The sequence below is a fragment of the Cryptomeria japonica genome, chromosome 10 (genome assembly GCF_030272615.1).
Source record: "Cryptomeria japonica chromosome 10, Sugi_1.0, whole genome shotgun sequence".
NCBI classification, from domain to species: domain Eukaryota; kingdom Viridiplantae; phylum Streptophyta; class Pinopsida; order Cupressales; family Cupressaceae; genus Cryptomeria; species Cryptomeria japonica.
Window position 1 is genome coordinate 770,983,077 of NC_081414.1, and position 55,156 is coordinate 771,038,232.

General features: G+C 34.0%; 1 protein-coding gene and 1 pseudogene across 1 annotated transcript; one reads left to right on the forward strand and one right to left on the reverse strand.

Annotated features, from left to right (window-relative positions):
- Nucleotides 1-19,151: 19,151 nt before the first annotated feature.
- On the forward strand, nucleotides 19,152-21,598 carry LOC131027038 (L-ascorbate oxidase-like; annotated as a pseudogene).
- A 2,191-nt stretch (nucleotides 21,599-23,789) lies between these two features.
- On the reverse strand, nucleotides 23,790-27,616 carry LOC131027025 (L-ascorbate oxidase-like). Its single transcript, XM_057957020.2, has 5 exons — nucleotides 27,302-27,616; nucleotides 27,093-27,185; nucleotides 26,810-27,016; nucleotides 25,037-25,207; nucleotides 23,790-24,877 (listed from the first exon to the last, which is right to left on the reverse strand). The coding sequence occupies exons 1-5, from the start codon at nucleotides 27,575-27,577 to the stop codon at nucleotides 23,915-23,917; spliced, it is 1,710 nt and encodes a 569-aa protein (XP_057813003.1). The 5' UTR covers nucleotides 27,578-27,616; the 3' UTR covers nucleotides 23,790-23,914.
- Between the last annotated feature and the right edge of the window lie 27,540 nt (nucleotides 27,617-55,156).

A 55,156-nucleotide genomic window follows, 5' to 3' on the forward strand; every position in this document is an offset into this window, starting at 1 on the left:
AATCAGGAGAGATCAACAATCCTAATCGAAGAAACAAAAGAATTCAATGTGGGGACCCCTGAAACTCCTCACCAAATACATTTGGCATCTCTACTAACTCGAGATGAACAGCCAAAATTTATGGAATTCTTCTAGAAGCGTCAAAACAACTTCGCATGGTCTTATGCAAACATGTCTAGCTTAGATTCTAATTTGGTCATGCATCACCTAACTGTGGCAGAAGGAGCTAAACCGGCAAAACAAAAGATGAGAAAGATGCACCCACATATTGTTGTTCTAGTCAAAGCAGAACTCAAAAAGCTCTTGGATATTGGTTTCATTAGACCAATCGATTATGCAGATTGGATCTCCAATATTGTACCTCTCGGTAAACCTAATGGGGGCATTTGTATCTATATAGACTTCAGATATTTGAACAAGGCTTTCCCTAAAGATGACTTCCCCTTACCAAACATTGGCATGATTGTCGATCTAACAACAAGTCATGCAATGCTTTCTCTTATGGATGGCTTTTCAGGATACAACCAGATCAAGATTACTCCAGAGCATCAACATAAAACTGCTTTCACATACCCATGGGGAACCTACTATTGGAATGTGATGCCATTTGGTTTGAAGAATGCAGGAGAAACCTACCAAAGAGCTATGACTATCATCTTTCATGACATGATGCACACCATAATGGAAGATTATGTCAATGATTTACTAGCTAAATCATTAACAAGAGAGGGTCATCTGGAAATACTAGGTAAAATCTTTGAAAGATTAGAGAAATATCATGTATGTCTTAATCCAAAGAAGTGTGTCTTTGGAGTAACCTCAAGGAATCTCCTAGGATACATTGTCTAAAGCAAGGGCATTGAAGTAGATCCGGCAAAAGTCAAAGCAATCATGGACATGCCACCTCTAAAGAACATCAGTCATTTAAGGACACTACAAGGGTGGCTACAATCAATTCAAAGATTCATTGCACAATTGGCCAATAAGTGTCATCCCTTCATGCATCTATTACACAAAAATATCCACTTTCAATGGGATACAAAGTGCCAACAAGAATTTCAAATGCTTAAAAACTACCTCATGAATACACCATTGCTAATCCCACTAGATCCAAGTAGACCTCTATTGCTATATATTTCAGCTACAAATATGACATTAAAAGTACTGCTAGCACAACACAATGTAGAAGAAAAAGAATGTGTTGTATACTATATCTCTCGCACATTGGTAGGCTATGAACTCAATTACACACCTATTGAGAGAGCTTTCCTAGTAGTCATCTTGGCAGCCACCAAATTGAGGCACTACATATTGACACACAAGGTATAACTCATTTCTAAAATCGATCCACTCAAGTACCTACTTAGCAAGGTAGCATTGGCAGGTTGCCTTGCCAAATGGGTTATGATCTTGAGTGAATTTGATATAGAGTATGTGGACTGTAAGGCTATCAAGGGGAAAGCTATTGCAAATCAATTAGTTGATGCACCCCTCGTAGGTGACCATCCTCTTGTTTCAAACTTTCCAGATGAAGAGCTCTTCATGATCACAACAACACAACCATGGAAGCTCTATTTTAATGGCTCATATACTAGACATGGCTCGGGGGCATTTATTCTCTTTATCACACCTCAAGGTGAAAACATACCAAAGTCATACAAGCTCACTTTCCCATGCACTAATAATATAGCAGAATATGAGGCTTTGATCACAGGACTCAAATTGGCTATACAATGGCATCTCAAAGAGCTATAGGTATATGGAGATTCCTGGTGCAGCTAGTCATCTGACAAGTTATCGATAAATATCAAACTAAGGATGATAATCTCATTCCATATAAAAGGATGGTGGATAGTAACAAAGAATCATTTACAACTGTCACCTTTGAGCAAGTATCTAGAGATCATAATCGAGTTGTCGGCACAATGGCTACAATTGCATCTCTCTTGGATCTTCCACAAAATTTAACACACTATGAGTTCTTGGTAGAACAACTTTGGATCCTTGTGTATGATATCCCTGAAACTAAAATGATATGTCACCTTCTCGGTTCTGAATCACCATGGTATGGTGAGTTCTTCACTTACCTCCGTGATCACACACTTCCTCCCAACCAATCCAATAACCAATGAAAAACCTTCATATGCCAAATTTCTCGATACACCATCATTGCTAAAACCCTATACCAGCGAAGTCTTGATGGTACTCTCCTTCAATGTCTGGAACGGGATGAGAAAACAAAGGACTTGGAAGAGGTACATGAAGGAATCTATGGGGCTCACTCAAGCAGTCCTTCACTCGCAAAGAAGATCATGCACGCTGGATACTATTGGCCATCCATGGAAAAAGACTCCTACTATTTTGTCTAAAAATGGAAGAAGTGCCAAGTTCACGGAGACCTGATACATGCACCAACATAGGAATTGCAACCAATCAAAACACCATGGCCCTTTTGTCAATGGGGACTTGACCTTTCGGGTAAAATCTATCCATCTTCATCCAACGGTCATAAATTTATCAGTACCGCCACCAAATACTTCACAAAGTGGATCGAAGCTATTCCACTTACCCAAGTCACTGGCAAACAGATCACCTCATTCATCCTTAATTACATCATCTATCGGTATTGTGTACCCATGTCCATCATCACAGATAATGACCTTCCTTTTAAAAATCACAATGTATGTGAGCTTTGTGAGAAGTTTCACACCCAACACTGCTTTTCTATCACATATTACCCACAAAGGCAATGGTCAAGCTGAAGCATCAAACAAGAACATATTAAGGATCCTCAAGAAGATGGTCAATGATGCTGATCGTGATTGGAACATTCGATTAAATCTAGCATTCAAACCCCTACAGGCACAACTCCAGACTCACTGGTCTATGGAGCAGAATCCATCCTACCTATTGAGGTTGAAATACCATCTGTATAGGTTTCCTTGCACAATCTGATAGATGATGAAGCATACCGAGTCTCCTACCTTCAAGACTTGGAACTACTTGATGAACGGCGACAAGCTGCATACAGCTACCTCAAGGCCTATTGGCGGCGCATGAGCAGAAGCTACAATCATCGGGTTAAACCTCGTACATTTGAGGAAGGTGATCTTGTTCTCAAGGAGAATCCTGGCAACTAGCCAAATAGAGAACATCAAGGCAAATTTGAATCCAATTGGTTGGGTTTATATGTTATCACTACTGTATTTGGGTTTGGGGCATATCAGTTGACCACTTCAGAAGGGGAACTGCTAGCCGATCTGATCAACAACATGGACCTCAAAAGGTTTCATACATAAGTTGTATAGAGCATCAGCCTCCACACTATATCAAAAAATACCAAAAAAAATAAGAAAAATATCCTAAAGAAAATACATAAAGCAAGAAAATAGTAAAGAAAAAATCATTCATCCAAACGGTGAAAACCACTACGGTGGCACCTTGGATAATGGTGAAAACCTGGAAAATAGGTGCCACACGTAAAGGCTATGGCTCCATTGTCTTTCTAACTTGTTGTGATCACTCCATTGTATCCATTCATTCATCATTTATACTATGGCTTGTTATTGATTTGCAATCAAGGTTAGTACTTCATATGTCCTGCATCACGCTTTCATAGTGACGCCCAAAATGGGGGCAATGCTCTTAACCCATTGATGGAAGTGGATTCTACATTACTTGTGATTCATTGAGTTAATCATTCCAAATTGGCTGGAAATAAATAACAAAAAAAAATATTCATAAGAACTCAAATAATACCAAAAACATTCAAAAAGACTCACAAAATCCAAAAACATGTCAAAAACATCAAAAATTAATCACAAACATTGCAAAGCATATTACTATTTGTACATACACATCGCAACAGATACCACGCAAAAAATTTGAGTTACTCAAATGCTGATCACTTATCAAATCAACCAATCAATCAAAACATCTACACACAACTGTCTTCAAAGGATGCATCCTTCCTCACAAAACAAAGACATGGTCACAATTTCTTTGACAAGAAAATTATGTTTAAGCTGATAAGTACTCGGTCAGTTGGTTAGTTATTTATTTATATCAGGTTCCTATGCTACTCCGGGATATCCACAGGTGATTAGAGTAGCCAGGATGACTCCCGATATCTTTTTCTTTGTTTTTTGTTTGCGGATTGATCCAATGAAGTTATGGGGCATGTACTAATGGTGGACCTACATGGAAAGTTCACTAAGCTATGTGATCATATACAAAATACAGTCATGGATCACTATGGCTTACTGACTACAGTGTATACCTCAACCATTTGCGCATGAACCAAAATGGAGGGTAACTTTTCCTTGTCTATAATGCTTGCTTACAGGTGAAATTCTCAAACTTGGTTTCTGCTACCTTGGCCAAGAATGATACTACCATGCTCGGTGATGAAAATTAAGTACTATAAATAATCTATGGATCGTCATCTCATCTCATTTGTATATATTGCATTCCATCCATCCATACATCCATATTGTTGCATATCATTCATACATAGTAATGACAATGGATACTCTTTTTGTTTTTCAATCTTCTTCCATAGAAATGAGTCCTAGGTCCTCCATACCTTCTATCTAACATTGAATCCCCCCCTCACCCTCCCTATCTTGATCATTAGCATCACATACCCTACATCGTGTTCCATCAACTCAATCAAGCCATGTTCATCACCATCCTTCTCTAACAGGAGAGGTTGTGTATCCCATCCTAGGTCATCCTATAAGCAAAGCCAATTACTCTATCTACACAATCACATCATCTCATGCACACCTAGACTATCAACAGATACTTTTGATCAAGTATCTTTGGGTCTCAATAGGTAATAAATTATGGCAATCCTAGACTACAACAGGCATTTACATCAATTGCTAGTCTCAAGGGGGCTTCTATGATACACCACAAACAACCTACAATGCAAATACTATCAATTTATCAACCAATCAAACACAATCAAAATAGACAATTACAACAATTGTCTTAGTCTCAACGAGCACTTTGCTTCAGATACCTTGATTTCACCGGGCAATTCTAGCAATTGTCTAAGTCACAATAGGTCACTTTGATTCACTTACTCGGAATATATCCTGTCCCAGCGAACAACTGACATCAACTATCACGCTTTGACTTGACCGGGGCAATTCAACCGATTGCACCAGATTGTCCAACCAATTGTGATGAATTGTACAATATCAATCAAAAGCACAAACAGTACATTTGAAATGTATCTCCTGCATGACCTAAGGGTACTCACTGGCTTGTTGTTTCACCGTATTCACTCCGTCTTCTCCCATTCTTTCACCATTCTTACTAATTTCTTCTATTCTACCTCCTCTTCACTTCTTGTTCTTTTTCGAGAGATCGCCCGATTTTTCACAATTTTTCAGCCCATCTCTTGAGGGGGCATACCACCCACTAAATTAACATTTATGGGGCATATTTCTCATACTTATTTTTCTTTCTTTGAAATGACGCGATAAACTGCACCATCTCAAAGAGGGGAAAATGTAGTCACATAAATATGTCCACTTAATTAAATAAATATTTACTATTTATTTGATTATTTAACCATCAATGATCAGTTAATTAAATTAATATTTAATTAAGTCATCCTCAACCCCTTCTTCTATTAATTAAATAAATTATTCAATTTACTTAAATTAATTCTTTAACCCACACTCTAAATCAATTAAATGAATAAAACATATTTATTTAATTTAACCCATTTCCTCCTTTAAATAAATAAATATATATTTATTTAAAAAACCCTAAACAACCCCCCGCCACTTGCATTCTCCTACAAATGCAAGTTGCACCTATTTTGTTCAAATAATGTAATTTTATTTTAATTAAAATCCTATTTTCTCTCACCCACCAAACCCACTTGCATCCTAAAATCCTCTTCTAGACTCTTCTAACCACTTTCTAAATTCTTTTAAACTATTTCTAATTAGCCTAATCCATTTCCTAAATATTGTCATAGTCCTAAGCAACTTGAAGTCACTTTTCAAAGCCTCAAAGTCTTTGAAAAGCATTAAATGCTTTATGTCTCCAACAAGTTAACCCCTAAAGTCTTCCAAACCATTAATGGCTCTTACATAACCATTAATGGTTAAACTCTACTCACTCCCATGGTTAGAGACTTTCCTTCTAGCTCAACCTCCATTTAACTCATGGGTCTCTTCAATCATTCATTGCTTTGACCATGGTTATGCCCACTAACTCTTTCACAAGAGTTTATCCATTGGATAAAGGCATTATTCATTGGATAATGGCTTTATTCATTCAACTCAACACTAAACTTACCTCCCAAAGTAACCTTCATCTCATCTCAAGCATTTAATGCTTCTTCCCTCTCCTCTCAAGCCATCTCATGTTGACATTTGTCATCTTGGGATTGGGCTAAAAGCCTTCACATGGATCATAAACCCATCAATCCTGACCCTTGTTGAGACTACTCAATCTCAACCATCCATTTCTCTATTTTTCCTATAAATAGAGCCCATTCCTTCATAATCCAGATTTAGAAATCTTGTATGCATCTAATCTATACTAAAATTGAGAGAGCATTTTAGGAGTAAATCATAATCTACATTGCTATTTTGGTTAAAATCAATATAGCTTAATTAGTCTTTCTTATATTTAGCTTGCATTAGCGTAGTCTTTAATCATTTCTCATAAATCTTGAATCTCCATAAGACTTCCATAGTAGTGCAAAAAGTTGAGGGCTACACTCATGTGGAACTTGGAGAGGAGAGGAACAAGAGAGGAGCAACTATGAGCATGTTTGAGAGCATTTGGGAGTGTTTTGTATCTTTTCTCCATTTTTGTATGCTTTCTTTAATGTGTTTTATATCGCTCTTGATATGCATGCCTAGCATTGTAGTTTCCTTCATATTTTATTTTTCATTATACTACTAACACAGTTTCCTTCATATTTCATTTTTTATTGATACTACTAACACTAACGTTTGACTTGTCTGTCTTGTGTGTTCCTAACATCCTTTTTACAGTGCATCAAGGATTATTCTACACCATTAGACCTTATGTCATCAAGGATAGTGGTATGAACCACATCAATAATTTCATGCAAATCCATGGATATTTGTCCAAATTATTGTAAAATGAGCCTAATAAAGCCATATTGTACACTACATTATTTCTTTCTCTTTACATATGACTGAGTCTTAGGTGGCCAAGCCTAAGGAGGAGGTCAAGACACTTAGTGATGAGTTGTTCACATTTTGAATCAAGTTTGGCTTCTCATTTGAGCATTAAAATAGTGTTCTTTTAATCACCTTCAATAATAATTCGACTGTACCCTCTATCTCTTGCAATAAAAAAATCGTAAAAAACAACTGCCACCTCCACAACACTTGACGTTTGCATCCCAAGGTAGGCCACATAAACTAGGACCATGTTTCCCCTAGGGTCATTTATAATCCCACCCCCACCCACCTGGCCTAGGTTAGCGTTAGAAGAGTCATCAAAATTCAATGTCAACCAACTAATGTTGGGGGGACCACTAATATTTAAATGTTTAAGTTTTTAGGAAAATCAATTTTTAATGATGAGCGATTGCACTTAATTTTAATTGTTTGATTAAATTTTAGTTATTTAATTTAATTTTATTCACACTCACAAGCACACTAAATTAGATGTTTTTAGTTTTTATTTACAAATGTTTTAACATCCATATTTGAGTGTAATTCACCTCTTGGCATAATATATTTGGCACATGAGATTAAAAATAAGGATTAATAGTTGTCACTTTAAGACTTAATTAAAATTATATAGCTATATTTGAATTTTTTTATATTATATAAAATCTAGGTAGTTTGATTTGACATAAGTTTCAAATTCTTGAGACATAAGAGGGGTTGAATTCACGACATCTAATCCCCAATGGTAAGAGATTGAACATAAAGTGAATTGCAGTAAATTTGGAAAGTATTAGAAAAGTAAATTAACCATCTTTTGTAATAGATTAGTTGAATTAAGAAAATTGAGACTGAGTGCAAAAATGACAAAGGAACAATTATATCTTTATATAGAGATGCGGGATGAAGCTATGCACCTGGAATTTGCAGTATAATGTTGAGACGAAGGTTCCCTGCAAATCTGAGAAAAAGTTGCAGGGACCTTGTGTAAGTTGCACATGGTCCTTCAAAAAATCCGCACACCGAAAAGGGTTTTTCCATCTCTGAAAACGAAGCCTAAACCTGCAATTACAGTCATGGACCTACAACCTACACATAGAAAAGAGAGTGAAATGTGGTTGGGATTGGGAGTTTTCCTTTGGGTCAAACCCCATTTTAGAATTAACCAAGTGGTTGCAAAATGCTGCAAGTAAATGAAAGGAAATGTCTGAAGTAAATCCATTGCAAGGAGGGGATCTAATTGAAAGATTGATACGTTTGTAGATGAATTTGCTTGAATGGATATGTGAAATAGGATGTCTTGAATGTTGATAGAAATCTCCTCTTCAATGGTTGAATACTTTTCTTGAATGCAACACCTAGCCTTGAAAGGAGACTTGAAATGCTCAATGCTTGAATGCTTGCACTTGATTTTGTTTGTTGCTTCTTTTCGCTTATGATCAACTTTTCTTATTTTCTCTTTGCTTATGATCGCTTATGATCCACTTTTCTTATCATCGACTTCTCTTATGCAAATAGGAGGGGAAGTGCTCCTTATATACTTGCCAATTAGGGGTATTTAGGTAATTGCCTGTCTTAGGCCGACATAGAGAAAATTTTCCCGCTTCACAAATGACAAGCCCAATGCAAGCAGGGTGACCAAAGGGGTCCTAAAATAAGGCTAGGAAAAGGGTACCACACCCCTATCTTAGAGGGACAAGGGTGCCACACCCATATCCTACCCTGATTTAGGAGATGCAGCAACAAAAGGCAGTGCAAAATGAAGAAAAATGCAAGTTATTGATGGCATGAGCATGTTTCGAGTCTCCGATTAGGCTTAGGGATTCGTCTTCTAATGCAAAGACCCAAATGCAGTAAAAATTTGCAAGGGTTGCAATATTATGATCCTACAGTATGTATGTATGTTTCTATATGTATATATATATATATATATATATATATGTGTGTGTGTGTGTGTGTGTGTGTGTGTGTGTGTGTGTGTGTGTGTGTGTGTGTGTGTGTGTGTGTGTGTGTGTGTGTGTGTGTGTGTGTGTGTGTGTGTGTGTGTGTGTGTGTATGTATCTTTGTGTGTATGTGTACATGTGTGTATGTGTATGTGTATGTATGTGTATGTGTATGTGTATGTGTATGCGTATGTGTATGTATATGCGTATGTGTATGCGTATGTGTATGTGTATGTGTATGTGTATGTGTATGTGTATGTGTATGGGTATGATATGTGTATGTTTATGTGTATGTGTATGTGTATGTGTATGTGTATGTGTATGTGTATGTGTATGTGTACATGTACGTGTATGTGTACGTGTACATGTATGTGTATGTGTATGTGTATGTGTCTTTGTGTGTGTGTGTATGTGTATGTGTATGTGTATGTGTATGTGTATGTGTATGTGTATGTGTATGTGTATGTGTATGTGTATGTGTACGTATATGTGTATGTGTATGTGTATGTGTATTTGTATGTGTATGTGTATGTGTTTATGTGTATGTGTATGTGTATGTGTATGTGTATGTGTATGTGTATGTGTATGTGTATGTGTATGTGTATGTGTATGGATACATGCATACATACACACACACACACACACACACACACACACACACACACACACACACACACACACACACACACATACACACACACACACACACACACACACAAAATAAATAAATAAATATTTAATATCTCAAGTGAAAGTAGGAATTTAACCTTGTAACTTTATATACTATGAATGTGTGATCCACTAGATTCTTGGAATAGATTATTTATAAGCAAAAAGAATAAAATGCATCCAATTTTCTAAAGGAAAACCTTCTAAATGTGTCAACTAAACTGAAATTATATGCAATAAAATCCTAAAGAAATGATTGATTAAGTTGGATATTGAATGCATGCCTTATCCAAACTTGTTCAAGTGATAGAGAGCGGAAGTTTATTAAATTGAATGGCAAGAATTTAAGCACAATTGATTCAAGGGTGCTAGGAAAAATAACACATAGTAATAATAAGTCTATGGTGTGCCTAGAACAAGATACAACTTTAGTGCACAACAATTGAACACTCAATGAAGTTCCCCATTTTGTTGATCCTTATTTTTCTAACATGATTCCTCCATAATTTCAATGGTTAAGGAATGATTTTAAATATATAGTGTTATCAAATTAGATAGGTACAAATGCATCAAGACCTTACAATGGATACTATAGAAGAGGGCATGAGTCCAATTTGAAATTTTAATTGAAACATTGAGATAACCTTCCAACACTTATAGAAAGTAAGGGTATAAACATACACACCTCAATCAATTCAACCTCCACCCTCCTAAGTTAACCATATTTTAGAACCAATGACCATATTTTTATTCGCTGCCCTCATAATATGGACTATGTAAGAGCTCAACCTATCATAAATTAAGAAAATAAGATACTAACCAATTCCCTTAATAATCTAGGTCAATTTCATATAGTAACCCATTAAATATAAAAACTAGACTGGTAAATCTAAATCCCAGATCAAATTTCACCTTTATTACATTAGTATTCCTTAAATCAAGAAGGAATCTTTATCCATAATTCTCATTTAAAGAATGAGTATAATATGATTGTCCCACAATTTCTAGGAATTGCTTCAACGTCACCATCTTAAAATTGTTTAATGATCATGTTGTTTTTGGAAAGAGATCAATATTATAGAATACTAAAAAAGAAAAACATAGTTTCTTCATGTCTTAGAGGGGAATCACATGTTTTTATCTACTTGATTTTCCTACCTTGTCAATAATAGAGATTAGGAATCTATCAACTATAATGAATTGACATGGTAAGATCATTCACAAGAACTAAGTAATTCAATAAAATTAATGCCTATGCGCTTGGGATATCATCAAAATCACCTTTCATAGCTAGAATTTTTAGTTAGATTGAGGGTGAGATGGGAATTTGGCCCTACTTTTGGGAACTTGAAGAGATTCAATTAATTACTATGTCAATATGGCCTTTTATAAGTTCTCAATAGTTGAATAAATGAATACTACACCTAGGAAAATTTATGATGCCTTCATGAATCTACAAAGAGGATCTTATGAATAAATGGCACCAACATTTTTGATGTGTTAGAACTAGCTAATGGTATACTTGGAATTTGATTCCTTGCTAATCTCCTAAACACCTTACATTGTGGGATCATATTATACTTATGAAATCACTACCTTTATTTGATAATTGTATTAAAGTTGAAATGGGTCCACCATATCTTGGTATATAGGTAAATACCAAGATATGTTGCTTAGTTTTTAGCACCGACCACCTACAAAGAACTAATAATAACCCAATAATGTATTATTACACCATATCATAGATAGCTTCTCACATCCTTCTCCTCCATGTTACAAGTGAAATTTGAATGATCCTTAGATATAATATATAACATCTATCCTATATAATGTACATGGTACTAGTTGTAGGTGACTATCGACAACTATAAATCACACTCATATTTTATAAATCAGGCCATCCTATCTCTAAGTATACATAATTATGGTAGATCAAGACATACTTACATACGAGAATAAGTGATCCATAAACTTACTCATATAGTCCTACAGGTCTTGGGTTAAAATCACCAACACATATGTAGCACATTGAACCCACATGAGTCATTGAGTTGGCCTCCCTTCAAAGATGTACACATAATAATTATTTATTAGATAAAAATTAAAATCATAATACTAATATTGAATAACATCCTACTTCTAAGAATATATTTTTTTTTTATAGTACCAATCATAAAGCTTAGTATACCATTATCCACCCAATAGATATAAAAACCTAAAACCACATGCCATATTTAGTGTTGCCTACCACTATTACCCATATTTTATAAAATAAATCATAATAAATTCTATCCTAACTCAAGATAGATCTAGTCACATATTTAGAGGAAGTATATCCTTCTTAATATTAAGAATTATTCATAGAATTAGAACATATTGTCTTCTACATCATCACTAGATATAAGTTTCCTTTTAAAAAAAAATTATATTCATTGTGTGACCAAATTTTGTCATGCCTTTTTCACTTGCAATAATATACCTCATTATAATCATTGATTACAACATATGATCATCCCTATGATATTACATTTGATAGCGTCAATTACACAAACCTAATAATCTTAGTTTAGACAAGTATACATAAATTCTCAAACATTCACATCAAGGCACACCACATAATAGTGACTAATAGTTTATTTGATATAGAATAAAGAGTTTGAAAATACAAAAACAACAAAATATAAAGGTAGATAAGCTCAAGGATGTTGAAATGTCTTGTGTTGTCTCAAATTTATATAGTGGGTACATATTAATTGTACTATGAGTTCATAGTTATCTTATAAAATATTTAGCCTTAAGATGAAGCATATTCAAGAGGGAAGGTTGACCAAGATTAAGAACAAACCCAAAAGAAAGAGCTTTTCCATAAACCCATCCCCTATAAACTTGGTTCATGATGGAATCGTTCACCCAAGAACTACCTACATTCCCATTCTAAACTAGATTGAAGATCTGTGTAGTTCAATTAGTGTTTCAATTATCATTCAGGAACTGAAAATCTAAAATAGTCAAGTACATACAGTAGATATGACCATTTTTTCATATGAATTAACAAGATTTATGCATCAATTTAATTTCTAACCTTGATAGAAAATTTACCCAACATAATGAAGGACTAGCTTAGTCAAGGAAGATAATAAAAAATAATAAAGATACCAAATATTAGTTTAATGTGCCAAGGTTAAATATTATTAAGAAAGAGGTTCCTCAACTAAATCTACATATAATTGTCTTGATTGTCAACCATCTTTACATCAAGTTGAGCATTCAAATATCAACCAACTTACATGACACCATAGAAAATAGAGTTGTATGTGGAAAACATATTTGAATCACATCCATACATAGAAATTATGAATGAGAGCATATTTTTTTATTAAGGCTAAAACATGTTTTGAAGGGAATCCTAAACCCTTTGCAAAAGATAATGAATTGACACAAAATTCATCTAACAAAATAACAATAGCCACACTAACATCCAATATGAACAAACATGAAATAAAAAAATCACACTTAGGAAAAAAATAAGAAATGAGCTAACACAAGGGAACAATACCATACACAACACTAATTTAGTACTTGGTCTTACACCCACCAAAAGTATGTTTAATAGGAATATTTTAGGAATACCTCTACTCGTCCATTGGAAAATGTTCCAAGACATTTCATTATTTAAATACTTGAAATATTGGAAAGGAGAGGAGAAACCTCAACCAAATCGATGACCTGTTCACCCAAACACAAAGAAAGTGTTCATTTCCCAATATCCACATATATGCAAGGAATAACAAAAATACCAATATCCCCACTAGGAGACCTTATAATAAAGAATAATCCCCTCATTAGGAGGAAAAGGGACAACATAAAAACCAAAAAGGACCTAAATTAAAACTAACCATTGGGAACTAGAGAATCTATAGGGGGAATCACAATCCTTCAAGTCAAAAAATCACCAATAGTGAGGTGTTCAAAATAAGCATTCCGCCATCAAGTAGTTGAAGGTGTATACCAAGAGATGGGATTTATATTGTCCTATAGAATGTAAGTTCTACACTGAAAGGTAATACTCTCATAACACAAAAGTTGATTCCAAGGCATATCATCCACCATAAGAAGAATATCTCCTAGAAGAACCTCTGGAATATCCATGTCAACAATTTATGGGAAAAAGAAAATGGTCACAATCCTTAGAAGTTGCCAATAGCTTTAGGATAAAGAATAAACTGAAAGATTAGACAATCTTAAAAAGAAAAACATTATGTGGAGGGATTTAGAAAAAGGGTCAAATAAGGTGAACACATGCTTATGAGAGAGTGAATGCTAGCACCATAACCAGGGCCCACCATCCAACACCTCATTTGTATCCTCAAAAGATTAAAAAATTATGATAAAAAAAACCCTAGCACAAGGAAATAATTTATTTCTTATTTTTGTAAGAGGTATCCATGACTCTAGCACCCATTAGTGTAACTCAAGAAGTGAGGTCCATAAATGATTAAATCTATCAATAAATATAACCAAGGAAAACCTTATTAAATCATGTCCATACAAGAGCATAACAAAGGGTTTTGAACAAGAAATATGCCTCACAACATGTTGACAAATAATAGATTCACCTAGAACCTATGTGATGACCATAGAAACAAAAGAGGATTTTACACTAGTACAAAGCCCAACACAATAATTTAAAAATAAAGCAAGCAATAGCAAAGAAATTGACAAATCTTGCATGGTGTCATCAACAATTTCTACAAAAATATTATGGGGGGTAAGAGGGGAGGTAGCACCAATACAATTTTTATCTCAAAAAGAATTAGTAGGTGAAATATCAGTAGAAGAAACTACCATATGAACACCATGAGTTGGCATGAAACTTGTAGATGTAGGTGGTGAATTAGGAATAGAAGAGGTGGTGGTGCAAGGAATCAAATCAACAAAATTCCCTAGTAGAACACCAAGAGAACAAGTTAAGGAAGTGAAAGAAAATCTCAAAAACCAATCAACAACATCACCACTAAAAATAATTGTAAAAGTTGTGGTTTCACCAAGAGAAGGATCAAAAGGAGCCACTACAAGTATATTTACAATATGAATATGGGCATAGTCAATATAAAGTAAATATAATTTTATCATAGAAAAGAGTTGCAATGATAAAAATCTATTCAATAGACTTATATTATGAAATATTGTATTTGACATACCATTTTCAACCATTTCACTAAGACTTGAAAAAATGTTCCTATGAATTGTATAGGAAACATAAATTCAATTTAAAAAACAGGTTTTGAGGTCTTGATTAGAGATATTAGAGATAATAGAAGACCACTATAAAGATGTTGATAAATTAAAAAAATTCAGTGTAAAGCCTTAAAAATATCCTTATCATTATACAAAAAGAAAGGCCATTCAAAACTATTTTTTTTCGAAGTCAACTGATAATTATAGGCATTTTCTCTATTCATGACGAAATTAAAGTCGACGATACGGGACGTGCATTGAACCATGTCCAATGAACTCTTACAATGCAATAGAACGATTACGTTTTCTGTTTTGTGTGGCATTTTAACGACAAAATAAAGATCAAGCCCAGAGAGTCGTGAGGAATCATCATTCTTCATATTGTCAATCATTCAAACATCAATTGCACCTTGCTTGACCAACTTAAGAGTAACACGTAGACTACCAAATATTCCATTAATATCTAAATGGTGGGCTTCGTTTTTAAATTTTCTATTTAATGACTAGTCATTTTCGGAAAGGTTTGTGCTAAGATTAAGATTAAATTATACATAAATTATTCAAGTATTATTTGTATATTAGAAATATCAATGTTGAAATATTTTTCAGATTTCTTTATAATGGTATAAGAGCAAGTTTTTTTTACTTAAAAAAATTAATGATTCTTGATTTACTTATATTGAGAGAATGAACAAAGAACTCACAAAATGCCAGTTTATTCATATTATTCATAGTGTATACTCCATAAATTATATGAATGTTGACATAAAGTAATATTAAATTGTTCAAAATAGAAAATGCCACTAACAAGGACATTATAAACCCACAAATAATAGAGAAATAGAATTGGTCTTAGTAGAAATGCTACCATCATTTTGGTAGAACCTCAAAATTCCCTAGCCAAAAAGAGATTTGTATTGAAGGAATTGTCATGCATATTTTGCTCAACCACCCAAAGCCCTTGAGCTCTTTGTCAACAATCATACTCCAATCATGCATCTATTGGTGATGTCATTCTCCATGATGAACGATGATGGTTTTGATGACGTCCACCTTCGCTCTTAATTAGTAGAGGTAGTAGCCATATTTTTCTAATGTCTATTGGGGACTCAAAACCCATTTGAGTTATATTTCATTACCACCCAATAGGATGTGTTTTATGGGCAAGAGAAGTTAATAGAAGAGGTTTTTAAGGAGACTTCTATAATGGAATTTTATGTTCTTTACAATTTCTACCTTTAAATTGGGTTCATTCATTTTATGATGAACTAAAAAATTGTAGAGTGTTTCAGCACAAGCAATGCAAAGGATATTGATGTCATTGAATTTGATGTGAGGGAGGGCCTATATTGACCTCTATTAATGAAATATTTGACCACTAAGAGGAAAAAGAAAAATTGTTGAAACTACTTTCATCATAGGAAGATCCTCATCAATTTCTCAAGGATTTGAATAAAAATTATGGAACATTCATGATTCTTTGATGTCACAAATAAACTATTAACTAGAAATGACAATTATAGAAATAATTTTACCTCTAATCATTGTATGAAACCATATGCCACTTTCAGCCATATCTCTAATGGAGAGGCCCACAAGATGCCTTGACCTAGCACTATTTTCAAATGCACTCTTAATTTCAAAAAATGATTGAATAGTCTTTCTAAGTATACTATATACATGCTAAAATATTGCTCAAAACCTTGTAGTTGTTGCATTCCATAGCCAAATCCAGGGAAACTTAGTTCTAAACACTCGTAATCCTATGAAAATATTTTTTTAAAGATATCATCTTCAAAACATGATAAATATATATTTTTCCTTCAAATAGTCAGTAAATTTCAACTCTCTTCAATTATGTCTGCCATGAAATGTGCATAAACATTCTACAACACTACCCTATATAATATGTGTATATAATTCCTACTTAAATAAATATCTATCATTGTAGGTCACATGTCTAGTTATGATTACAAGAGTGTTAAGATTGCTCCAATATATGCCAACATATCAAATGTGTCATGGGTGATATAATTATTTGACGTAGTGAATTACAAGTCAATTATATTTCCACTCCAACTTAAATAGTTGAACCATCCTTAGTGAAAAAAGGCAGAGACAAAGACATGGAAAATTTGAACCAACCAAGAATTTGATACAACTGTTCACTATAAGTAATAGGAAAAGAATACATATGCAACATTTTAATACAAATCAAAATTTTAAAAATAAAGAATTCCACAAATATTTATATGAGATTTGTTGGCTCGTTCAAACAAATCATTAAAATATTAAATCATTTTTCATTAAAGGTCTAGGTTTCTTAAACAAATTTAACCCATTATGGCATATATACCTCCATTAATATTTACATATAATTATCGGTATTAACATTACTCTCCAAGGAAGAACATGTTAGTTACATAGAAGTAAGAAAAAAAAATTCTTTTTCAATAGCATAATGAAGCTTGTAAAAAAAAATGTTTTGTTATACTTAATTATTCCTTGTAAACAATTAAACAATCATCTAACCATATATTCAATTATTTATATTAAACCTATATTTAATTGTTCCTCCTAAACATATATTCAATTATTCCTCCTAAACATATATTAAATTGTTTCTCCTTCATTGATCTAGTGTCATTATTTATTCTAACAATTATAGTACACTTATAGATTCTTCAGGAATACTCCTGAAACATCAAACTCATCCAATGCATCCTCCATATGTCCAATAATATATACCCACACTTCTTGTTTCATGCTTCATATATTCACTCTTCCAAAGTGAGCTCAATAGATTGATAACCAAGACAACCAACCAACAAACCTAGCTCAACCACTAAATATGTTCTTTAGTTTAGTGGTAAGATAAAAAGTCATGTAGCTCAAACCACAAGTAGAAAAACTAATTGACCGATACATTACATTTTTGTACTAAATTTTTCAATATTAAATATATTCCCATCTGTAACCCCACATAAAATGTCAAACCAATGTTAGATATAACTTTATAAGTGGAGCCAAATAAATATTTAATGTAGATAATGCATCTCATAAAGATGCACCACAAATAAATATGTATTTTACATAACTAAATAATTCTTTCTTGTACAATGTGTAGAGTATTCTATTTCTAACAACATTTGCAATCAATGTAAATTATATGCTATTATTCTATACTATTTGGATGGAGTTTTTGTAGTATTTGAATGCATCTTTTGCTTTGTAATCACATTTTTTCAATACAAGAAAAAAACGATTGTGATGCATTCATGCTTAATATAACTTTATGTTCATTTATATAGATTTGCAATGAATAAATATTTATTTTTTGGCTTGTTGTTAGCTTGACTTGATACTCTCAATACTCTTAAATAGTATAAATAGATAAGATGGTTATTTTTTACTATATAAATCAACAAATTTCACTCTTTAGTCAACATATATAATTAATATCAGATAAACTAGCAAGGATTCAACTTTAAATTAGAATTTGAAAAGTTTAGAAGTCATTTTTGTACTCATTGACTTTGATCATTTCTATGATTTTAGAAATAATTTAAGACAATAAATAGATATAATATATAATATATAATAAAATAAGAATTAATCAATGAAGGTGTGTATTAATAGAAAGAAGATAAGATCATATATTTATGAACTTCAATACTATCACATGATGTTTTGGTAATAGTCGTTGCATAAAGAACAAATTAATTAAAGTGAATCCAAAATAAGAAAAAAATATATAGAATATGCACAAAGTGATAGACTATTGACTTTTAAGTTAAATGAACATAAAAGTCAAATAGAATTAACATCACGATCCAATACGTAGAAATATCTCAGGAACTACATTAGTTGCATGTTTACAGAAAGTCATGAACATACAACCCTGTCCAGACAACTAATTAAAGTCATTGTTGCAGTTAGGACGCCAACAATAATATTCATTTTTTAATATACTTTGACCTTCGAACTGAAAATGGTTAGGAAAATCCTCAGCCTTTCACATTGGATTCACACTTCTAAAATTACTATTAAAATGGGATTACATGCAGAGAGAAAGTGTGTAGCTCCATTTATGTGGTTTTAGATTTTGGTCTTAGTACTAATTGCAATGGCTGGCAGAGTTTCTGATGTGTATGAACGAAGTCTTTTCTATGCGTTGTTTTTCTTGTTGTCACTCTTATCTTTTGCTGCTGAAGCGAAGGTGGACTTTTACAAGTGGAAAGTAAAATTGCCAGAGATGGGCTCCTGATTGTGTGCAGGGGAACATCATCTCTATAAATGGAGAATACCCGGGGCCGACCATCAGAGCCAGAGAAGGGGACACCATTGTTGTCCAGTTAGAAAACTTGATGCCCACTGAAAACGTTGTTATTCACTGGCATGGCATTCGCCAGGTAAATTTTCTTTTCATTTCCTATTAAGTCTAAATGTTACTCACATTTCCAGGGCAGAAAATGCGTCTAACGGTGCGGAAATAACTCTCTTGGCGTATTGCGTTGCAGATCGGCACTCCCTGGAACGACGGGATTGCTTCCATGTCGCAGTGCGCAATCTTTTCGGGCGAAACCTACGTATATAAATTTGTTGTGGACAGAGTAAGTTGGAGTCCTGTTTCAATATGGAATGTGTGCGTGACCTAATTATAATATTGATCATGAATATTTGAAATGCAGCCGGGGACATACTTTTATCATGGTCACTGTGGCCTACTGCGGTCAGCGGGGTTATATGGGTCGCTCATAGTGGATGCGGTGGGCAGAGATCCCTTCATCTACGATGGCGAGCTGAGTATCGTTTTAAACGACTGGTGGCACAAGAGCACTTATGAACAGGCGGTGGGCCTCTCTTCCATTCCCTTCGTCTGGGTTGGAGAGCCTCAGGTTTATCATGTACAATCAATTTAGCAGAGTTCGCTTAATGAGTGCTTTTAATTATTATGTTAGGAGTTCAGTACTGATAGAGAGTTGTAAATGGAATGGTCTGTTGGTAAAGTTGAAAAATTCTTAATTAATCTATTAGGGATTATGTCTGACATTTAAAAGGGATGAGGCATGGATCGATGAAATTGAGGGAATGGATATCATAGTCCTTGATTCTTAGTCAAAGAGATTCTCATGTTCCAGTATCTGCAAAAATCAATTTGTAGACAAGCTTAATAAAATATAATTCTTAAATAAATTACAATTATATGTTGAAAATATGTATGTGTTTTCATTTGATTTCTTTGGTTTGCTTTTGAGCTACTCCGTTTGTAAGTTTCAACTATTTATGTATAACATTTTTTTTTTCTTTGTACCAGTCACTCCTGATAGAGGGACGAGGACAATACAATTGCTCGATAACCAATAATTCCTGTAATGCTACAAACAAGCAGTGCTCCGCTCATGTCTTGCCAGTGCAACCTGGGAAAACTTACCGCCTCCGTGTTGCCAGTGTCGCGTCTCTCGCCGCCCTCAATTTTGTGATCCAAGTCAGTCAGCTTAATCAACTTAACTGATACCAGTCGTTGCAGTCCTTGTTTACGTGGATATCCTAAACTCCCACCCAAATGGAATTGCTTTTCCTATGTTAATAACATTTAGTTTTGTACAGGGACATAAGATAAAAGTTGTGGAGGCTGATGGACATTACGTAGAGCCTGTGGAAGTAGACAACCTTGATATATACTCTGGTGAATCGTATTCTGTTCTGATAACGGCGAACCAGGACCCTTCTCAAAACTATTGGGCTGGTGTGAACGTGAGAGGCAGGCAGCCCAAGACGCCAACTGGACTGGCCATCCTCAACTATCTTCCCAATCCATCAACGAAGCTCCCAACCACGCCATCTCCCACGCGCCCGTTGTGGAACGACTATACCTACAGTAAAGCTCTGGCTAAGAAATTTGTGGCTCTCAAAGGACATGAAGAGCTTCCCCCGCTTCAGTCCCATAGGCGGCTGATTCTTCTCAACACGCAGAACAAGATCAACGGATACACAAAGTGGGCGATCAACAACATTTCACTAGTGCTGCCTCCGACTCCCTACCTGGCAGCCATGAAATACAAAATCAAGAGTGCCTACAACACCACCCCACCTCCAGACATCTACACTCCCCATCACTACAACATCACCGTTCCTCCCCGAAATCCCAACGCTATCCAAGGGAGTCCCGTGTACGTCTTCACATTGAACTCTACTGTTGATGTGATTCTTCAAAATGCAAATACTCTCACTGCAAACAATTCAGAGATCCATCCTTGGCATCTGCATGGGCACAATTTTTGGATTCTTAGATACGGAGAGGGCGTGTTCGACCCACTGAAGGACCCGCTGACCTACAACACGGTAAATCCTCCGTTGCGGAACACTGTGGTAGTGTTTCCATATGGATGGACAGCCATTCGGTTTAAAGCAGCTAATCCAGGAGTATGGGCTTTCCACTGCCATTTGGAGGCCCACTTTTTTATGGGGATGGGAGTGGTGTTTGCAGAGGGAGTAGAGAAAGTGGGAAAGTTGCCCAATGGAGCCATGGGATGTGGTCTCGCCAAGAATAAGATTCACATTCACCACTGATCTCTTTGTTTGGGGGAGGCAGCATTTTTTTGTCTAATGATGCTTTTATCAATTATCAAGCCCCTCATCTATGCACCTTAGCACTGTACTAGACAAACCCATCTAACATTGGACTATAGGAACTATAGAAACTAACACTCGGACATATACTTTTAAGAGGTGGAAAGGATTTGTCCATAAAAAATTTAACGACATGTATATATAAATTTGCGTATATTTTAATTTTTTTATTAAACTAAATTTTGTATTATTAATATTAAATAATATTAATATAAATAAAATATGTCATATTGAATTGTTTGTACAATTCATTTAATAAATTTATTGTTATCTGCATCTTAATAATATACATTAAGTGGGATATTTTTAATAATAAATCGATCAAAATTATATGCATGTCAATTAGAATAATTATACAAAATATAAGAAAAAAAGAAATTAAAAATAAAATAAACACTTCAAAATTGATGATATACATCAAAAACTTTCAATTCCTTTTGTGATTTTGAAGCTACAAATCTAGGCTTCTTTTATATAAATAATGACATAAAATTAGAAATAAACCACAAGTTATCTCTTCAAATCTAATGTTTGGATTAAAATTTTAATAAATATTATATAAAAAATTGTGCCTACATGTCACATTCAAATCATAAAGAATAAATCCTTTTAATAACTAATGCAATGTGCTTCCATTTTTCCACATTAAAATTATGTAAGAATCAATCATTAGTCATAATTCTTGTTGGTGTTTTTTTTTTTTTTATTAATGTTCAAACAAGTTTTGAAGGGACCAAAAATGGTAAATACAAAATGTTGCCATAGTAAACACATGGTAAAAAGGAAGCCAACCGACAACAAACAAAAGACAAAACAAACATAATTTGACACACTATGAAAAATATCTTCTTATCACAATTCAAATCTATTTACTTTACAATATATTTTTTTTCTAATTTTTCAATGTGAAAGAAATTATACATTTGTATAACAACTAATACCATAAACATCCACTTTGAACTCTATTTGTTTACTCAATATAGGTTAAACTATTTACATCTAGGGATATTTAAAATGTACTATGTTTCCACACGTAGAGATTCTATTTTCATAATATTTTTGTTCATTTATAAATTTTTTTACTAAAAAAACTCACATAGGAGAATAATGCTAATAACTTTACACATGCAATTGTGTTGAAAATTACATGTAATTGTTAACTTTTGCAATTTAATTTATACAAAAAAAATTCTTTTTTTTGTCAATTTTGTAGTTTGTATCGTTTTAAACTATTTATAAATTCTTTAATATATTTAACAATTTGTAATTGAATGGCTAATGAAGATTATGTGTAATAATGGGTTCTCAAAAATAATTTGTTTATATATTAAAGTTGTTTAGGTCCTAATGATTTTAGTAAATTGAACATTTAAATATTTAGAGATAAAAATGAAAAGAATTAAAGCTAACAACAATGAAAAGAATTAAGTTGTTTATATGGTAAAAATAAAGGTTTTTATATAGTAAAAGTTGTTTAAGCTTTCAATTGTTTTCCTAATGATTTTAATAAATTAAACATTTAAATATTTAGAGATAAAAATGAAAAGAATTAAAGCTGACAACAATGAAAAGACTTTATGCTTTGTGTTTTGAATGTGACATTTACGCACAAGCTTTTATAGAATATTTATTAAAATTTAAATTCAAACATTAGATTCAAAGAGATACTTTGTGATTCTATTTTTATTCTTATATCATCACTTATGTAAAGGAAGTCTATATCCAAAACTTCAAAATCACATGAAAAAATTGAATGCTTACAATGTCTATCTTCAATTTTTTTCAATGTTTATTTAATTTTTAATTCTTTTTTCTTACATTTTGAATAATTATTTTGATTCACCTACATATGATTTTGATTGATTTAATTAAGAATTATATATTTGCAATTTTGAATAATTTATCATCTTTTTTAATTCTTATTATTTATATATTATTGAGCTGATCTTCTTATTGTAATAAAAGATAATTTTCTTTGCGTATAATTAAAAATATCATATATATTTAAAAATAAAATTGATGATATCAAATTTAATTAAATAATTAATAAAAATTATACACAATTAACTTATGCATTTTCTTAAATTTTCTATAAACAAATCCATTACACCTCCTAAAAGTAGATGTGCCGGTGTTAGTTTATATATTCCAATATTAGAAGGGTTTCTCTAGTATAGTGCTAAGGTGAATGGATGATGAGCTTGATAATTTATAAAAGCATCATCTTACAAAAATTGGTTATCTCAAACAAAGAGATCAGTGGTGCATGTCAATCATATTCTTGGTGAGACCACATCCCATGGCTACATTGGGCAACTTTCCAACTTTCTCTACTCCCTCTGCAAACACCACTCCCATCCCCATGAAAAAGTGTGCCTCCAAATGGCAGTGGAAAGCCCATACTCCTGGATTATCTGCTTTAAATCGAATGGCTGTCCATCCATAGGGAAACACTGCCACTGTGTTCCGCAATGGAGGATTTACCGTATTGTAGTTCAAAGGATCCTTTGCTGGGTCGAACACACCATCTCCATATCCAAGAATCCAAAAATCGTGGCCATGTAAATGCCATGGATGGATCTCTGAATTGTTGGCAGTTAGAGTATTTGCGTTCTGCAGAATCACATCAACAACAGAATTCAATGTAAAGACGTACACGCCACTCCCTTCGACAGTGTTGGGATTTGGGGGAGGAATGGTGATGTTGTAGTCACGGGGACTGTAGATGTCTGGAGGTGGGGTTATGTCGTAGGCGCCCTTGATTTTGTATTTCATGGCGGCCAAGTAGGGAGTCAGAGGAGGCAGCAGTGAAATGTTGTTGATTGCCCACTTTATGTACCCGTTGATCTTGTTCTGTGCGTTGAGAAGAATCAGTTGCCTGTGGGACTGAAGTGGGGGAAGCTCTTCGTGTCCTTTGAGTGCCACAAATTTCATAGCCAGAGCTTTACTGTAGGCATAGTCATTCCACAATGGGCTTGTGGGATATGGTGCAATTGGGAGCTTGGTTGATGGGTTGGGAAGATAGTTGAGGATGGCCAGTCCAGTTGGCGTCTTGGGCTGCCTGCCTCTCACATTCACACCTGCCCAATAGTTTTGAGAAGGCTCTCGATTCGCCGTTATCAAAACAGAATACGATTCGCCAGAGTAGACATCCAGGTCGTCTATTTCCACCGGCTCTACGTAATGCCCGTCTGCCTCCACGACGTTCATCTTGTGTCCCTGTATAAAAATAATTGTTATTTAACATGGAAGAAGCAATCCCATTTGGGTGGGTTTGGGTTCTCCACGTAAACAAGGATTGCATTGACTGGTATCATATTCTCACTAGAGGGTATATTGCTATTTGATTATTAAAGTCAGGTGATTGAGTTGACTGACTTGGATCACAAAGTTGATGGCGGAAAGAGATGCCACGCTTGCAATACGGAGGCGATACGTGTTACCAGATCGTACTGGCAAGACATAAGGAGAGCACTGCTTATTTGTAGCATTACAGGAATGGCTAGTTGTGGAGCAATTGTATTGTCCTCGTCCGTCTATCAGCAGTGACTGGTACAAAGCCAAAAGCAAAATGTTAATAGGTTGATCGTAAACTGTAAACTAATAGTACCAACACACTTTTCTTTTTTAAATATTCTGGCTTATAGATTGTATATATTTTGTACATTCAACGAAAATAGGGAAAAAATATAATTATTGTTAAAATAAATAACAGCTGATAAAAAATTGGAAACCAAATCAGAGATTCAGAAACTATAAAGGAGATATAAAATCAGATTTGTAGGGGTTCGCTAGAAAGGCTAGATCCATTCACCAAGGCCGGGTAATATATTATTTAGCGTCTTTAAAATGATTATATGCATTAAATTATAGTAAAATATATTTATTTGGACATAAGAATTTGTCCATGATTGAATTTATTAATTTAAATATCATTTTATATTTCAAACACAAAGAAGTGTTGGATTATATACCAATCTTAATATTATATATTATTATATAAAAATGTTAAAGATATTAGAATTATTTTATTTAATTAAGAGTGTTTATGTTTTACAATTATTTATTTACTAAATACATATATGAATATAAATTAAAATAAAATAAAATAATTTTAAAATAAATAAAAATAACTATATGTTTTAATTAATTTTGAATTCATTGAAAGTAACTCTTAAATAAATCAGCATTTATATATCTTAAATACAGAAATTTCATATGATTATTATGTACATAAGAATCATTTAAGTTAAATTTGATAACTATTTACACATCAAATATTAAATGAAATATATATTAAATAAAATATTATATATATATATATATATATATATATATATATATATATATATATATATATATATATATATATATATATATATATATATATATATATATATATATATATATATATATATATATATATATATATGAATGAGGACATACATTTTAAGTTAATTAATAATTATTTTATTTGATTAAAAAATAAATTTATTAATGTTAAAGTATTCTACAATAGTAACATGAGGTGGATTTTTATGGTGTGAGTGTTAGCAATTTTTTTATCTTTTATTTGGTAGCCATTTTCACATCATAATATTAATATTCAATAGTACATGTAATATTTTTTAAACAAGGACATAAAATTTCTGTTTTCATAATGTAATAAAATAACATAATTTGAAAGTACAACAAAATAACTTTTAAGTAAATAAGTTAGATTGGAGTTGATATCTCTCCTTTTTAGATAAATGTATTTAAGTATCTATATTAATCTATTGCATACACATAACTTTAAGTTATTTAATTGTTTTCTTCTTCTTATTATTATTATTATTATTAATAATGCATTAATTTATAACTTGACCCAAACTAAGCGAGCTCACATATGAAAGACCTCATCACCAACATGAATAGTCCAAACCTTAGAACAAAATAGTCCAAAATAAATACAAAACTCACAAACACAATAAAATTCATTTATTTAAAATTATTATATTTTACTTATAAATTATTCTATTTCAAATATGTAATTTCATTATAATTTTTTATGGATGCAAATAAAAAATGCATTATTAGGCTCCATCAAACATAATAATTATTAAAACCTTCATAAAGAGAACTCTATTAAATGAAATGTACATGATATACCTGAGGTTCGCCAACCCAGACGAAGGGATTGGAAGAGAGGCCCACGGCCTGCTCATAAGTGCTATCGTGCCACCAGTCGTTTAAAATGATACTCAGCTCTCCATCATAGGTGAAGGGTTCTTTGCCCGCCGCATCCACTATCAGTGACCCATAAAACCCTGCCGACCGCTGTAAGCCATAATGACCATGATAGAAGTACGTTCCTGGCTGCATTCACATATTCATAATCATTATTATAGTTAAGTGAAGCACACATTTCATATTGAAACGGATTACAACTTACCCTGTCCACAACGAACTTATACACGTAGGTTTCGCCTGAGTAGATTGCACACTGCGAAATTGAAGCAGTCCCGTCGTTCCAGGGAGTGCCAATCTGCAACGCAACATTCCAAGAGAGTTATTTCCGCACTGCTAGACGCATTTTCTACTCTAAAAACATATGTGACATTTACACTTGGTGCAAAATGAGAAGAAAAACGGATCACTTACCTGGCGAATTCCATGCCAGTGAATAACAACGTTTTCAGTGGGCATCAAGTTCTCTATCTCAACAACAATGGTGTCCCCTTCTGTGGCTCTGATGGTGGGGCCCGGGTATTGTCCATTTATAGAGATGATGTTCACCTCCACGCAATCAGGAGCCCATGTCTGGTAATTTACTTTCCATTTGTGAAAATGCACCTTTGCTTCAGTATCAAAAGATAACAATGTCAACATAAAAAACATCACAGAGAAAAGATATACTACAGAAACTCTGCTAGCCATTACGGGCAGTCTAGACTATTACTAAGACCAAAATCTAAAGCCAAATAGATGGAGCTCCATAATTTCTCTGCGTGTTAGTCCCATTTTATAGTAATTTTAGAAGTGGGAATCGAGTGTGAAAGGGTGAGAGTTATTCTAACCACACCCAGGTCAATAGTCAAAAGTCGATACATGGAGCTGCATAATTTCTCCCTGCGTGTAGTCCCATTTTATAGTAAGTTTAGAAGTGGGAGTCCAGTGTGAAAGGGTGAGAGTTATTCTAACCACACCCAGTTCAATAGTCAAAGTCGATAAAATAAGGAACAAGGAATTCTGCATGCAACAAAACAGATAATGAGCTTTCATGTCAATATTCAAAATCAATCGATTTCTTTCTCTTTCGGGCCTGCTTTTACTGTGCAATTTTTCTCTAGTCTATAGAAATTAGATTCGTCTTTCTCTTTCTGACCTACTTTATGTTGATGACTTTTGTGTAAATATGCACTTGCTGAGATATTTCTATCTACTAGTTGGTTTTAATGTCTGTATCTTTCCACTCTAGTGGAAAAAGGTTTGCAACTCTCTTGATTCCATGATTCATATCAAGTAGACGCAACTCTCTGTAGGCATCTTTTTGGAAGTCTCATTTACTTGGCTTATACCAAAACAAACTTATGATTTGCTCTCAGTTGTCTTTCAAGATTTATGCGGGAGTCAAAGAAATGTTATTTTGCAGCTTAGCGTATTTAGATATATCTAAGGTATAGTTTATTATGGTCTAGAATTTCTTCTTGTAAAATTATACAGACTCAGACTATGTTGGGTTTGTTGATGACCGGAAGTCAACTATAGGATTTGTTTTTTCATCTTAGAACTAGCCTCATTTCATGGATTAGTAAAAAGAAACTAATTGTTTCCCTCTCATTCACTCAGGTTTAATACTGTGTCACACAAGGAGCTGTGTGTGAAGTGATTTGGCCATGTCATATTCTTGTTAACATGGGCATTCTTCAAGAAAAGCCACATTCTTCATTGCAACAATCAAGGTGTGTTTCAAAGCTTGTAAAAGATCTATTTTTCAATAAAAGAACAAAATTTATTGAGGTCGAATGTGATTACATTCAACAATTTTAAAACCATGCATAAATGACAACATTAATTACTAAAATATATTTATAAATAGATAGGAAGACATAGATAGTTACAAAAATGAAATAGAGATATATAGGTGAATCTATGATAGCAAGCAAAGCTTGAAAATATTAAATGATGGAGTTGGGCACCCTAGTCTAGAGTGTGTCCAACTATCGAAAACTACTCATATTTGGGATCAAAAGACTCATAAGTCCTATCCCTTTAAATTCCAACCCAAAGAAATAGAGTGCTAGGTGTCCCTATCCAAGCTTTTCTCCTAAACTTGTTGTCTCATTCTCTGTCTCACTTGAATCATTCTTCCTATATCTTTTAACTATCATAAAATTATATAGATCTAAACCTTCATAAGCACAAAGAGGAGAGTTAAATATGGTTGTGGCTACATCGAAGCTTGCCTTAGTCAAACCCCCTTTTGGTGTTTCTACCTCCATAAATAGTCGAGTTGAATTTGAGATAAAAGTGTACGCTTTGAGCCTTAAGTGTGTCTAAGATATTGTAAGCAATAATGTGCATGAACATAAACAAGAGCCCTACTCAAGTGTATTAGAGTGAACCCTAGATGAGGCAATCTAAATGCCACATACAAACCAACACAAGAATGCATGAACATGTAAATAATAGTAAATAAATGATAAATGAATCTAATCTATAGCTAAAACTTAGAAATACAAGAACGATGTGAAATCATATCAAACCCTTGATGAGAGGTACAAGATAATCATCAGTTAGTAATTCCCTAGTATCCTCCAACATTCCTTGAAGCTTCCATCATCTTTGCAATAATGGTGAATGGACAATTCACGAAGGCTCAATGATGAGTATTTGATGTTATTAATTTATTCTTTAGATTTGTAGATCTATGCGATCAATTTGGTAGAGTTGTGCTATCACAAGGATTGTAATTTCATGTATATCCAAATTGAAAAAACCACTAGCTTTTATATGAGCCACAAGGTTAATTTTTGGATTAAAAGGCAACAAAGAATGACAATAATCATAAATCGAGACAAGATTTGTTAAATGTCAAGGTTGACATGTAAAACATTTAAAATTTAAAAATATGTTGGCAAGACTACTATGCAAATAGGCATGGTTCCACCAAAATAGGCTCACCAGAAGAAGGATGTGAGATTTTAAGCCTATGAATTAGATTTGATTCTAATTTTTTGGTTTTGACTATGATTAAATGTAGAATAAGATAATTGAGTTTTGAAATGGGATATGACACATCTCCTTGAATTGGGGATTGAATTCAATGCTTGAAATGGTCCTACAATTGTCTAGAGGAGTGGAAACTAAAGCAACTGCTAAGCAAAGTGTGAAATTTGACTCGCAATTAAGTAGTACAATTTAGGAATCTACAATATATTTAATGGGGTTTTTAGTGTTGAATATTCCTATTCTACATGATCTTCTTGCTATGATTTCTTAAGTGTATTTCCATTTATACTTATAGTTTCTTGGAGTTGCACTATTATTATTCCAAATGGCATTTTCTCATCCTCCTTGCATTGTAAATTGGATCATTTATTATAGATTCATATCATACAAAATAAAACAATATTCGTCTATTCCCTAATTCTAATATTGTGCTATTGCATGCAATTCATTATTTTTTAACTTAAATGTCAATACCCAATTTCTAGAAGTTTAGTTTGCCCATTTTATCACCTATTTGATTCTTTGGAGATGGTTTAGGTCCACCCCAAATGATTAGTTTAGAAGATCCAATTTCTATGTACTGGATTACCGATTTATGGATGCATCCGCATGATCACCCAACCCGACCTGATTTTGTGATCCCCCTTAGAAGCTATATATATCAAGGATTCTTTATTGGAGTGCTTTACTTGACCACATTTGAACCAAAATGCTCGATCTGGCTCAGCCTAGGAGGGTTATAAACAATATTCTATCCAATAGATCTTGATTTTTGACAACTTTATAATACTTTATTGTATCCAAAATACTTTGAAAAAAATTAAAATTCAAAAAAATAAGCTCTTGAATACCCAATAAAAATATTATCCTAATTTGGCACTACAAATTAAATGCTTTCAACACGAGGGAGAAATAGTTGCATGCAAAAAGTTGGAAGCTTTCTCATGCATAAACAAGAGTTGTAATATGGAAAACTGAGCCTTAGTCTTGAAAAGAGAAATTTGCTGAATTATTGTCATCTTTCAGAAATTTATGTGGCATAGAAAGGATCTCAACAATAACATAAAGCCGACAGCAAAGAAGACAAGTTCAGTTTACTGTAGAGATTTGGTTATAAGAGAGGAGAAAACTCTTCTACAGAGGCTTCGATGAGCAAAAAAGAGCCCCCCTCAGTAGCACAACGTAACGAATCTCAAACAAGCTAACACTTTTCTACAAGTCGAGAAGAGACGAGCAAAAATTCTGCATCAAATGTTCAGACGACTTTGCAAGAATATGGGCGGCCCAAACACTTCTATCGATCCACATAATCGACTTGCAATAGAACGAGAAATCTGCACCTTCAATCACAATTTCTAAGAACCAAGTGACCTGCAAGCGCTGGAAAAGCTGTGCAGAGAAAGAGTCCCGCCAATCAAGAAGGCTAAAGATAACAACCAAAACTCTAATGCCTTACTCAGACTGCGCCTTCCTTAGATTGCTGGAAAAAGTTTGCATAGAAAGATTGGTGTCCTGCTCAGATCGCACCATTCAAGATTCAGATCGCACCATTCAAGATTCTTTAACGCCTATCAATGTAACGCCAACAATGACACCTTGAATGAGCTTTACATGCCTTCCTTGAAGTCATAGATGAAGAACACAACAATGAAGCTAGTATGGCATAGCCGAGAAGATTAACTTCCCAAGACAAAATAAAAGTCTCAAGATTTTTGCCTTCTATGACCTGCAAATTACTCTGCAGAATTGGCCTCTGAGATGCTTCAAAAATCACACATAGTGAACCAAAATCTCTTAAATTTGCAATTTCGTTAATTATAAAACTAAAATAACATTTTCAATTAAACCTGCAATGAAAACCAAACCATTATTTGAACCAGTAACTACTCTGAGATCATGTCAAAATTGGGATGTTCTGGCTAAATGACGATATCAATTAGGCCAACAAGAATAGTGCAATGCAAGCACAATGACTTTGGAACTTTGGACTTCGATTAGTGAAGGAAGCGAGGTCTTCCCAAACATGTTTCTATATCACATGCTTAGTGTAAGGGTGTGTGAATTGCTAGCTTAGGGACTACTATTATGTAGGTTGTCCCATTATGTAGGTCCTAGTCACTTTCAAACTCTAGTCTTTATTAGTTGTTTTATTTTAATATAAACTATCTCTTTGTTTATGTTTGTTTCTAATTGGGCTTTAGAAGTCAATATTATTTTCAGCTGATTATAATTCCCTTTGAAAACTTATAATATTAGATTTGAGTTGTTTCATTTGATATATTCGGTATATTCCCATCAAAATCAACATGTTTTAAATAAAATACAATAGAACGAATAATATATTATAGTTTTTAATCAAATTAACTTTAACATAGGTGTATATATTTTTTTATATATAAACATAAAAATAATCTTGATACTTACATAAATTTAAATCTTTTTTATGGCCACTCTAACCCTAAGAACATTTCAATGGTCATATATCTTTTTTCCATGGGGCACTCAAGGAGGAACTTGTTTGTTTGTGTAGCATGTTCATATACACTATATCCACAAATGATAAACCTTGTTTAAAATTTTTATGGGTATATTTTATATATTGACCTGGATGCATTATACCATTCTCTTCTATGTGTGACCCACCACATAACCTTCTTCCTTATGTGAACATTATACATACACATACATACATATGACAAGAAGAGAGCATGTGTGGCATAATACAAAAAATTATGACACACACAATGGAAACAAAGAAAATTGGTTTTGAGACAAAAGATCACCTTATAGTGTAAGAGGAGAGCATTCACAAAATCTTGGTATCCATGAAGCAAACAAGACAAAACATAAAGATTACTTATCTTTAATAAAAGCTTGGGTGGTTAACTTGAGGAAAGTAAATGTCAACAAATGATCCTACAAGACCATACATTATTAGTTTGTAAATTTTGGGACTCCAATAAATGCACCTATAAGAAATAGTAATGATGATAGAAAAGACCATGAAAACATAAAAGAACAATGATTAGTAAGTCAAGGTTAGATCAAATCTAGAAAACATCACAATAACATAGAAACATTGGACAGACACAATTTTAAAAAAAAGATAGAAATGCCTCTACACAAGGAAAAAATGCTAATCGCTGAGTATATTCCACTTGTTATTATAGCACTTGTTGATTTAATGGCCAATATTTTAATAATATTGCACCAATAGTTGTGACTTTCAAGTTATTAGTGTTGACAATGACAACCCATAATTGAATGCAATGTGTTCCTTAGATCTAAAAAGTAACAAATCATGTGATACCACATCAATGGACCAATAAAACATGACTTAATCCATAACTATTGTTCTCACTTTTTGGGGGGCCTTTTTGGACACCAAATGGAAAAAAGCATGCTAATGTGGCACCATAATTGATGATGTGAAACTAGAGACCATTAACCAAATTTGATTTTCCAAATTCAATATTTTGTTCCTTCCTCTCATATTACTAGTGTTCCTTTTTATTAAAACTATTTATTTTCATTATCTAAAATATTTTTCTTTCCATACCTTTCATGCTTACAAATCTTCTAAACTATATTGATTTTATTTGTTTTTTAATTACATCGATAAGCAAAACTCTATATTGATACCACCATTCTTATACTGATCTTAAAACAAAAAGAAAAATATGCAACTTTCATATGTCAAAGATGGAAGTAAGAAAGGACAAATCAGGAAAACGAAAAAAAATTTAACTACTATTTTATTTACATTCAGTAATTGTAGAAACTCAACAAATCATTGAAAGTAGTCCCTGAGAACATCGATATCTTGCTCTTGAGCTCTAAGATGAGCTCTCTGTCTTTTTCTCTCTTCACTACAACTTCATCATTGCATCCCTTTTGTTACAAGTAACAGAAGGAGCTATTCATCGCTACCAAGGGTATGTGTACTAACCAGTTGATCAGAAGAAAATTTGAATTATATTATTTTTTTTTACTTTAGTTTGTCTATATGTTAGTAATTTGCATTTTTGAAGGTCTTAAGGGCATTTTTAGCCCCTGCAACTATGCTCTTTCAAATTTGTGTCTACAACTCTTGGAGACCTTTCCAACGAGATCAACGGCACCTAATTTCAAGTCCCGAGCAGAATGTCTAGTTGAAGTTAGGATAAAATTTCATATAGTTTTTTTTGAAAATTTCATAGTTTTTAGATTTTATTATGTAATGAATAAATGTGACTATTGGAATTCAATTCTCAAGAGGTTTTTTGTGACTCTTGGAATCTCATGAACTTCTATATGTTGAGTTTTTTAATGAAATAGATTACTTTTTGGCTTGCTTCAATTCTATGATTTTTGGTTCTTGTAGCAGAATTTACAATGTTGTAGGTTCTCACTCAGGTGTTGTCATCTGAATCCATAATTCGGATCAGTGGTATTAGAGCAAGTTTGCTCCTGTATGTTATATCACACATGATCAACATATCAAAGATTGGGCTTGGAAACAAGGAATCCTTCAGACTACCTTCCTTTGAGATGCACACGATCGCAGATGGCTAAGTTGCAGATAGATGATGACTTTAAAACATTAGTTGAAGATGCACTAGCAAAACAATGTGAAGAAATGATGGAGCAGTTCAAGAAAATGCTGGAAAGTTGTGGGTCACAACCAAACCCACCATTCACAGGGCATACACCATTCAAGGTGCTAGTGAATTTTGATATACCCACACTCCAAGGAAAGATCAATGCAGATGTTATTGATGATTGGGTTTCAAAATTAGAAAGATATTTCTCTGTCAATCAGTTCTCAGATGAAGAGAAGATAACTTTCACTCTCCTCAAAGCTGAAAACCATGTGAAAGATTTGTGGGAAGCAAAGTTAGCATCTAGGGTAGCAGAAAATGGCAGCACTTTTATTTTTGATCAAAAACCCACATGGGGAGAATTTATGGAGCACATAAAGGAAGAATATTTTCCTATTGCTACATATGAACAAAAGTATATGTAGTGGCAATTGCTTCGACAGAAGAAGGAGCAAACTGTTCAGGAATATACTAATATGTTTCATGCCTTAACAACAAAGCTTGGCATCAAAGATTCTGAGAAGCATTGAGTTTTGAAATATCAAAGTGGACTCCACAGGTACATCCAAACCAAAATGGAATTCTTGAACATAGAGACTTTACCTAGTGCATATAAATTTGCTACCAAAATTGAGGAGGAATTCAAATAGAAAGGAAGGAGAGATAATTTCACAAACAATAGATAGAAGAGTGAAGGTGGCAAAACTACATGGAAACAAACCTCTAAGGAACCCTCTCCCAATTCACCCACAAAAAAGACATGGAGTATGAAGAAGACACAAGAAAACGGTATGTGGTGTAAATTCCATAAGAGTCCCTCGCATAATACAAAAGATTGTAGAACCATCAAAAGCTTAATGATGGAGACGCATGAAGACAAGGCATAATCTAAGGTTGTAAAACCATGCACAGAAGGAAATCATGAACAGGTCATTGAGGCTGATCCATATGCCACGGTAGCTACTACAAGGATATTGCCCTGGGAGGATGAGGAGAGATTGTTCCATTCACAAATGTGGATCAGAGGAAAAGCCCTACACTTTACTGTTGATAGCAGAAGTCAAAAGAACCTAATATCAACAAAGACTGTGAAGAGACTGAATCTGAAAACAACAACCCACCCACAACCCTATTCAATGGGATGGGTTAGTCAAGGAAGAGATATCCAGGTGCACCAGTAGTGTTGCCTTTCATACTCCATAAAGCCTTTCAAAGATGAGGTAATTTGTGATGTGGCTCCCTTTGATGTTTGTGATGTTCTGTTGGGACAACCATATATGTACCAGTGACATGGTGTTTATGAGTCCAGGCCTTGCAGCGTGACCATCAGATTACATAAGCAGAAATATTGAATACCAGAGGTAAGCCCTGCATACACTACCTCTTTGATTAGTGCCAAGCAATGTAAGAGGTTAGTTGTTGAAATGGGAACATTCATTTTATTGATGATTCATTCTGAAGAAGAAAGGAAATCTATTTATAATTCCCACACCATCACAAACACCACAACACTGTAGAAAAAATCAATGGATCAAATTTTGACGAAATATGACAATCTATTTAAGCTACCAACTGGGGTACCTACACACTACCAAGTGAAACATACTATTGATTTGATACCAGGAACTCCATTACCTAATGAACCAATCTACTATAGGTCAGTATTGGAGAATAATGAGATTAAGTGGCAAATACAAGAATTGATTGAGAAGGGACATATTCGTCCAAGTGCATCACCCTGTGACAACCTCATTGTTCTAGCAAAGAAAAAGGATGGAACCTGGAGACTTTGTATTGACTATAGGGCCTTGAATAAAATTTCAGTCAAAAATAGGTATCCACTTCCCCGGATAGATGACCTCTTGGACCAGCTTAGAGGGGCCCAATTCTTTACTATAATTGATTTGAAATCAGGGTACCATCAAGTACCAATTGAATCAGCAGATGTGTGGAAGACAAAGTTCAAATCTAAAGAGGGATTGTTTGAATGGCTAGTGATGCCTTTTGGTCCTACTAATGCCCCAACGACATTCATGAGAATGATGAATGATATACTTAGACCATTCACTGATTCCTTCGTGGTGGTATGTCTGGATGACATACTCATCTTCAACAAAACTTCGGAGGAACATTTGCAACATGTGAAAAAAATTCTCTCAACCTTACAAGAACATGGGCTTTATGCAAACAAAGAAAAGTGCTCCTTTGGTATGCAGAGTATTAGATACTTAGGATATGTTATTGATAGTGAGGGTGTCCATGTTGATCCAGAGAAGATACATGTGATTAAGGACTAGCCGTCTCCTAGAAATCTCATAGAGTTACGAAGTTTTCTTGGGTTGGAAAACTTTTATCGCAAATTTGTGTTGAGATTTTCCCATCTGTCTTGGCCTCTAAATCAGTCATTGAGGGGGGACACAAGCAAAGTTTAAATGGACAAGTGCTCAACAAGAAGCATTCAAGGGGCTAAAATGTAGGTTATGTTCTGCACCAGTTTTATCTCTTCCTGACCTACAATAGTCATTTGAAATACAAACAGATGCATCAAAATATGCTCTAGGGGTAGTCCTCATGCAGCATGGTCATCCAGTTGCATATCACAGTCAAACCTTTTCCGATACAGTGCATCAATATGATACTTACGACAAGGAACTGTATTGTATTATTCAAGCCTGTAAGCAGTGGAAACATTACATTCTGGGTAAGGAGACTGTCATCCACACAGATCACAAACCCCTTCAATTTTTTCAAACACAAGGGAAGTTGTAGAATGATCAACATCAACGATGGTCAGCATATCTTCAACAATTTCACCTCAATATTCGCCACAAGAAGGGAAGTACTAACAAAGTAGCAGACTATTTGAGCAAGCCTCCAATTGTAGCAATAATTATGGTATTGAACTCATGTGGTCATCAAACTAAAGCCTGGGCTTGCTTGTTTGAGAATGATTCTAAATTTGTAGATGTTTATAATCAATTAGTGAAGGGACAGCAAGTGAACGATTTCTATTTACAGGATGGAATTCTTTGTCACCTTGGCCAAATCTATGTGCCCAATGCAGAATGTAAAAAGTTGATATGGGAAGCTCACTATAGTAAGGTTGCTGGTCACTTTGGTATAGGTAAGACTACTGCTATACTCCAGAAGTATTTTTGTTGGCCAAAATTACGGAATGATGTTATTTCATATATTCAAGCCTGTACTGCATGTGCTATTGCTAAGCCTACCAATCGTAAACTTGGGCTGTACTCACCACTTCCTGTTCCTGAAAAACCTTGGCACTCAGTTTCTATGGACTTTAGGTCTTGTTTTCCTACCACCAAAAGAGGCCATGATTGTGTGTATGTTGTGGTAGATAGGTTCTTGAAAATGGCAGTAATAGTGGCATGTAAAAAAACCATTTCTGTAGAGGACACTGCAAAGCTATTCTTTGAATACATTTGGGTTCATTTTGGTCTGCCGAATACCATTATCTCAGATAGAGATAGCAGGTTTCTTAGTAAGTTCTGGTCTACCCTATGGGAAAAGATGGACAAAAAATTGACAAATTCTACTGCTTTCCACCCTCAAATAGATGGCCAAACGGAGGTAGTGAATCGGATGATCATACACATCCTGCGAATGTACCACTCAAAAAATCCCCGCACATGGGATGAAAGTCTTCTATATGTTCAACATGGCTACAACAGGGCAATTCACAGTTCAACTGGCCACAACCCATTTGAAGTTTGCCTTGGTTATTAGCCACTTGCACCCATGGATGTTGCCATACCATTTATTCAACTTGATTTGGTTCCACATGTTGGTAAGGAGGAAGATAAGGCAGCCCAGTTCATTGATAGAATTCATCATCTACAACAACAACTTCATGAAATTTTGGAACACACCAATAAGAAGTATAATGAGAGACATGATGAGCATCGTACTCCTCATAATTTTCAAGTCGGGGACAAGGTGTGGTTGCATATCCAGAAGAAACGATTGCAGGGTGCCAATAGGAAGCTTTATCATCTGCATTATGGGCCATACACCATCATCAAGCAAGTTGGTGATAATGCTTTTGAGCTTAATTTACCTCCATTTCTGGGTCTTCATCTTGTCTTCAATGTGGAACTCTTGAAGCCATATTTTCCTCCACTATTAGATGTTGCAGATGTGGCAGAAACAATCTCTACTACAGAATTGAATCCAAATGTGGCTAACCCATTCCAATGCGATCAGATTGTGGACATCATGGTGAAAACACTCAAACAGCAGCAAATTTACTTGTACAAAGTGGTTCGAGCAGGGCAGATTCCTCAACAAGGAAAGTGGTTTACCAAAGAGAAGCTTCAAGAACGTATTCCTCATCTCATTCAAAGTGTTGATGCAATGGGGCCCATTTCTTTCCAAGGGCGAAGTAATGATCAGAAGAAAATTTGAATTATATTTTTTTTTTTTTACTTTAGTTTGTCTATATGTTAGTAATTTGCATTTTTGAAGGTCTTAAGGGCATTTTTAGCCCCTGCAACAGGTGAAAAATACTCTTTCAAATTAATGTCTACAAATCTTGGAGACCTTTCCAACAAGATCAATGGTGCCTAATTTTGAGTCCCGAGCAGAAAGTTATGTCAAGTTGAAGTTAGGATTAAATTTCATATATTTTTTTGAAAATTTCGTAGTTTTTAGATTTTATTATGTAATGAATAAATGTGATTGTTGGACTTTGATTCTCAAAAGGTTTTTTGTGACTCTTGGAATCTCATGAACTTCTATATGTTGGGCTTTCGAATGAAATAGATTACTTTTTGGCTTGCTTCAATTCTATGATTTTTGGTTCTTGTAACAAAATTTACAATACCGCAGGTTCTCACTTAGGTGTTGTCATCCGAATCCATAATTCGGATCACCAACTTATTTCAATATCTTGTTGATTGATGGAAGACTACATCGAGAGTTTAGGTGGGCATATGGAGGTCTTTCTTTCATGTTGTATGGTGTGTTAGTGAGGGAAATCTTTACTCATTCTCATTTTGTTGATGCTACTTGCACCTAAAAGTGTAGCCCTTGGCGTTGTATTACTCAGATGAAAAATGACAATGGATCTGAAATTCATGTGTTAGGGCTCATCTTTCTCTGTCCTTTTCTTTCTCTGAAAAATAATCAGATGTTTTCCTTAAGTTATCTTTTCTTCTAGAGACAAGCATTTGTGGGCATTTTGCACTCGGTTACTCTATACATGTAGAATTTAAGCCTAATATATGGCTTGTAGGAATGGAAATGCCATAGCCTTGCCTCTTAGATGGGCATTCTAATACTTCCATGTTGGCAGGATTTATATTTTGACTTGTGCATAACACATATTTGTTTTCTTGTAATTACTAAAATTGCAGGATTAAGCAAGGTGACTAAGGTAATAACCACCTATATTTTGTCAAGCTTCTTTATTTGTTCCACTACTTCTTTTTCCATTTATTAATCCTTTACATGTTCTTAATTCAAAAATATTATCATTTCCTACTACATGCATACGCCGTAGAAATTTTGAGGTTCAATCCAACGCTCAAAAATTCTATCTAGACTGAGACCTTGATCTTCTTGTCATTGGAGATAGAGAATTCTCTTGACCATGACTAAAATACAAGTAAAGATGACTCGACATACCTAGGCCCATGCTAAAGAATGGCTTGAACACATGTTAGACTTAGCAAAGTGAAACAAAAAACCTTTGGTAAGATTCTAGATGCCATCAAGACAAAATCCATGACGGGCCTAGGTCTTGGTGACTCATTCACAAAGCATGCTTTCAAGTGGAATCATCCACACAAAATACATAATCAAAGTAAGTTGTTCAAGCCACTAACATACACTATCAAAATCTTGAATAGGAAAAACAACGTCATGATTCCCAATAGATGTACCTTGTGAAAGACTTTGAGAATAAACTTTTTGGGGAGTTTGTTCAAGGGTGTCACGATCTCAAGATAGAAAATCTCCAACACTAGCATCAAATGATGGATTGAGGCTGACTGAGACCATAATAAACTTAAAATATTCCCACAATAAATGCAATATGATGATAGACCCACCTTAAAAAAATAAATAATAAACAAAAGAAATCAAAATCCTAGTAGAGCACAAATTTATCAACAAAACTCTCGAAACTTTATCTCTTCTAATAAAATCCGAGCTCCATTATTTTGCAGTGTACAAAATAAACAATAAAGCCTCCCTAAAATAATGCATTTTGGAACCCGAGGACATTAATATTGATCAATTTAAGTATTACTTTATTTATTTTAAAATTATTTTATCAATGTCCAAAAGCATTTTGCAATGATAGCAAGGGGTTGAGTGCAATGGCTTAAGTGTATTAAAAAAAATCATATCTTTTATCTTAAATTTGGTAGTCATCATAACATTAAAAATAATAATATTTAAAAATAAATACAATACTTCGAAGATAAGAAAAGCATAATTTTTTTGTCTCCATGTATATAGTGCTGATTTGAATGTAAAATTTTAAAAACTAGGTAAATAAGATAGCTCCAAACTAACATATTTCATATTTTTTAGATATATGTAGTTAAAATATTTATACTTATATATATTCTTATGTACAGAATAATCATATCAAATTTCATGAATTCATTTTAGAACGTCTCTTAAACTAATAGACTTAATATAAAATATATTTAAGATATCTATATTGATTTACTTAAGAGTTACTTTGATTGAATTTGAAATTATTTAAAACATATAGTTATTTTTTTTTATTAAAGAATTATTTTATATTCATATATGTATTCTGCAAATAAATAATTGTAATGTAAAACATAAACACTCTTAATTAAATAAAATAATTCCAATATCTTTAACATTTTTATACAAATATATATAATATGAAGATTGGTATATAATCCAACACTTTTTTGTGTTTGAAATATAAAATGATATTTAAATTAATAAATTCAATCGAAGGGAAATTCTTATGTCCAAATAAATATATTTTATTTTATTATAATTTAATGCATATAATCATTTGAAAGGCAGTAAATAATATATTGCCCTGCCTTAGTAAATAATATATTGCCCTGCCTTGATGAATGGATCTAGCCTTTATAGTGAACCACCATAAATCTGATTTTATATCTCCTTTATAGTTTCTGAATCTCTGATTTGGTTTCGAATTTTTTATCTGCTATTATTTATGTTAGCAATTATTATATTTTTCCCCTAATTTTGTTGAATGTACACAATATATACAATCTATAAGCCAGGATATTTTTAAAAGAAAAATGTGTTGGTACTATTAGTTTACAGTTTACGATCAACCTATTAACATTTTGTTTTTGGCTTTGTACCAGTCACTGCTGATAGACGGACGAGGACAATACAATTGCTCCACAACTAGCCATTCCTGTAATGCTACAAATAAGCAGTGCTCTCCTTATGTCTTGCCAGCACGATCTGGGAACACGTATCTTTAATAATCAACTCAATCACCTGACTTTAATAATCAAATACTAATATACCCTCTTGTGAGAATATGATACCAGTCAATGCAATCCTTATTTACGTGGAGAACCCAAACCCACCCAAATGAGATTGTTTCTTCTATGTTAAATAACAATTATTTTTATACAGGGACACAAGATGAAAGTCGTGGAGGCAGACGGGCATTACGTAGAGCCGGTGGAAATAGACAACCTGGATGTCTACCCTGGCGAATCGTATTCTGTTCTGATAACAGCAAATCAAGACCCTTCTCAAAACTATTGGGCAGGTGTGAACGTGAGAGGCAGGCAGCCCAAGACGCCAACTGGACTGGCCATCTTGAACTATCTTCCCAATTCCTCAACCAAGCTCCCCACCGCGCCATCTCCCACGAGCCCACTGTGGAACGGCTACGCCTACAGCAAAGCTCTTGCTAAGAAATTTGTGGCACTCAAAGGACACGAAGAACTTCCCCAACTTCTGTCCCACAGGCTGCTCTCTTCCAATCCCTTCGTCTAGATTGGGGAGCCTCAGGTATGTTCTCAAGCTGTTGTTTAGCTTATGTCTCAATTTTTTTAGAAAATATTTGTGGAACTGGTGGTCCATGAGTATTTATTTTTTACTTATTTTTTAAGGGAAATCTTAAAATTGATATTAATAATATTAGTAATAATTTGTGCACAATAAAAAATAGAAATAATTTTTTTTTTACAAAAAAAAGAAATAAATTTGTGGAACCACGTGGCTCTTTTTTTAGCAATATGCAGTTGCTGCTTATTTCCAGCCCCCCTTAGGGCAGGTCCCATATGAGGCAAATAAAAAGGAGGGAAAGAAATTTGTGGAGCCACATATGATTTTTCTCAATAAGCAGTTGCTGCTTATTTTCAGCGCCACCTTTTTTTCAAAGCTTATTTTTAATTTCTAAGCAGTAGCTGCTCCACTAAAATAGGGAGAGATTCCAATTTATCCAATTCCCTTAAATAAAAATTTGCATGGGGACACATCAACTGCTTAAATTTAAGCAGATAATGCACTTAAGCAGCCACATGAGGACAGGGGGTTATTTTCCTATAGCTTTGTTTTGATTCCTAAATAATAGCTCAACTGATTATTAAGCAGAACAATACAATTAAACAGCCGCATGAAGATTAGAGTCTGTTACCAAAGATTTTAATTAGTTCGTTAAAAAGAATTTGATAGAGAGAGTATGTCACCTTTACGACTAGCTTAAACAGCACACACTAAGCTTTCACTTAGTGTGTGCTGTCATATGTGAGGCCCTCTTCCAAATCCCGTTTTGTTTCATCCTACTATTTTCCGTTTATAAGCTGCACCTGTCAAAGTAAAACGTACCTCGCTTTACAATGCCAGGTATGTATTTATGGCAGAGAGAGGCGAAATAATAGTATTAAATTTGAAAAAAGCTAAGTTATGAATACGTACTTAAAATTAAATCTTCCTTCATTTTTAATATTTTAAAAATAATTAAACTTATAATGTGATTAAAAAATTTAAATATAATTTAAAAAATAATTATATTTATTAAAAGTTTTCTATTATTTATTTATATATGTATTTTTATAAGTAAAGTTATAATATTATTAAAATTTTAAAATAATTTATATCTTACCAACACTTTAGAGAGCGAAAAATCTTCAGAGTTTAAGCATCTAAGGTGCTGGAATAAGCACTGATATTTGCTTCTGAGAGTGATTCCATTCAGGGTCACCAGTTTTGCAAAAATTGTGAATGATTCCATTGTTTTCTAAGCCTAGCAAGGGATTGAATCTGCAAATCAGTATCATGCCTAAGAGGAGGATATTCTACAATTTCCAGTAGTACTAATTAAGGTCGTACTCAAATTACAACAGGCAGTACATACCCTAGTTGTACAAGTTGCAGGAGGTTTGATCTATGTCTTGTGGGCCCTAATAAATTCTGAAATTGTGGGCAAAGGGGGCGTTGAGGGGTGTAGCTGTAAAACGCACCATTATTTGGCAAATTCGACAACAATTGAAGGTGGCATGAATTATCTAAGCTAGTCGTATAGGTTCAGCAAGTGCATTCTCCATCAGCAAAATACAATCTGCCAACTTATCTCTTAATTTCGGTTGTGGTCTGCAAACTTGGCAATTGTGAATCTGACATCTGCGAACCTCGAGGCCTGTGAGCACTAAGTCTGGTTGTCTGCGAGCTGTTCAAGGCAACTGTGGTGACGTGGACACCTTGGCATCTTTGTGGAGGGGTTAATTCTCCTCCACCCGGTTTGAAACTCCTCTCCACTGCTAATTTTTCCGTTCTTTTCTTTCCTTTTGTTTGCAAATTTAATACTGCACTTCATTTAATTCGCAACTTCCCCCACCTACCTAGTCGCTCGTGCGGCTTAACCTTTGGCTTCCTATGGAGTCAGAATTGAATGGCGGTGCCATTAATGGCCCTATATCCGCAAATCAATCTAAATCTCCACCAAAGAAATCTTTCGCCGAAACCGTCTCCCCGCCTGCAAATGGAGTCAACCCTAACACACGATTTTCTAAGGCTCCTGGCAAAGAAAGATCCAGTGAGGAAGGTAAGTCCACTAGCACTATCTCGGGTTCCTTTTGCATTTAGCTCAATTTGGAAATGTTGAATGAAATTGCCTCGGAAAAGACTAGGTTAATTAATACGACCATTTTCTTTCCATGTGTTGATGTCGAGAAATGCCCACCTAGGAAATTTTTAGACAACTGGTTTCATAACCTCTGGAATTTAAAATTAGGGCTTAAAATATCATTTTGCAAACAAATTCAAAAGGGTCTCTACCTTATTTTCTTTAATTCTCACGAGGCTCAAAGGGAGGCACTAAAGCGTCAATACTGGATAGTTGGAAATACTTCCTTTCGTGCCCTAGCTTGGTCTCCAGAGGCAGTCTGTGATGAGGTTCTCACACTATCCTCCCCTAGGTGGGTCATCCTCAAGGATGTCCCCCCCTTCCTTTGGTGTTTTCTTCCACAGTTAATGGAACCTTTTGGAAAAATGATCCGTATTGATGAAACAACCCACCTTGTCCCTAACCTGGATGTCAGATTGCTTGTATTGATTAAGCCGGGGATTGATATCCCACCATCTTTAACCCTAAACGTCAATGAAGAAACCTTTATCTACCCTATTGAAATGCTTGGAGGATTAAATGCATGCTTTCTCTGCAAAAAAGAAGGGTCTCTTTGGAAAAATTGCCCAATCATTAATCGCAGAAATCATAAACCCAACAGTAACTCAACTGATGCCTCCATGAACCCTAGAACCAAGATTTCTCAACACTCATCCACCCCGCTCCCTATTAACGAAGAAGCCACTATTCCCATCACCAATTCTTCAGAATTAAAACCCATGCACATTGATCACTCGCCCCTTGTCTCTGATCACCTTGGTCTGCCCTCTAACCCATTAATTGGTCCTCCAGAATCACCCTCTGACTGTTTTCAGTTGGTCACTTCTAGAAAGCGTAGGAGGAAAATTATCAACCTGAATGCCCCAAATCAAAGCCATCCTACTATCCCAACTTTCAACCAAGTAACGGGCATCTGCGATTACCCCCTCCCTACAAATAATAGCTCACTCGCTCCTGCTCGAACCCCAGCAAACTCTGTGGTAAAAAAAATGGTTAAGAAACTTGAGAACCCTAGCCGAAGTGCTGATGTTGCTAGCACCAGTGATAACCCTGCAAGTATGATGATCAGATCTGAAATCCCCAAGAATTCGGACTCCTCATCACCTGCAGGGCTTATCCCTGAAGTTAACATCACCAACCCTTCGACAACCTCTATGCTCAAAGAGTTAGAAGACAATCATGTTATTGAAGTAATCTACACCAATAAGGGTCTTGAAGAAATTAGGTCTAGCACAGTGCTCCTTGGCTTTCTAGACTCCCAGATGTCTGGGTCCGACATAGGAGGAATTGCAACTACTAGGAATGAACCATCTAAAGTTAGTGAAGATGAGGACGACCTTATAAAAGGATCCTCCTTGACTAAAAAAAAAGGTAGGCCTATGGGCTCCAAGAATAAAAAGAAGGCTGGAGATCCTTGTGGTCTCCCTAGTTGAACCTCTTAACCCTCCTCTCTAATGAAATACATCTCTTGGAATATTAGAGGCCTTGAGTTGCCTGATAGGAAGTTTGCCATCAAAAGCTCTCTGAGCCACCACAGGGACATAGATTTCTTGATGCTGCAAGAACTTCAATTCGTGGGTTTCTATCTTGACAGCTCACTTGACTTTATCTGGAGAGATGCAATCAAAATTTGCACCAACCACCTAAAAGGAAAGGGAGGAGTTGGCCTTCTTATCTCCCCTAAGTGGGAAAGCAACATTAGGGACAAAGGGATCTCCCCTTGCAATAGAGCAGCCTGGGCTACGCTAGATATTAGGGGCTCTAGCTTTGGCTTTTTCTCTATCTATGCACCTAATGACTACAAGGAAAGAGTGTCCCTTTGGATCTGGTTGACTTCCCTCCCAAGTATCCCCTGGATAGTGTCTAGTGACTTCAATATGACTAAGCATCAAGATGACAAGGCTAGGGGACTTCCTTTTGAATGGAAAAATGCAGAAAAACCTCACTGGGACAAACTTAAACAAAAACTCTAGTTATTTGACCCCCTCAAGGGCACTAAAACTACTGCTTCTAACCTATGGTACACTTGGTGCAACTTTCAACAAGGCTCCAATCGTATTTACTCCAGACTAGACAGATTTTATGTTAACAACGACTTCTTCTCCTTCTCCCCTAACCACTTAGGGAGTGTGGTTGCTATCCTACCAGTTACCCTTTCTGACCATTTCCCTATCCTTGTGGTCATTAACACTAGAAACGCTATCCCCATGTAGCAAGAAATTTATTCTCAACACCTCCCTCCTCAAAGACCAAGATGTTCTAGGTGCCCTTAAGGTGGTCAGGCTCTTCAACCTTCAGCCTCAGCCTCCCCAATCCTACACTCTCAGATGGACAAGGAATGTCTCCTCGTGGTAGAAAGTACTCCAAACCATTGGCCAAAAGAAAGCCAAGGACTCTAGAGCCATAGAAAAAACTCTCACCCATCGCCTCCATTCCCTAGAGCAGGATATTTAGACTAACCCCTCCTCCCCCACCCTAGCCAAGCATGTCTCTAAAGCCAGAGACATCCTTAGAAACCACCAGCAGGTCAAAATCAGGGGAGCCTTCATTAGAGCTCGCAACCATTAGCTCCAATTTGGAGATAAAGGCTCCAAAATATTCTTTAACTTCTTTAAGCAAAAACAAAACAGAGAAAAAATGATAGAATAACTGTAGACAAGAAGGAACTCTTGGACCTCAATGATATCAAAGAGGCCTTCGAAATGTTCTATAGAACTCTCTTTACCTCAGAAGATAATGAGGCCTCGAAAGAGGCTCGACACAAATGTAGTACCATCATCCCTAAATGGATCTCTGAAGATGATGCTCTCCTCCTCAAAGCTAGGATCTCTATACAAGAAATTGTCGATGCCATTCAAGCCCTCAAGGATAATAAGGCCCCAGGCCCCGATGGTCTCCCTGCGGAGTTCTACAAAGCCAATCTTGAATGGATCACGCATGACCTCTATGACATATATAATGAAGCTCTTGACAATGGCACTCTGGGGGAATTCATAAATAAAGGTATTGTTAAACTTGTCCCTAAAGAAGGAGACAAAGCGCTCATTAAGAACTGGAGACCAATCACCCTCCTCAATGTCTCCAATAAAATCCTTGCCAAAGCCTTAGCTACCCGCCTTGAAAAGATTCTTCCAAAATTCATTTGCTCTACCCAAACTGGATTCATTAAAGGCAGGTACATATTGGAAAACCTTGTCACTAGCTGGGAATCCATGGAATGGGCCAGAACCTCTAACCAAGATGCTGCCATGTTCCTTATGGACTTTGAAAAAGCCTATGACAGAGTCACGTGGGATTTCATCCTCATGATGCTCTGAGCTTTTGGCTTCCCTAATGAGTTCTGTGACTATGTCCAAATTCTCCTCAAAGATGCTTCCGCCATGTTTGAAGTTAATGGAACCCTAGCCTAGCCTATTCCTCTCTCTAGATCCATAAGGTAGGGTTGCCTTCTTGCCCCTGCTCTATTTGTTATTGCCTCAGATGCCCTCTTTTATCTCCTTAGAGATGATACTCTATCTCCTAGAGTCCATGGCATCGTGCTGTCGGATGACTCTGAATTGCTGAATATCCAATTTGCTGATGATACCTCTCTTTTCCTGGAGCTCTCTAGGAAAAACATCGATTCCCTCAACCTAAAAATTGACACCTTTAGTAAAGCCTCTAGAGCTAGGATCTCCAGCTCCAAATCTATTTTACTTGGCTGGAAGGATGAACCTCCAAATTGGCTACAGCAAGAAGGGTACTCATGGGGAGGACCCAACATGATTGTCAAGTATCTCGGTATCCCCTTCCTTATTTCCCCCTCTCTTCAGGACATGTGGACCTGGATTAAGGGGAAAATTGATAAGAAGCTCAACAAGTGGGATAATAGGATCCTCTCCCTAGCAGGTAGGGTTCAAGTATGTCAAAAAATCCTCTCCTCATATAGTATCTACTACTCTTTGGTTTGGATGTTCAACAATTATCAAATTTATGAAATTCAAAAGGCTATCCGACGCTTTCTCTGTTCTGATGGTAAGGGCAAAAGAAAGGCCCATGCGGTAAAATGGGCTTGGTGCCACTTAGACAAAAAACTTGGAGGTTTGGGCCTAAACGATCTTAAGCTGCAAGGAATCTCCCTTGCCGCCAAATGTATATTTCATGCACTAGATGGGCAAGAACCTTGGAAGATTCTTATTAGAAACAACATTTAAAATGGATTCCCCAAGGCTGCCAAATCATGGAAAGTCCTCCCACTTAGTGATCTACTTGCTGGAAGTTTCTCGATGTCTGTCCAAGGCACCTGGGTGTTTAAGTCCATCTGGAAAGCCTAGGAGCACGTGCGTAGACTTATCTACAACTCTAGCATTGATTGTGACAACACTATACATGGTGAAAGGTCGATATGGTGGAACCTCCACCACAACTCTAAGCCACTGGCCTTAACCCAAGGTTGTTCTGCTAGATTCTGGCATAACAAGGGGATCAAGTATCTTATGGATATCCTAGAAAATAACAACCTCATCACCTGGGAGGAACTTAGTAGTAAATTTAATCTCCTTGCTTCGCATAAGCAGACCTACAATATGATTAGGAATGCATGTAACACCCTCAATCTTCCTAAGAACACTCATGTTGACACTCACAGGTACCTCTCATTCCTTTGGAAGGATGGCTCCCCCCTCCCAAAAATTAAATCCAAAGTTATCTACAACCTGCTTAACCAGGACACCTCTGTGATCGACCATGTCAACACCCTATGGAATGTCCACCACAGCCCTACCGCTTGGTATAAAACCTTTGAGAACCTTTGGAAATCTCCCATCCCCCTTAAGATCAAGTGTTTCAGATGGCAACTCTTACTGGATAGATTGCCTATTAGGAATAATCGAGCTGCATATGATCTCTGTTCTGTCTGCAATAAACCTGAGTCCACTTGGCACATCTTCCTTGACTGCCCTTTTGCTAGGGAGATCTGGTTAATGTTTGGAATATCCATTACTGAGCATGTCTTCACTTATGATATAGTTATTGGTTTCATCCATAATCTTAAAAAGGATGCTAACTTAATTTGGCAAATTTTGTCTTCTTTTTTCCTTTGGTTTATATACGAGATGCAAGATGGTTATGAATGGGCAAGGATCACAGAAAATCAAACTACCTTCGAGAGTGCAGTTAAGATACTGATTAAAGAACTCCAAGATACCAAAGCTCGCCCCTTCAACTGGGTTGACATGTGCATACAAATCATGGAAAGTAAGAAGGTGGTCTGGATGGAAGGACCACAGGGGTGGACCACATGGCTAGAAGACTAGGATGAAATCCTCCTCTAGTTCCTTCTGCCAGCAAGCATAACTTTATTTTGGAGCTTTCTTTTAGTGCATTGTATATGACACTCATCTAGTTCTTTTTGGTTTCACTGTTGAGGCCCTGCCTCCCCTGAACTCATCTGTATAAACATATTTTTTGGTTTCTCAATTTATAATATAAAAAATATATATATATAAAACTTTATCTTTAAATCCTAAAAAGAGATTAACATTTTATTAAGTAATTTTCTTTGATTTCATTAACATAAAATTACTTAATAAAATGTTAATTTTTTTTTTAGAATTTAAAGATAAAGTTTAATATTTTTCTAAAATATATAATGAGTTCATTTGAATATAAATTACGTTAATTAATTTTTTTAACAGATTTAAAAATGAATTTATGTTTCGTCTTCATTTGTAATTAATTATTTAAATATAAATTTTATTAATTTGAATGATATTTTTTTATTTTTTTTATATTATTTAAAAATTATAATTGATTATTCATAATATAGTAATTTTAAAAATAAGTCAAATTATGATATTGCTATCAGAGTTCAACTATGTAGTTTTTGAGTCAAACTCATTGACCCATGTTTCACGAGTAGTGGTTCACAAGAACCCATCTCTCATGAGAATGAATGGTCCACTTAGCACTCATTACATCTAGGTGATGCTCATAGGGGTGAAACACTGGGACTTCCCAGGAGGTCACCCATCCAAGTACTACTCCAACTCAAGCGCGCTTAACCACAGAGTTCCTTCCAAGTTTAAATCCACTTAACTTGCAACCCCATTTGCAAAAACCCATCCCAATACTACTCCAACTCAAGCACGCTTAACTACAGAGTTCCTTCCAAGGTTAAACCCACTTAGCTTGCAACCCCATTTGCAAAACCTTCAACAAGTATTGTGCCTTGTGAACCATTCATTATAGAGCCCCTTTAGCTCATCAATTGATAAGTAGGAGGTATTTTCCACAACAAGTCAAAGTATGATATTGCTATCAGGGTTCAACTGTGTAGTTTTTGAGTCAAACTCATTGACCCATGTTTCATGAGTAGTAAACAAGAACCCATCTCTCATGAGAATAAATGGTCTACTTAGCACTCATTGCATCTAGGTAAACAAGAACCCATCCCATCTCTCATGTGAATCTATATGTAATTTTCAATTGTGTACATGACCTATTTTTCTTGATAGCTATTCTTGTACTTATAAAGATATGGTTTATTTGTCACATGCAATAATATAGATTAATATACTATGGTTTAATGTGTAGTGTTAGGATTAGATTTAAGAATATTAAAATTAGATCAAAATTGAGTTTCTAGTCATTATGAATTATGATAAAAGTTAAATTATTTTTTAATATTATAAATCTAATTATTATTATAATATTATTAATAATATATATATTATTTTTTATTAATAAAAATAATAATAATTATTATTATTATCATTATTATTATTACTATTATTATTACTATTATTATTATTATTATTATTAGTAGTAGTAGTAGTATTATTAGTAGTATTATTATTACTATTCTTATTACTATTCTTGCTGTTATTGTTGTTGGTATTGTTGGTATTGGTATTGGTATTGGTATTGGTATTGGTATTGGTATTGTTATTGTTATTGTTATTGTTATTAATACTTGTCATTATGCTAAACTGTTATAAGCTGATTTTTAGGAAATCCAAAATAATTAGTTTTAGTGGAAACTATATAGCCAGAAATATATGTTTAAAACTAATTATACTTTTATACATATTTTATTATATTTAAATTACAATAAATTTTTAAAATTATTACTATTTTTATTTAATTAATTTGACTTAATAAAATTATTATCTGCCAAGACTATTGTTATTTATTATTAATTTTGATTTTTCTTAATATTTAATTTTTATATAGTTTTGTGTACACATTTTTGTTTATTATATTTTAGTTTTTAAAGTAGATTTAAATTTAAAACTATTTCAATTATTTAACTTTATTTTGTGAAATTAATTTTTTTAGGATTTCTTTAATTTATATTATTTTCCTAGTAAAATTTTAATTATTATGAAATAATTATGTTTAATTTTTGTAACGAAAATGGTGCATGAAAATGGTGCATGAAAGGAAAACATAAATTTAGTGGTGGGCCCACATGGTACAACACACACTAAGTCAAATATTAATGTGTTGTTTAAGGGTGGGCCTTATCTTTAAACTTTTAAAATAAAGTTAGAGATATCTAAATTAAAATATTGTAAAGGTAAAATAAAATAATTATCAAACAATTTTGAAAATATGGATTTTTCTTACAATTTTTTTTGTAAAATTAAAATATTTTTATTGTAGAGATCTTTTGGATTCGATTGTGTTAGCAAGTGTAGAGATCTTATTTACTTCAAATTTGTTTTATTTAATATTACTATACATATAATGATATAAAATATATATTCTAAATCATATTTATTATTAAATATCAATATTTTAATGTGGAAATGGTTTTCAAATTTAAGATAAGAATTTTTGTTAACACATTCCCCATATTGCTATTGTAGATTACCTCTTGACATTAACAAAATCATTTTAAAATAAAATAGAATAATTTCTAAGTTCAATTTTATGTCTTTATATATATATATATATATATATACCTACTTTATTTTATTTTTACTTAAAAATAAATAAATGATATTATATTTATTGTTAAATATCTATTATTTGATGTAAAGCATGTTATAAGTGAAAAATGTAATTGATAGATTATCAAAGTACTTACCTCGGTAAATAAGGAAACCCCTTATTAATATTTTATTTTTTTAATGCAGAGAAGAGTAGCTGCAATGCAGAGAGTGGCCAAGGGGGATGCACAGGGGATGCACTTCACAAACCTACAAAACCTAAGATTAATCGGGGACAAGATCCGAAACATGACTGATAGTTTTGGTCATTATGTAATATATTATTTTGATATATTACAAATAACTAAAACTATTATGAAGAATAAATTGTTATAGGTTTTTAATATTTTTAATAGTCTGTTAAGTTTCAATGTTTTATCAAAATTAGATTTTATGATTTATTATTCAACCATGTTAACTTATATGTCATGTTTTATAATGAATGATTGTTAAAGAAAAAAATTTGTTGAAGGAATTACAAATGGGGTAGCATTTTTTTTAAATTGAACAAAACAGATTACAATAAACTAAAGACAATTCAAGATGAACATCATAAAAAGAATGAAAAATAAAGAATTGCATATGATCATTACATAGAATCAGCTGCATCTTTAAAAAAAATCTAGTTCCAACAAGAAACAACAATATACATCAACTAAAATATAAAAGCAAGTGCCACATAGTGGCCAGTACTTTTGTCTTAATAATTTTTAGTTTAATAATAATATTTGTTATAATTATTAGATATATTTATTTATTGTAACGAATATTAGCCAATCATATCTATATTATAGAAAAAAGTTAAAAAATATAAAACAAAAGAAAATATTTTGTTTTACAATAGTATTACTAATGGCAAGTACTAAAAAAGGGAAAAAAGAAAGAACATATTAAAAAAAGCTCCTTTATTTAAAATGAAAGGTATGGCTTTTTCTTTTGTGAATATATAAGATTTTGATTATTATTAATAATTTATATTATTAAAATAATATATTGTTTTTATTTTATTTTTTAAGTTGTAAGAATAAACTTTTGAATAATTGATTTGTTTGGAAAAAAAATTAAAAATAAACTAATTTAATTTTTTTTTTTTAATAAATTAATAAATCAAAAAATGTCATTAAACTTTTTATAACTTATATTACATGTAAATAATTTTAAAATGTGTGGTGATTCAGAAAAACCTAAGATTATGCATTGTTCCATAAACCAGCCTACTATAACAGGCAAAACGATATTGTTTGCAATAAAAATAATTTTTGTAAATTATAATGTTAACAAATGTGCATCTATACAATAAAATAAATTAAAAAATTTAAAGAAAGAAAAATAATTGCTTTTGATTGGTCTAAATAATTTTTTTTAATAACCATATAAGCACAACATATAAATTTTCATTACAATAATATTGCCTAATGGCAAGTACTAATAAAGATAGTTAAAAATACTTAAATCAAAATAGTATAAAGATAGATAACCTCTTGAAAAGCCCTCATTTCACCTAAATGCTATGAATGCTAAATTAAAGAAATAAATGTCTATAATATGAAACATGTGAATCCACATCTTCCCACGTAAACAATGTCTACGCAATAACATAGCATAGCCCCCATACTTCCTTTGTTTTCCATTCTCGGATGTTTGTCTATAATCTTTTACTCTTTTCGGAATTCAGTGATGCACATTGTTTTTTATCTTCGTTAAGTTTCCTCTTTCTAGAAGACATTGGCACACGGTCACAGGTTTTTTAAGATAATTTGTTAGGTTTACTTTATTATCAGAGGAGAAGTGTGGTCAAATCTTAAAGCCTAGGTGCCCCGAAAGGCAGCAAATGATGAATATACAAATTGTACTTTCCTTATATCAGACAAGGAATTTTTCTTTTTAATGATAGTAAAGTATACATTTTATTAATTAAAAGATAAAGTTGCACATACTCCTACACACGAGCCACATCTGTCCTTTTGGATCTTTATTGAAAGCTATTTAATACCTTTAACATAATCTTCTTCATGATCTTGCGAGGAAAGTCGCATCCTCTCCCGATACAACTGCCATTAAGTGCTTCCATTTTTCCATAGGAACCTCTTCAGCTATAATTGATGTTATTGTTCATGATGTAAAATAAAACAGGGAGAATTTTTAAACGATTTGATTTTTTATTTTTGTTAATGAATGAAAGTAATTGATTTGAGAAGCTAGAAGGGCTTCTTTCATTCTTTTTCATGGAATCACAATCGTATGTCAGTGCTTTTAAAAACAAGAGATGTAATGTGTCAAGCTCCTAAACCAAAAGTGGTTAGTTTAAAGTAGAAACTAAAAAGAAGCAAGAAGAAATATGGGGAATAAAGATAGAGATAAATAAATGTCTAGGGAGAGTGGGAGAGAGAAGGGGGAGATATGTCTAGAGACAGAGCGGGGAGAGGAAGATAGGAGATAGCTGGATAAAGAGAAAGAGATAGAGAGATATAAAGATATACATATGGTGAAATAGAGTAATAGAAAGATAGAGATAGAAGAAGATATGGGAGAAAAGAAGAAGAGAGAGAAAATAATAAGCAAATATACAAATAAATAAAGTATAGCTATACAAATAGATATG

What these genes read in the sequence shown, in the direction of transcription:
- LOC131027025 (XM_057957020.2), bottom strand. Translation starts at nt 27,577, where the DNA reads ATGGCTAGCAGAGTTTCTGTAGTATATCTTTTCTCTGTGATGTTTTTT. An exon ending in ACTGGCATGGAATTCGCCAG is followed by an intron (nt 27,186 to 27,301) that starts GTAAGTGATCCG and finishes GTTGCGTTGCAG; the next exon opens with ATTGGCACTCCCTGGAACGA. An exon ending in TCTGGGTTGGCGAACCTCAG is followed by an intron (nt 25,208 to 26,809) that starts GTATATCATGTA and finishes GCTTTGTACCAG; the next exon opens with TCACTGCTGATAGACGGACG.